This window comes from Ischnura elegans, chromosome 2 (genome assembly GCF_921293095.1).
Source record: "Ischnura elegans chromosome 2, ioIscEleg1.1, whole genome shotgun sequence".
Classification (NCBI taxonomy): domain Eukaryota; kingdom Metazoa; phylum Arthropoda; class Insecta; order Odonata; family Coenagrionidae; genus Ischnura; species Ischnura elegans.
The window spans coordinates 45749376-45821464 of record NC_060247.1 but is presented as its reverse complement, the minus strand read 5'-3'; the positions used below and the strand labels follow the sequence as shown (position 1 = coordinate 45821464).

Genomic DNA, 72089 nt, shown 5'->3' with positions numbered 1-72089 from the left:
GCTTACCTTTTCCATATCGAAATTTTCCATTGCTTGGTAGGCCGGACAGCCTGTAAAGCCGGGTATCTGGGCATTTGCCACAGCAAAGAGAACCAAGCTGACGAAAAGCAACATATTTATGCTTATTGCCTGAAAAATAAACGTAAGATTTCCACTTAATTTTTTTCCTTAGAACTTTATAGGTGTCAAAATATTAAAATTTTGCAAGACTTTACTAAGAATTTTATGTCCCATTTTCACATTTTTTGGTGTTGCATAAGCACAAAAAATTAAATAAATTTTATTTGTATTGTAAAAGCCATATTGCCTAAATATTGTAAATTCTAAAAATTGACTCTTGACAAATATCCTATTATTTCTTTAAATTTAGTGTGGCAATTGCGGCCCACCATAATATACCTTATTACAGTTGCTATTTTTTAAAAAGCATTTACGTTTGAGTTCATTCTTTTATATATATATATAGATTAAAATTCTCATGCAGCCCAGCACAGTAACTTTTTTATATAGCATTCAATTACGGAATTTACGCACATTGGATGCACATTGGAACTAAGTAGGTAAGTAACTTTGAACCAAAAGAAAGAACTCACGAAAATATCTCATCAAATATTACTCTCAAGATTTCCATTTAGAGTTTCATCCCAGAAACTGAGGACGAAAAATGTCAAGCGCTTCTAACGAATGCTTAGAAAAACTGTGTATTTCAAATAATGTAGAGATAGAAATTTCGATGAAAGACATGATTTCATCGTTGAGGCTCCTTTGCACCTGGGATCATATGATTTCCTAAATATACTTTTCATGGAAGGATAAAACACTCTCATAACCTTATAAATTCTTACTACCCTCCGTTCACCATGAAATGTGGTCAATGGAATGATTTTTCAGTTGAGTAAATGTAGAGGTGAATCGTACCTTAAATTTAGTTAATAATGTAAGATCTATAGCTCTAATAAATCCATTGCAACGATGAACTATACATTACTTTTCAATTAAAACGAGAGAGAAAATCGTATCCATTAGCAAATACTTAAAAATTAGAGGATATAATCAGGTAAAAAAACAGTACCATTTACACATAGGTGAATAAATAAAAGAAATTTGTCACCAAAACTGTGTTAAAATTGTACCAAGTATAATATCGGCGACCTATGAAATAGCCAAGAACTTATTCGAAAGTAAGGGAGCAATAGGTCCATCTGCATGCAAATTAGAAAAGCTGCTATAGATTTTACTTCATCAATAGTTGTATTTTTAAATTAACGTTACAGCAGTTGATGAGCCTATACCTTTTGGTGCTATTAGTAATAATTTTATCAGGTCGGGTTTCCGTTGTTGTTAGAGTGTTGGCTGCTCAAACCGGGAGCCCAAATTCTAATCCCGAAGGTGGAAGAGATTTCATTAGAGGTTGCGCTACGGCTTTTTGGGAGCAGTGTGGCGAGTAAATAAAGCCTGTCGTCAACCCCTAGCGTCTTTCTTTGAGCAGGCTTATTACGATGCTGGGTTTCTCTGTACCCACCCTTACCAATGGCACTACCGACCTATGCTTGTGGCTGCCTCCTCCAATTACCTACCTACACAAAACTATACGTCATCTCTAATCAACGTTTAACTACCATGTACCAAAAGAATTGGAAAGGAAAATTAATTATTCTCTTTGACTATGCAAGCTCTGAAGTTGTGTTTGACACTGATCGGAACTATTCCGATCGGGTTTTTATTCCAAATGATTGATTTTGATTGGTTGCAACGCCTTCAGAATTTACTATGCTTGAGATTTTTCACTCCAACGACTACGAGGCCTCATATCGTCGGAATGAAAATTTTTAACACAATTAAAATTAATCCCGTCGCTAACCAATCTGAATCAACCATTTGCAATGAAAATCAAATTCAAATGGTAGGAGTTGAAAAAAAAGCTTTGCTTTTGCCACATGATGATTTATTTTGTCAGACCATTGTTTCGTTTCGGCGTAACGTTACATTTTCAAGGTGAAATATTACTTTACGCTAAAACGCTTCACCTTGGAAATGCTACGATGCAACGATATCTTGGTGGGATAAAATAAATCACCGTGTGGAAAAAGAAACTTTTTTATTCCTTCAACTCATGCGATAAAGTATTTCCACCGAGTCACGCCCGCTGCTATTAATTTATTCAAGTTTTTCCTAATAATTTGACTTAATAATTCAACCTTACGGAATGAGACCTCGCAGTGAGTCATCGAAATAGAATATTTTCAAAACCAAAATTTCTGATCGCAATCGAGCCAATGGGAATTGACTGTTTGGAATGAAAATCATTCGGAATAATTCCAGCCTGGGACAAACACACCCTTAGGAGTAGGTAATAATCGGCTTACCTCACGAAGCCTCCGGGAAAACAGTGCGGAGACAGCCGCAGTAGTTCGTCACCCGAAAAAGCGCACCTCCTCTGCCTCTTTCAACACCTTCGATGCCAGGGGTCGCGTCGGCTTGAGCCGACCAATGTCACGGGCACTCTCTTATATACATTCCTCGCGCCTCCTCCTCCTCCAACCCCATCCAATTGTGCCTTCACTGCACACCCCGATGGGGGAGGGTTAGAGGCGTGACACGAGCTGGAGTTGGAGGTACGCGAAGGAGGGGTCGAAGACCGCGGGGAATCTCTAAAGCCTCGAGTTTTTCCTGGTGAGTGAGTGAAGGGTAGGTAGAGGAAAAAAAAACGCGTTTTAATAGGGTTCCCTGGATATAAATGTCCCCGTGGATGCACTATTACGGTGTGAGGCAACGGCCCGTAGGCCGGTAGGCGCAGCCGGCCCTACCGTAACAGGGGGAGGTTTGAGGCTTCGTTGGGGGGGAGGGTAGGGAGGAAGAGCATCTAGATGCGTCTGGAGGCGCGCCGGTTGAGGTCTAGAAGAGATCGTAGAACGGTTCACCGTCGGAAGAGAAAACTGGAATGGGAAAGAGATGATGTTCGAGGGTTGGGAAGAGGAAGACGTCCGCGGCTAGCAATGTAAGAATCAAATACATTCTCTCTTCTTGATGCTTCCATGTTTTGTTCACTAAAATTCCGGCGAATAATGTGGAATAAAAATATGGATTCAACCCTGGTTACAATGCTTGAACATAATATTAATGCTGAGAATGACGATTCAGAGACTGATATTTTTTAAGTTTTCTTTTTGAAAGCGTTCTTAGCCTGTTCATATTGTTCATGGTATTCAAAAGCAATATTCCTTCTTCCGCATCATTGCAAAATAACGAGAAATAATTCGGACATATTCATCATTTATCTAAACTTAACAAAAATTTAATTCCAAACTACTGCTTTGGGGACTATTTTTGCCTGTTTTGATACTTTGTTATCATCTTCAGGCTTGATATGCGGCTTGGGTATTGCACCTGAGTTCTTATTTTCTAAATTCGTGTTACTTATCTGCTCAAACTTCTTGTGTGAATGAGTCAGAATTTCTGGCTTTACATATAGAATTTATTCCTGTCCAATATTTTTTATAATATGGAAAGCGATATTATTTTGCAAAATGATTATAACATTAGCCCATTTCAGAATCTTGCGTGTTACGCCTATCAAATGAAAAGAGACAAATTTTCTTACGTGCTTGTAGAATTTTTCCACTCTGTAATTACACTGCTATTTCCATGAATTCCTCGATTCAATTCTATTCCTAGCAGAGCCTGAGATTCTCTCTTTCTCGATGTTTTCAGTCTCTAAGTCTTTCATCTATCCGCTTCAAAATACAGAGTAGCGACCCAATTCTTCTATCAATCTTCCCTAGTAGTATTTTCATTTGGAGTTATTGATAGCATAGCCTTCTCCTCCCAGCCGTAATCAAATCGGATATTCTTTAGATTTATTCTGCGACCATTCGCTCATTGGTCCTCATCAATATTATTTTTGGCTAAATTGAAACAATAACTTAATAATAAAATGTACAGCAGAGAGTCCAATTCATACGATTAAAACAAACAATATGGATATTTCTCGAATGAATGATTGCAATGTTGTTATTACCTATGACACTTAGGTCGATAAATATTATTTCGTACACAAAATTACCAGTATTTTTTGATAAAGATAACAATAGTAATGTTTTATTGAAATGGTAGATTCTAATTTATTGAAGGGTGAGTTGTATTCCGATTAGTTAGTTGTATTAAAAAGATACCTGGGGCCTAAAGAAAAATAAACGGTATTTAGGTGGCGGTTAAAATTATTAATTGTTGTAATATAATTCAAATATTAGTCCAATCAATAAATGATCGATAGATGCATTAGCTGAAAGGCATATTTAGTGGTAAATAATCACCTTTTCTCAGAAACAGCAAAAAACCGTTGATCTTTCTCTACATATTTATTGAGTGCCTACTCTTTTATGGCAGTACCATCCCATTGCTCGAGTCTTTTTAAAATTCCATACGTATATTTATTTTGATTGCTTTCAAGCATTTAACTGTTACTTCGGAAAAAATTGAAGATCTATTACATGCTTCAGGCTTTGCGATTCCGCAACTTGTAACTTGCAGAACTGCAATTTTTCTTAGATTTCCTTCCTTCCTGCTCTAAAATATTTCAATGTTTCACTCTGGAACTCAACGATATAAAACGCAGAAGCTGGTTAAAAGGAGGCACCTTCTACACAACATCTTCGGGTTGATTACCGTTGACTTCTTCCATCCTTGTACTTCCTGGGTCAAAATTCGAATGACTTTTATTCAACACATCATGACTCTCTTGTGAAATGAGCCCACATGTCGTGTCCATGTTTTGTTTTTATGGCTAGTTATCTAACAAAATTCTCATTTACTCTTAGTTTTTTTCTCCATTTCTCTAGTTTTTGTTCGCCGCTGTGTTTTTAGCTTGAACAGTTAGTCGGTGGAATAAAACAGTAGTTATCATCATTATAAAATCAATAAATTGTTCATTGTTGAGACTGGCGACGTAATGGAATGAATAAGCATTTTTGAACAGAAAAGAAATACGCCTCTGGCTGAACTGCAATATGACGCAGCATTGATGGGTGTAGAAAAATTTGCTGGTGGATGCGATATTAATAAAAAAATAATAGTAGCTCTCGGTCGTTGCACACTAACCGTTTAAACTATCATTGCTTTCTACCATTAATATATTAGCATATAAGGATACAAGGCACCGTCGAAGCAATAACTTTACATCAGACTAGTAATGACGCAAAAATTTGGAGCCAGTTATTGAATGAATACTTCCTCTGAGTGAACAACACATTAATTTATTCATTTATTCTTACGCATCTGATTTTATGCTCTAGTGATATGGAAATGAAAGTTTGAAATATTGGAAAATTGAATTAAAGCATTATTTTTTGATTGACTCTACTCCTTTGTATCATTAACAAATTTTTATTGTCTATTAAAGAGTGAAGAGATTCTTCCACTGTTGAAACATAACGGATATATTTTTACTTAGCAAATCTTATTGTTAGCACCTAAGCGGATGTTATGTCGTACACCTCAAAAATGGGACGTTCCATTGTTTATTTCGGAAGTCATCCGAGAACGAATGCCAAGAGCTACCATAAAGTACAATGCTCCGATGTACCGCGATTTCTCTCCACTCCCCAGACAATGGTTTGTCCTTGTTCCCCAGCTGATCGCGGCCCAGTCTAAACAAGCAGCCCCTACAAATTAGGAACCCAAACATGGTTCTCCGGACTGTGCACAAACGGCGACCTCCTTCGAATGAGCCGATGTCTTTCGAACTCATTCCCCTCGCCTCTCGAAGGTATTTAAAGTTTCCTATTTTCAAGAATTTTCTATTGACCTCTCATTTACACAGACTTCCCTGAAATATTTATCGGGATGGAAATAAAATTATAAGAAAAACACCATTGCAACTATTACTAACTAATTATAACTAGTATAAATATAACTTCTAAATATTGTTTCTGTATTTTATGTTTATTTCAGTTTCAAGTACGATGTAGCAGGGAAGCTGACATGAAGTAGAGTGAAAATAATTCCCTGCGTTCAGTTTCGGAAATAAATGTTTTTACATCTTGAACTCGATTCTCGCCGATAAAATCCGACCTTCGGGAATTTTAAAGCGGCAGTGAAAAAATATAATGCTACGAATAAGTACTGCTACGAACAAGTACTTGTTTTAAATAGTATTTTCAAATGATGTAATGGTAAAATTATGAAAGAATATTTTTTAATAATGCTATTAGCAATCCTCCTGTTAGTCAACATAAAGATTCCCGGATCAACCATCCGCATTGTAATTAATATCGTCATTTCTCCCGGAAATTGCCACCTCATCGTGACGTGCTACGTTGCGCAAGTGTGCATTGAATAGGAATCTGTTGAACTCGAACAGCATAACGCGTCTGAGGTGGGTCATTGATTTCCGTCTGTCCTAAATTTTCTCTGCGAACGTTCCCGCGTTCATATTCCAGTCGTACTGAGTTGACTCGTGTTGACTGTTGAGGAAATCTTTTACGAATCCAAAATAGAGTATCTGAAATATTTATTTAAATATATATTCAACGGGTGTAACAGTTAAACATATGGTGAAGTAGTGAGGATTAATATCGGTGACGGAAAGGTTCATTACGCTGTTTAAGAAAATTGATGTTTTCATTATTTTCCTAGGGAAACACCGCAATGGTAAACATTATATCTGAAAATGAGAATGCCTAATTTTTTTGAACATGGCAAAGTTAACCCGAGTCTCTATTAGACTAATGCTATATTATTAATGCCTAAATACTTATCTGAAAATATTATTTTAACTAAATATAGCAGTGTTTTCTTCATAAAATAAAAACAGCTTGTTGTAAAATTTATTTTTAGTGCAATTCGGTTTTACTGAAAACTGCTACATTTGGCAATACTGGGCATTTTTCACCACCTGCATCCTCCAAGATGATTTAAAATTTCATAATTATCACCACCATTTAATGGTGTGCACGCTAGTGCGGAGAAGTAAATAATGTATTTTCATTTTTTTATAACTTAATTTCCGCTTTTAGAGTAATTTTTCATGAAAAATATATCAATGAAACCGAATTATATTTCCTAATGTAGCCATAGCCTTGAAGTTGAAAATATTTCCAAAATTTAGGCACGAATGGGACACAGCCGTATATGGAAATCCGTGTTCAGTGAATATAGCAATACCCGCCATAATAATAATAAAATACTCACTATTAAGTTTTCCATCCTTTTAGCAAATTGTTTACATTTTCTTTTGGGAAATTAACCGAAAGCATGCCATATTCATATACGATGTCATATTTTTTCTAATAAATGGATACACTTTTTTTCTGGCATGGCAGATTTGACTCTATAAAAAACACATCGTGTTCTGGCCTAGTGTGAAGTATGCAAGTTAGTAAAATCTGTTTACAGGTGAACTAAATTATTTTTTAATCTTCACATTGTTTTACCAGATACGAACTGGGTTTATGTTTAAAGGGACAACTTAAGATGATACGATCATATTCACGGTTAATAAACGATTTTAATTTTTCCTGGTGAATACTATTGATGAAATCTTCTCGGGTTCTCATCCAGGTTAATTCTTTCTCATATGAAATAATTAACCTGGCTGAGAACCCGAGAAGATTTCATCAATATTTACGGTGGTTTTTAAACACATTTATGTGAGAATAAGAAGGGGGGATCGGAGAAAGGAAAGTGGAGTTGGAGGGTAGTGGTATTAGTAGGGGTTGGAGGAAGAAAGAGATGCTGGGCAGGGCTTTTCCTTGGTCCATGGGTCTCGAGAAAGGGGGGCGGTGGGGCGAGGGAGGGAAGAAACAAAAGAAAGGGCGGGTATAGTGAGCGAGGCCAGGAAAAGGTTAGCGGGGAGTATTTTGACCCAGAATAATTTACTGGGACTTGGAGGATGCATCAGTTCTACTCAACCGGTCAAAATCCTGACGCATTCATAGTTCATTAATCCTCAAGCTATCGTTTTCAAATTTTCAGTGTGCGTAGAGTTCAGTTTTTTTCCATATTTACCTAGATCTTAAATATGAAAATTTTAACTCAACATTTAATCTAGGGTGAAATTTTTGTGCTGGATACACAGGGAAATTTTGGAAAGGTGTTACTATGAGTATCCTAAAAATTCCAAGATCATAGGGATTTTCATAAGTTTAAAGAGAGTCATACCCAACGAAAAAATAAAAATGCTACCGATAAAGTGAGAGCAATGCGTCTTGTAATATACAGTATGGTCAACGGTGGTCCCTAGGTCAGAAATATATTTCTGATGGAAAGTCATTTTGGAGGATGTTCTGCTAAGTGGTAGGGTTGCATTTGGAATGCTCGATGGCCAATGGATGAGGCTATCCCTGGGATATTTCGGAGTATAGATTTAGTAGAAAGGAATGTCTGAGGGGTCATTGTTTGTTCCGCGTTTGAAAGAGCACCTATATAAAAATTAAGAACAGGGGAGAAGGAGATGGAAGCAAGTGTAATTGCCAGGGCCACTTTGCGCTGAAAATGGTGGGTTATCTTCAGAATTTTCAAAGCATCGTTTTTTCCACTTGGTGGACACTGTCCAGCCTATCAATGCAGAAAAATTCAATCATAATTCCTAGTTTTCCAGCGAAATTTTACAAAACTTCAGGTTAATCTTATGTGATTACTGCGATGAATAAGAATTTTAAAACACACAAAATTCCTTCGATACTTATTGGTAACATTATATTTATATATTTACAAGGACAAGGAATAAGTTATTTAACACAATTTTTATTAAAAATTTAAATTTATTCAATGCAAGACAAGAAGCTGCTTCGAGTTCATTAGTAAATTTTGACGTCACCTAGCATTCTTTCCTTTGTGCTTTCGGGTCTTAATCGAGTAATGAGTGCTAGACATATTATTTTTTGTAGTCTTTTCTGGCATTCCACGTTTCCATGCGGCTGTAAAAATTCTACTGAGCCACTCCACTTTAAATTACGAAAAACGCATTTTCGGCCATAAATTGGGTGTTAATCTGGCAAAATATCGTGCGAAATTAATTTGAAATAAAAGACTTCTAAATTTCAGGTCGTAGAAAAAATTCACGAATAATTCATGCATAATTCCAGGGACTAAAAATTCACGCAAAATCCTATTTTCCCTGTCGCTGGACAGCCTGGTTTTCTTCCCGTTTCCCTCTAAAAATTCAGAACGGCTAGTGTGAAGTCTTTCATGGTGAATGAAATAATTAGTAATACTCCATCTTATTTCCGTAAATGTATTTATACTCATTTTTATGCTGATTTTGTTCGAGAATGATGCCACTAATTTTCCTTCCTGATTTTTTTTAGAGCTTAGTAGTTTAGACGGCTTTACATACGATTTGTGATCAGCAGTGCGTTGAAAAAATAGGTTATTTTGATTCATACCTTGATGTGCTGTGTTTAAAATATTTGGCTGAGATCACCCATTAAAGATTTAAATACAGGATTGAATAGAAGCAATTGAGGGAAGTGAAACCAGCGTACTTTTTTTTAATCCATTGAGGATTAAATTAAGAAACTCCCCAATTTCTACGCGTGATCTGAACTCCACGTATTGATTCTGCCTCAAGGATTGCACGATTAAAATATTAGTGAGGCAGACGACTCATGATATCGGAGATATCAGACACACTTCTATTTCTTAATAATTTCGGTGCAGGGAATCAAACAAGTTTAAAGAGAAACCATTAACCCGGTGGAGGCTAGCATCAAAGTAGAAGACACGTTAAATCTCATGAAAAATAACAGACCCCAAAAAACTTATTTTTTTTTGTAAAAAAAAACATCTGCTAAGCGATAACCGATTTCTTACTATTATTTTGGCATACGCCTTAGAAAGCTCATCATTTACACTATCAAATTGCGCCAAGAAATTACTGCAATACTAACCATTTAAGGGAGAACGATTATTTGAAAAATAAGTACATCATTTGGTCATCTCAGGGCATGGAAAATTTTACTCCATTATTGAAGGTTAAAAAATCTCTTTTTTTTCCGACAAAAGCCTATTATATATAGTTGGGCTCTATTTTTTAAAAGTATATTACTAGTATGCAGCATATCAGGGGAAATCTTTTGATCCTCGTTTCTTTTTAGCCATTTAAACATGAAAATAATAATTCCCACTTAATACTGTTCATAGAGATAAGTGTTATCAAACGTAGCTAGGGGACTAATCGAATCACTAGAGGTGAATCTAACCTCATCCAAGCCTTATGCTCAATCTCACTGGTCACGCCCGTGGCCGCTCTTTTTTTCTTTCTCAATGCCTTCTACACTATCCAATCCATCTTTTATCTGCCTCGAAGCGCTTTCAACCGGGATCCTGTCCCAGAGGAAGCTAATAAAATGACTCTGGCATCCCACGGGCCTCCGCTGTGCACCAAACGGCTGCATTTCCCTCCTGCTGCTCGGGTGCATTGGAAAGAGATAGAACGGTTCACAGAAACATACTATTAGTGAGGTTCGAAACTTATCTAAGAAGGTAAAACCATTCGGGTAGAAGATCTGAATAATATGGACGTTAAATAATAAGTGCACGTAAAACAAAGTCAATTTAGCACAGGCGAATTGAAATTTAATTTGTAAATGAGTGATTTAGCAACCCTATAGCGCGCGGAAGTCTCGAAGTGTCTCATTCCTATTTTTATTTATGCATACTCCAGTTGTATTATGAGGAATAACATTTTTTTTAATTGTATTCGGTTAGTTTTTGAAGCTGAAGTTAACGCTAAGGTGCCAAGTGACCTAGTGAGAAGACTCTTGGGTACTTATCGAAGGGCTGCGGGTTCATACCCTGGAAGAAGCCATTGAAAACCCCAAAGCAAAAATCCTCGAAGTGCGAGGTAGCCCACGGAAATAAACTGGCCCCGCTGCTTATATTGCTTGAAATTAACTCGGTAATCCTGCAAACCTACCGAGATTAAATTTAAAGAGGCCGTGAACATATTTGTCCCAATAGTGATAAATCTCACAGTAAGTACTTCAGAAATTAATCTCTCAACACGTCATTTGTTATCTATGTTAGAGATATTACGAGCTACTATGTTATCAATCTCACTGCAGAAAAAATTATGTTATAAGAAAGTATTCCATCTTACCGGATGTTTTATAATCCAGCTTACTGGCGGCGGACGATGAACGTAACACTTAGGGCCGGTTTTATAATGTCTGGTTAAACCTCACGTTTAGTTGACGTGGAGATTACGGTAACGTGGAGTTTAACGAGAGGTTGTGTTTTATAAAGCAAATCCTACCGCCGGTTGGCTGATGGGAACTTTAACGAGAGGAAAGCGCAGCTACTGTAATTCTCATACCAACAATTGATCGCGAAAAGTGAAACAGACGAAAGTCAAAATTGAAAAAAATCGAGTTGGAGAGTGGTGAAAGAATTGTTTACGTTTGTTTTGAAGTGATGGTTAGCTTTGAAAACGAAGATGACGCCAATATTTTCGGTTTTAATCGTTGACGATCTTATGGTCAATCATCAGTGTGTCGTTAAAATAAAAATACTCGTCTCGATTTGTGAATATTTGGCAAGTACAAGTGTTAATTGTATAATGAATTACTATTTGTTAATGGATTGAATCAAGGTGGAGTCCCTTTGCAAGAAATAGTGGTAAATTAACCTTGTTTGTGCTTATTAAACGAGAACGAAGATTCTCATTTGTATTGTTAAACCAATCGAAATGGTTTTCTATTGAGTAGGCCACCAGAGCGATTTTACGAACATTTTGAGGCTACAATGTAATCATAATGACGATAAATTTTAATCATACTTTTGCAGTAAGATATATCTTCTAAGCGTTAGTATGGCCCCTACGCTAATTTATCATAATCTCTGCGTTCCCTACGGAATTAGGGACAACTTGTTAGTTGTGAATAATCAAAGCCTTTCCCGTTTTCAAAGTACTCACCATGGCCATAATTTAAATAACAGACTTTATAACCAACCACCGTCTTATAGAAAAATTCATCAGTGTTCATCAAAACGATAACGAGGCTCCTGTCACAATGATGTCATTGTTATGATCAATTCATGGTAATTCCTTTGATGATTTTTGTGTTTTTATAGAGCATTTTCAGTTTTATTAAAATTTTCACAATGAGGAGGTATATTCAGCCATGTGCCACTCGTGTTACAGACACGAAAAGAATTGAGCCATATAATTGTCAGCTACTAGCAGATATTTCATAACTTTAAATTATCTCATCTTTTTTATGATTATATATATACATATACTGTTAAGAAGCAATATGTTTCATGAAATCCATAATCTCTGGCAAATAAATTTTCAATAAGGGACAGAACTAAGTTTAAATTTCTTCATTAGAGATACCAAAATCTATTGCATGACACCAAGTAGCCCTTACCATTGAAGTATAAAGTGAAACATATTTTGATACTGGCTGTCAATAGTGTAGTAGATATTGTAATAGGGGTGACTGTGAGTCTTTATGGTAATGCCATTGAGAATGTATTCATTGCCATTTTAAATTGAATGGATGTTCAGAAATCACTGATTATGAACATAGCTTCACAGTCAAAAATTATAATTAGAGAAGAATGAATAAAGTTTGAATAACTTATGCATAACCCTACCACAGTTACTTCAAGGGCTCCTGCTATCCAATTATTAAATAAATGTACAGTTTGCAGCAAACCTTTCATACTTTACAAGTAGGCTGCATGCTGTTATAAAAATATGCATCTGTAACAAATATTGCAACTCTTTTTGGCTCATAGCTTGGGATGGGGGATCTATTCTTTATGTTAATACCGTATATCTCCGAATATAGTCCCCCCTTTTTTTCCAAAAATGGCCGCGGAAAAGTAAGGGGGGGGACTATAATCGAGTGTAATCCAATTTAGCATACTAAAGGTGACCATAAAGTAATAAATAACGGCATAATGGCTAATGTTCTCGTAGTCTTTCTATTTGAGTATATTTATGAGGATTATAATCGGAGATATTAGTAAATACTGCCACGTTTTACCGGAAATTAAGACAATTTTTACCACAAATGTTGTACAGATACGATTATTCCGATTCAAATAGCATATCGAATATGCGTTTTCACGGAATCCATCGGGTAGCCGCTAATTTTTCTTGGAAAAGTATTGTTAGAATAATTCAATCGACACTGATCACTTAATGACGCAAAACAGTAAATAATTAAAATGAAAACTAAACACACACTATCATTACATTAATCGAACACTAGAATTGAATCAATAGTATATGTACCCGTCGCTCATTTAATAACTACACGATTTAAATAATTGCGAAAAATAAACAGATAAAGTGAACCTTTCGTGACGATTTAGCATTTCATTGCGTCCGTAGCTACTATACGTCCGTGCGGTTCGTGTTTACAACCACTGCCGCTTTCACAGAACAAGAATGCGCAATAGGTGATGCATTTGTTTCTGAAAAGGCGCAATAATCGACGACTTTAAACCAGAAGCGCCGGCATTACTGCATTTGATCGAAATACAGCGACTCAGCATCGAAAGTGTAATCAATTTATTGAGGAATATCTTCAATTCGTCAGGGTAAATAGGATCGATAAATTACGTCGCATCACGTTTCGCAATTATTTCCGCGATATTTTCTTTATTAAAAATAATTTTACGTTCAACAGTGAGGTGATGGATCAAGTAGAAAGATGAGGATCAATCCTGCCGCAGATTAGAGGCCTTCAAAGACGGAGTTTCGATGCCGATTTAAAAATAGCCGTTGCAGAATACGCCGTAAATCATAGTATTTACAGCGCTAGCAAAGCGCTAATACATCGCGGAAGTCATTTCGGGGGTCTCGACGCGGCAGATTCAAAGAATTAGAGGAAAATATCGTCGAATTTGTGCGCAAATGCAGAGCAGAAGCTCTTTGTGTAACTTATGCAATGATTCGCGACGAGGCATTGAAAATTGATATAATTTTTTTTCAGTTTTAATGTTTGTTGGAAAAAGTTTATTTCTTAATTTTATTACTTTGATATTTGTAAGTCCTGTAGTTTAATTGTTTTGCTTAGCAGGCATTTGATAGCAATATTTTTATAATATTTATAATTTATTTAACACAATTTTATTTAGATTTCCTAAATTCTTCAGGTCACTTGGATTTGTGATGAGTTGATGGGTGTGTTACACTGGATCTAAGGAAGTTTCAGGGCCAAATGCAATACTGTTTATGGGCTTTAAGTTAAAGCTTATATATTGACATTGTCTGTAGTCATTTGGAAATCAAAAATATTAATAATTTGTGAAGGTTTAAAAAATACAATAGCCTTGGATACTTAAAAAAATTTCTCATTTCTTCATTACATCTGGTTAAGGAACTATAAATTACTGATACAGGCAATGGATCACAACATGTTTTAGGTATAGTTATTTTGTTGTGATGGAAAATATGTGAACAGATTTGTTCTTAATCTTCACAGAAAATAATAGTTTTTATCGAATCTAGAATCTTAACTTGCTAACCACAGAAAAATTGCCTTCCTTTACATTTTAAAATTTTTCCCAAAACTGAGGTCTCAAAATTGGGGGGGGGACTATATTCGGGGGGGGACTATATTCGGAGATATACGGTACTATTTTTGCAAACCTTGTGTAAGAATAAGTTTTAAAAGCTAACATAACTAACTTCATATCTAATCAACAGCAAAGGCTTGTATTGTATTTAAGATTTAAGGAAAAGAGATGGGGTGCAAAGATATTAAAGTTGCTGGGTTCAATTTATAAAAAATCTGTCAAAAAACATATCTAATCAGAATGAAATCATTAAATTTCAACTCTCAGTGGTGTTTATGAATACTATACTATACATGTGATAGATATTTTCTTTTATTCTCAGCCCACAAAATATGAAGCTTTCATTGAACATGTTTTAAATATTTAGCAGAGTACTAAATTATACAAAGACAGTAGTGGATCCAGGATAGGGACAAGGGGGTTGGGCTAGGTGAGGTTAAAATTCCAGCTGTAGTGGAGGTTGGAAATAAACCACCATTCTATCTAGTGTAAAGTGGATGATACCCAAGGGGAGCAAATTGGAAACCCTCCTTAGCCCCCCCCCCCATGTATCCGTCACTGTACAAATATACTGTTATTTATATAGCATTTAAAGAATTTATTTGTATCAAATGCAAAGCATAAGGATTCCATCATGATGACTCCTTCATTGCAACTGTCTTTTTGGGATATGGGTTTTCAATGGAATTATGTTGTTACATGGCGCCACAGTAAGTTATTAAGTTATTTTTTTACTACCTACTTCTGGGGGATATCCTTTTGAATGCTGTACCAAGTAATCTCTAAATCACCACACTGACATCACTCACTTATAATTAACGTATGTGCTTCCATTATCATAAATGCAATAATACCACTTCCCCACAGAATTTTATCATACCATGTTCTATGTATGAAGTGATTATAGAAGCAATTTCCCTTGCATCCACTCCACTTTCATAAATCTATTAAGAAATTTGCCTTTGTGACATGAACATTCTCATAGACTGTTTCTCATTACATACGTTGCAGCTATGCATGTTAAAATATATCTCTAGTGATGCAGATTGGAGCGAGATAGATGAGACAGAGATAATCCTTGGAATAAATAAAAAGAGGAGAATTAAAGGGAAAATCATAATACCAAAGTGCAAATAGAAGTCTGGTTAAGATACATGGAGTAAGGTTTGCCATGGAACTGGTATTTTTGACCCAGAAGGAGGATAAGAATAGAGGTATACAGGAATGTATAGATAATATTGACAGAGGAAAAGGAAGTAGGAATTGCTAGACCTGTTAAGTGAGGTGAGGGAATTTTTGCAGGAGATGAATTAGATATAAATGATGTAGATGAAGTGTATATCAAGCTTGAAATGCTGACAACAGTGATTAAGGTAAGGATTTTGAGTAAAAAGCAAGGGCAGGGAGACAATGGTTCTGGAATAAATGGAATAACCATGTATGTTACAAAGAACTACGTCAACCTTAATGAGTAGATCACTTCTAACAGTAAGTATTGGAATGAGATATCTAGTCATGCATGATTATAAGTGTTGATGATATTATACCTAATTGATTTTTTGAACGTATGTACTCATTAGTGACAGTTCAATGGATGGAGCATGAAAAAATTAATAAAAGCTACGTATGGGATCGAACTCCCAAGAAACTAATGAGTGTACCAGATATGTGATGTAAATTGGCTGTTATAGGAATATGTCCTCACTTATCCTTTAAAGACTTATTAAACATATTAGTTAGTTAAACGTCGACAATTAGTAGTAAGGGTTAATATTTTATGAAGAAACCATACCAAGGATCCCACTTAAGGCTTTGAAAGAGTTATTAGTAAAATTAGACATTGCAATATTTCCACTGATTTTATTATAATAAAACTCAGTGTAAATACTGCAATGTCTAATTTTACTAATATGAAGAACTTCCAACTAGCCCAACATCATACAAGATACTTTGAAAGAGCTTATCGATGAAAAAATTTCAGTGGTCACTGATAAGCATGGAAAATAACGAATGGAATGGTGGTGAACGCAGTCATTTCCTGTAAATTCAACCTCATGAGCAAATACATATGTACACAGACAACAGCTTTCCCCAATAGCAAGCAAGAGTAGCCCAGCTGGCTCAATGTTGTAAGAAATACAACTGACTCTGATTGTTTCAAACATTCCCTTAGCAGACAATGCTTGAGAACCTCAATAAATATATTCCCTTAGCAGGCAATGCTTAAGAACCTTAAAATAATATTTCTTTGATTAATCTGGCTTTCATGTTCCATGAGTCTTCAGGTGCAAGGGTCCAAATTCTCTCCTTGAATTAAGACTCAAATGTGTGGAATAAAACCAAACATTTTCAGGATAAGGTATCGAATTGTTAACTTTCACTATATTAAAATATTCAAACCTGAAATAAGATAAGTATTGGTAACCAAATTGGCACTCTTATATTTTAACATGAGGTTCTAGATGGGCACCACTGATTCTATGGCTCTGAAACAACTTTTGATGGTAGATGCACCACTGATTCTATAGCTCTGAAGCTACTTTTGATGGTAGATAATTTGCTAGGAGGTTTTAATAGTACATAACCTGTGTTTGGCTACGAACAGCACTTAGGCAATAAAGTCGCAATTTTTTCCGTTGAAGGCTACACATTAGAACACTCAGAGACGAGAAGACTTCTCTTGCTTACGGTGCCTTTCCAAATCTTTTTCTATCAAAATAATGAGAGGTCATTACTTAGTCACAAAAAGTACAATAATTAGTAAACTTCCACACTCTAAAGGCTCATTTGCCTAACAAATTCATTAATATGTCATACCATCTTATGAGCAAATCAGTCATTCTTACTTTTTTACCCAAACGAGCTGTATTGGTTGCATCAATGTGCCTTTCTCAGCTTCCAAAGAAAACTCAAACAGTATCTTGTATACATTACGTACGAAACGTGCAAAATCCTTTCTTTTTCACGCAATCTTTCACTTGCCTCACTTATTCCTACATATTTATCTCCAAGAAATACCAAGCCGTACACCAGATATTGTTAATGGACTTACCTACAATTTTTGTTGTAGTACTTTGACAAACATATATTTTGGAAAAGGAAATACGAAAATACTTTCACCTCATAACATATATCCTCACAATTTATTATAAATTCTATAGTGACATCAAATGCTAGTAAATCAGAATGCAATCAGTAAGTACGATCTTTTTCTCTCTTTCGATTGCCAAATACGAAACTTGGCTGTTCTTCTAATTCAAACTGTCTTTGTAAACACCGACACATTTTAAATTCGTTGATGAAGTCAGCAAAACCAGGTAATAACAGATTTCTATACCTACACTCCTGTTACACCTCCTTCTTTTTCTCCGATATGTAATTCTAATATTTTTCATCAACTCACTTGGCTGGCACAAATCATAACAAACCCCTACACCGGCACAAATATTGCATAACTTCAACATTTTCAGGGGTTTGGCACACGATCTCCGACTGCAGTCCATAGAATAGACAATATTATTTATTGGATGGTGATTATTATCAAACTTGAGATGTTTGTAAGGATTTCGTAGCCTATACCGTAGAATACGTCGAATAGCATGAAAACAGTGGTCCGTTCCGGATATATCACCGGTCTTATGGAAATATTTCACTTATTAAATTGCTAGTATGGTGCTAAAAATATTGGAAATTGATTGCTGATATCGTAGATACGGATAAAAACGGAGGATGCTGCGCTTGGTCGATTATTTCTTCCGTATATTATCGTAGGGTACTTCAGCATTTCAAAACATCCGCCATTTTCAACAATTTAAACTTCACGTTAACCTTTTACCCAAGGGAAATCCATGGTTTAGCTTGACTACCACTTTAACGCTCAGATTTGACTTAACCATCGATTATAAAACAGAATTTTGGGACTTAACCGACGCTTAGCTTAAACTCCAGTTTAACCAGACATTATAAAACCGGCCCTTAATGTAATACGAAAATCAGGGAGCATGATACATCATTAGAGACACCGAAAACTAATAAATTATGATTCATTCGTATGACTAATATTCATCTTTTTCGAGATTTTTAAAAATATTTATGTTCCTGTTATGACTTAAACTATGACGGTTTATTTAACTATAATTGAATAGCACTTTAGGCGTACGAATACGTGCACATGTGAACCCTGAAGCCTCCATACCAGGTGCATCCAAGTTCTAAGGCCTTCGATTTTTTTTCTCCGGACTGGATACACATACGAGCATGTGTATTGTTTTAAAATGAGCGCGCTCTCTTTTTCAATACGTGATCGAGATGGCTGAACTTCGGGATAGATAGAATATTTTGCCAGCATGTAAAATGGGAACTGTTGCAGATACTAGACGTGACAACGTTTTCCTTACACTAAAAGCGTGGAGTGGCATAGATTGAAATTCATCGACAGTTGATGGAGACATGTGGTGATGGATTTAAGGATATATCGAAAGTGCGTCCATGGGTGAGATAGTTTAATAAAGGCAGAAAAATGAGTGACAACAAACCAAAACAATCAACACAATTTTCTAGAGGCCAAAACAAGAAGCCTTTGTGCCCGCGGCCATGTAATAATGGCGCCGGAATCGTGAAAAATGTGTACGTCTGAAGGGAGATTACGTCGAGAAGTATCACCAGTTTCATAGTATTCGGCTGAGTAGCCAGTTATAAAAAAAATCGGAGGCCTTAGAACAGGGGTATTTAAACTTTTTTCATGCAAGGGCCAAAAAACGATTTCGGAGAGCCACAATAATCCGCGTCATTTTACCATCACAACAATAAAATAAAAATAAAAAAAATCTCAGTGCAATAATCTTTACGGGTTAAAAAGTTCAATCAATCAATGCGACTTTTGGCATAGTTTATTTTTGACGAGAGTGTCGATATTTGGTTCGTGATAAAATATTTTCTTTGGCCTCCAGGGGTCGCAAGAAATTATTCCGCAGGCCACCGGTTGAAGACCCTTATAACATGGATGCACCTCGTATCTCCCAGGCGTCCTACCTCGTGGTAATTGCAAGAGAACTTTTACAAAGATGCGGTTGTTGTTCGATCGGTCGGGGGAAGTTTGGGGGAGGGACCAGAGGGAGTGTAAACCCTGATGCGTCGCACGAGTTTGGGATTCGTTCCAAGGGTGTGGTGGGGCGTGGGAGAGATCGGAAGGCACGTAGTGTTTCATGGAGGCAGCCGTGAGGGGGATTGGGGGTGGGGGAGTCCACCATAGCGGACGCTGACCTCGCCTGACCCCTGCTTCACCAACGAGAACCGCTCTCCTGACTTGTCTATTTTCTCCTCCGAAGAACCTGAGCCTCCCCTTCCTAAGCGCGTTTGGTCCCTCGTCATGCGTGTGGTTAGAATCAGAGGGAAAAAACGTGCACGCGCTGCAATCGTAGCAAGTCGTCTCACAGACCAGAACGCGGAGAACTTACGCCGTGGATGTGTAGTGTGCACACTTCGTGTGGCCCTCTTGGCATTGATGGAGAGCGGATTTCATAGATTGTAAATACTCAGCCATTCCCATTTTTGCCGTAAAAGTCCTGAAGTTTAGACACCCATATTTTTTATCATTTAGCAATTTCGTCACTACGCTATCGTTTTGATAAGTGGCCCGCGATTTAAATGCGATAATACAGCTGCTTCGTCTCACTATAATCGGAAACTCAAAGCTGCTGTATACGGTTCTGTCCACGCGTATATGATTCGCTAATAGCGTCTCAGCTTACGTAAGCTTTGAGCGTGAGATCAGCAATTTTCTCTCTGGTCCTTGTACTAATACTGAAATATGATGCGGTAATGCATTGTTTCAACTGGGTAAGTTCCACGTTGAAGAGAGACGGGTTAACCAACTAGCGTCCTCCGTATTACGTCAATAAATCTCGTAATGATTAGTTTTGACACAAAATATAATCAGAGTATTCCAAAGAAACATTCAAGAGGCGTTGTGATTTATAGGATGGGACATGATGAAACGAAATAAAATAATAATTCATCAGACATTATGGTCTGATAAAACAAAAGCCCAAGAAAAATTAGCAGGTAAATACGCGAAGGATGTTGTACTTCATGGATCTATAATCTATGGACCAAGTGATTAAGTACGTAAAGAGAAAATATAGACCAAAATGAAATGATAGCTGATCGAAGAACTAATTGCGGAGCTGCGTACGAATCGGTCCTGGAATTACTTACCAATAGGCTGATATAAATGAAGTTCTGGGGTCATAAAGAGGAGGTATCAACTACACACTTGTAGCCTTATTTACGTAACTAGTGTTTTCAATACGGCTAAAACCCGCGTAGCTCTCTTACCGTGATTGGAATGCCTACCACTTTTTGGTCGGAATTGACTACCACTAGTTGGCGAAAACAGCCATTTCCAAAATGAAGTTTAATCGTGTGTTGGGTCTAATAAGCGTACGATGAGTGCAGTGGAAACAAGGCGTAGCTACTTCGGCCATCCTCACCACTGAGGCTGCGCTATCAAGGCCGCTTTACGGTACTCTCCCCCCCTCTTCTCCCTTTGCCCTCTTCCTTTTAGTTTTTATTCCCTTCCACTGCGCTTTCCTTTGGTCGGTCTATTCGATGGAACGAGACAACTGCTTCCAGCTCTTTCTATCATATAAATCAATCCTTTTCAAGCCCTTCCACCTAGGCTATTGGGAGAAGGAAGCCATTGTAACCCTCGTGGACGCGATGAAACTGCATTTACAATGATTAAATGAGAAATGAATGTTACAGTTATTAAAATTAAGGCAATGACAAGGTGAATGTAAACGCGAGACACGGAAGTGATCGACGCACCCCAACGTTACCAATTTATGAATTGAATAATTCTGGGCTCGACTTTGAGAAAATTCACGGCCAATTAAAAAAAATAACCTTGTACACGGATTTCGTTGAAATTTGACTTGGATAGACAAGTTTTATTGAAAATAGTACTTAAAAAGGTTTAACGATGCCCACCGTCGGCAGAACCAGGTCGTCTATTAAAGACTTATATTTTAAATTCTATTTAAGTGAAAAGTGTAGGGGAATAATTATTTTTCGGCAAAATAAATTTTTCTGTTAACATTGTCTTTGTTTCATAATTTTGTCAAATAAACTTGACCAAAAAAGTAGAGAAGTCAGATTTCTCATCTACCATTTTCACTTACATATTTTTCTGCCCTATGAACGAAATACTGATCGTGAAAACACAGAAAATGACAGCTTCAGTCAAGGAAATTTCAGACAATTGTTAAAGAATTTATTTTAACTGACCTTGTGACAACAAAAATTCAACTACTATAGTTATAATATACCTTATCCATCCTAAGGAAGCATAAAAACATACTTCAAACTTTGTGTCCACGATGCAAATAAAAATCTTTTGATTGGCTCGTAATGAGGCTTTGAACGATTAATGCCATCATACGCTCAATATATTCGCTTACGGCAACATTTAAAAAATTTTCATCCCCTAGTTACAACTGAAAATTACACTTTTTACAGCTCGCATAGAGAGCAAAAAGGCTATCCAACATTAATACTTCTTCGAGTCTATTATTGCATATTTTCATACAGAGGGTACAAAACTTTTCTTTTTCTTTCCCAAATTTTCCTCAATCCTCTTAATTTTTTGTATGATTCCACGATCCATGAGATATAAATACAATGTCTTGGCAACGATAGTTATATTAATCTCAGAGAATGCATTAAATTCATAATCATTTTTTTCATATTTATCAATAAAACTTTCTCTTTGGTTTATACAATCTTCTCGAATCCCTTCGTATTTCCATTCTCCAAACATTTTTATTCAATTTATCACAAATACGTATCTCTCGTGCGATTTGTACTGCAAAAATATAGTCAACATTTCATAATAATACTCAATATCGCATAACTGAATCTTTTTTTCAGCTTTTCAAAAGGAGAGATATCCAATCGAAAGAAAAATATATTAATTTTGGATCTCTCAGTTACTCGATAGCGCTTAACCTATGCTGAGGTTAGCAATATCTACTCTACTGATTCAGAAGCGGTTACATTAAAAATTTAAGGGGGGGGCGCAAAGATATATTGGGTTACCTTTACTTTTACCGTAATAAAACATAATCAAGTCACATGCAAATTTTAAGAAAGTTTTAATTTAAATTATAATAGACAATACAATGAACTGTACAAGACAATGCAATCTTATGATATAAAAAAGTTACAATTGTGGTTCTGAAATGTTTGGCAATACGGGCGGCCCCGCAAGAGGGGCGCGCGCCCCCCGCATGTATCCGACACTGTACTAATTCCAGGAAAAATCCGTACTTCTATGGTGACCCATTCAGGCTTTTATCATTAGGAGTTAAGAGAGAAAATTAAGCGCATTAGGAAAGAATAGGAGGGAGGAAAGAAAAGCTGTGGAGTTTACGAAGGGGAAGGCTGAATCTTCAATAGCCTGTGGCGCTTTCGTGACTTACTAAGAAATTATTGTTTATGAATAGACGTGCATTGTACTCCTATCATTAAATCAATCAATAAATAAATTCTTCCAATGCGTACAATAAATCGACGCTCTTTTTACGGCATTTATGCGAATCACCCCATTTCAATTATTTTCTCTCTTCTGATTTCAAGATGAAAAAGAGTTGATTTATTTCCCTCCCTAGGGTATGCGATAAAGAAAGCATTTTCATGAATTTTAATTTACCAAAGCTCACTAAGTAACCAAAACTAGTCTAAAAATAGTCCATTACTATCTCCAACTCCTATAGTTTATGTTGTGGCTCTACGTACAAAGTATCATGCTGCAAAGCAAAAATTCAGACTTCTAAAGCCTCTATTCTTCGCTAAGTTCACCATGTTGTGTATATCTGTCATAGAATCCTATCCACTGCCATGTATCCGATATCTCATCTTACCCGTTTTCAGGTACCACCTTAGCCACCGTTGATCATGAATAAATATTTACATTCGACCCAACCACAGAATCGCATTGTTGAAAAAACGCGTGATTTCTCCGAAGAAAAGGAAAAAACCCTTTTCTTTAGCGTTAAATTATTTCACTTAAAGAAAATTGCCATGACTATAATTGGAAAAAAATTAACGACCTCAAGCATTCAGTCATCTTAATATGCCAAAGAAAAAAATTCGATCAACTGCATGCGATAAATTAAAATCGTAACATTGTCCAGAAAAGATTTTTCCTGGTAAGTGCGCGACTGCATTCCATTATTTTTTAATCTAGGCCAAGTTTTAAGAAAAAATGGTACTAAAATGCAAAATCACGAGTGTTGAATCTTTCTTGCGCCATTTTACGTATATTTAAGCCATAGCTTCATGTATTATTATCCTGCAACCAATGCAACCCATTAGGCATTGATTACCAATTCATCTAGAATTAAAGTCTCGTGTCTAATGCCAGCAAGGTAAGCGCGTGTTTAGTAGAGATGGCGTGTTAAAGGCTTTAATTCTTCCAATTTATAACCTTAATTCTATAAGCTACATGATTTTTTCTCCTGTTCATTAAAATAAAATCCCAAATTTGAATAACTATGAAAGATGACGCACTCGCTTGTTCCCTAGCCCCACTACATAACTTATTACAACCATACAAAAGATGTGGTGACAGTGGCATAATTATGGGGGTGGGGGAAACGAACCCCTACCAAAGCCTCAGAGAATTTTAAAGTATACAAATGATTTCCATGTTGCGATGATTCCCCAGAGAATTGCGAGTGAAACCTAAATTTTAAGTGCCAAAATTATGTAAAATGTATTTCCAGGCATGTTATTTTTCAAAAATTTCCCAGACCCCCCAGGTTGCATGGGGGAGGGCAGCACCCTCCCATACCCTCCGAAAGCACATTCCCAATTAAGTCACTGTGTGGTGATGATATTTATTATGAAAAATCTTTAGAATAAGAAAAAATTGAATTGTTAGTATGAATGATATGGTAGATTTGGAAATGTGGTGGCAAATCAGAATTAGTCGATTAAACACATAATATACTCTTTTTACATAAAATCTAAATTTTCAAAATATAATTTTGAAGATTAAAAAACATAAAACTCCAGTAGACTATATCAATTGAGGATGTGAGAAGCCAAGGGGTACAAGTGATTTTTTTCTTAACAGAGCTAGGTAGAGCTATTTGTCAGAGGAAATTCACAAAAATTGGTAGCCAAGGGGTACGAGTGAGTCTCAGTTCTGTGCTGATATCGAGTAGAAAATCAAATGCACTATATCAAATATCTAAATGATCTCATTTGTTTTCTAAGCCTAATTTCTGTACCAAACTGTGTATAGAAAAAAGAAATCACTTGTACCCCTTGGCTTCCAAAACCACTCAATTAATATCAGTCTTTTCAAATCTTTGAATCCAAAAGAAGTAGGAACTTAGTTTATAAGAAATACTTAAACTACATCTCACATTCGATGTATGTATGAGGGTTCAATGACAGCTATAATAGTTTGTGTAAGCACCCACACTTCCCCATTATCATCTATCATAAACTATCATATCCCTGTTCCCTTCCCATCTTAATTGGTTGTGTAATTATTCATATGATAAATATTAGCTAAATTCATTTCTTATCCACTAACACTTTTATTTAATGAATGAGAACCTGGTATTATACCAATAGTTTATCTTCTGTTTTTCTCCTTTCCATTAAAAGGCTCTAATTCTAAAAATGGTTCAATTTTATATATTTTACAGAAACTCTGGGGAAATTGAATAAGAATTAGCCACTATGAGGGATACTAAGGGGTCAGTAACGTCTGATGATGTAGGGGATCGAGTCGCTGTCGTGGGTTTAAGTGCCCATATTCTCCAACTGACTACAGTAAATGAAGGTTTCATTCGTCATGCAGGCATTCCAAAATTTATATCTGGAGATATGCCTAAGAATGAGAAGACTACTAATGGGGGATCTACAGTGACAGGAGAGATAAACTTTGATGAGGAAGTTGATGCAAGAATTGAAAAGTCATGTGAATTTGATTTAATTTTGATTGAAATGATTGTGAAGGCAATCACTGCAATTGTTCATAAGTTTTCTAGAAAGATTAGTGATGAAAAACGTTGTACATACCCCAACATGAATCAAAATAACAAGTTTGCTGAAAACTCCCCACATAAGGCTCCTAGCATTGACCCTAAGTTTGATAAGACTCGCAAAGCAGATGCATCTACAAATGAAGACTTACAAAAGACTTTTTCCTCTGAAAATGCCTTTGATCGACCTGCTGAAGTCATCGACATTGACCTCGACTTCTTTTTGGAAGTTTGGAAGAAACTGTTTTGCGCCATAAGGCAGATAAAAAATAGAAGATTTTCAGGAGAATTTCAAGGAAATCGGGTCACTCCTGAGCAAGATGTGGTGAGTAGGCCATTTATCTCAGACTAATTAGGTAACAATAGCATGTTCTCCGCTTTGGACTAACAGTACTTCAGCAATTCACTCCACTACAATTAATTTACATTTTTAAATTAGAATTTAGTTGAACTTTAAACATATATTTTAATAGTTGATTTTGCATTCCTTCTGAATTTGGTACCCATCCCATTCGGGCCTCTTGGCTGTCTGAGTTCATGTTTGAAGGCAACCAGAATAAGGTGGAGGCCAACATAAGCTGTTCGTCTGGCATTCATATTTCTAGCTCACACTCAGTTAACCTTAACCATCTCTAACAAGCCCCTCAAAAAGATATGTGGAGGCAGCAGTGGGTATAAGGGCATGCAAAGGGATTTTCTCCTAGGCAAATGCTATTTTACCTATGGACGGCTTGGCAGTCACAATTCTCAGTTTGATGCCGTTCAGTCTCTGAGGCAGTTGGGGGCCTTCAAAAATGTTTGTGAAATGCAGTAGGCAACATTCAAGATATGTACTCTCTCTCTCCCACACATACTCATAGAGGCGGCCACAGAGAGTCCGTTTTTGGGATCACTTGAAGGCCTCTAATCAGGGCCGGCCTTAGGGCGGGGCGACTGCCCCGGGCCCCGCGTTCGTGAAAAAAAAAATTAAAATATACGAATATACGATACGGCGTAATTACGAAGTCTGAATTTTGGAGGGGAACACATACTTAGCCAGAGAGTGGTAGGGATTCAAAATGCTCGAGTTTATAGATGGGGTATAGAGTTTAATATTTTAAGTGAAGGGCCCCGCACTGAAGGTTCGCCCCTGGCTCCGCACCTGCTAGGGCCGGCCCTGCCTCTAATGCATACCCCCATTTGGGCTCAAAGGCTATTGGGTGCCCCTTAAGAATGCCAGGGATATAATCTGCAATTCCTCATTTGTTATTGGCACCATCAAAAGGGTGGGTTAGTTATGATCACAGATATACTCAGAAGCACTCATAAAATTTTACTGCCACTGGATTCATCTAATGAAATGGGTCCAAATTCCATTAAAAAAAGCTCAAAAAGACCAGGTGACCATTTACTGCCAGCAAAAATTGAAAATTTTGATGTTTTGAATAAATAAAAAGTAAATAATTATCTTTCAGGCTCTAAAAGAACACTGTAAAAATAGACCATCAAAATTAGAGAAACTTGAAGAAAAGGTACATGCATTAGAGTCCATTCTGCGTACTCTTACAAGATTTACATCAGTGAATGCCTCAATACCAGAGAAAAAGAATTATCTTTCTGAGAGCAAAAATATATACTTGAATGCCGAAAGACGAAAAACAGAGAGAGAAGCCCATGATATTTCAAAGTTAATCAGTGATTTTCTTGGAAGAAATGATGCTACATTTTTACCCAGTTATCACTTGCCCCACATCCATCAAGTGACACTTGACAGTGATGCTGCACCCGAAGATTGCATACAAGTCATAGACACTCACGCCAAAATGGTAAGTACAATGAGTCTTCTGAAGGTCCTTAGGTATCAGTAAAAATGTAGTATTGCATGATAGTAGATTTGTTTCTGAAAAATATTTTCTCTGCATAATAATATGCATAACCAATCTTAATTTTCACCCTTATGACCCAGCAGACAAAATGTGTATTCGCTTTAAATGCACTACTCTAACTCTTCTTCATTTTACTTATATTTTCCTGAAAAATTCTTGAGAAATAACGGAAGTGCTAACATTAATAGTCATCAATTACTTGATGCTCTATAATATCATTCTGGTAATGCAAGATATTTGCATGAATTCTTGGTAGAATACTCATTTTACTTAAAGCCATGTCTTTGAGTTAGTATATTTGAGCTAGGCCACTCACCCAGGGCCATTGTAAACGTTCATAGGGCCACAGAAAAATATTCTTTGCATTCTTGAATGGATGAGAACAGAGCCTAAAAGAGAAAATGACAGCAGGCTAGTTAATATGATTTGATCCACCCTGATAATTAACACCCTTATAAGTAAAAAAGATGACATGTATTAACTTCCTTTCAACTACCATCTCAAACAGAAAATAGTTAATATACTTAAGTTTCTGATATCCTTTACCAACTCAGAATGCATTTAAACCTTGAATTAGTGCCTCATTTAAACCCCCTGGACTTCCATTTCTTCCATCACTTAATTTTTTTTAGAGTGGATCCTAATACACTGGCCACATTTATTCTCAATTTACCAATATTAATTGCATGATCAGTTTATGCAGTAAGCTATGCAGTATGAAAAACAGGGCCCTATGGACAGATCTACAAGTGTAGCGTTGACATGGGAAAGGTAGTAAGTCATTAAACGTGAATTTTACAGGAGACAAAAGAAAGAGGTTTGCCAACAGTTTGAAGCTTATGTGTATAAGTGTACAAATTTCATCAATCATAGCAACTGATATATGTATTGCCTCAATTGACTTTCTACCTTATCCATGCCATTGGTATGTGCATGCAGTACCTTCTCCAAGAAAAGACAAAATTTCAATTTTTGTGAATTTTTAACTATCCTATGAATATGGTTCTATACAATAAGATACCTGTCCTTGTACATAATAGAAGAATTAGAAAAGTGAAAATTGGAATGTAGGCTAGGTGAAAGTGATTTGAAAAGGAAATTATTATTCCATCAAATCTTTGCTCATTTCACATAGCAAATGTGAACAGATAAGTTTTTAAGGGCCTCAAAAGGCAGCTGTGGTCTTATTATTCTCAGCAACTATCCATTCATATACTTACATCTCTGGATGAGGAATTTGGCAAGGAAATTGGAAATGTATTTGGAAAAGTGAAGCAATCAAATGAAAACCCATTTTGCTTAAGTGGGAATTCAAAACTTATGGGGGATCATTGATATTCAAAGGCAATGAATGAATAGATACTGAGAAATTATGTTATCATAGTACTTATTTTCTTAGGTTATATGCACGTAGCAATAAGCAATGACATAAATCACCAGTAACTTCCTTAATGAACCATTGCATGGGTGGAGTTCTGGGGAGCCAGGGGGAACCTGGCCCCCCCTGGTTCCCTCCAAATGAAAAATGTGGGGGTGCACAAGGGCGGGCAGACATGGAAATTTGCCAGAATGAAGTACGAAACCTGCAGAAATCCCACAAAATTTTAGTTTAAGATAGTATGTACTTAAAATGCTGTTTCCAGAGGCTAATGGAAATAAATTTTACTGGGGAGGGCCCTGAGGACCCCCACATTTCACTGTGGGGTATACCATGGCCCCTACACTTTCAGGATTGCTGACCCCCAACATCAAACTCTAAACTCAGCCCAAGCGCAATCGTATTGAATATCACTGCATTGAATATTCATGTTGAATGCCATGGATTGATTGTATTCTTTACACACATTTAATATTTTTAGAGATGTACTAAAAATATTCCTTCACAAGACTTATTTTTTAAGTTGGAATTTTTTGAGGTTCTTCACGTTTTCTATTAAAATTTTTATAGTAGCACCACCAGTGGCATAACTAGGAATATGCTTTGGGGGAAGGTGGGGGCTGAAGGGCAATTCGCGGACCCCCCTGGCAATGGAAAGTCTGGGTCTGGGAAAATTTTTGAAAACTTACATATTTGGAAATAAATTTTACATAAATTTTGCACTTAAAATTTCACATTAAACAGATGCAGTCATTCTATATCAAAGCTAGACAATAGTTTTAAATATTTTGTTAATTTTTCTGAGGCGTTGGGGGGGATCTATTCCCTCATCCTCCCCATTGTTGACAGATCACCAACTAACTCATTTTACAGGCATTAAATATAATTTGAAGGCGTTAAAAAATGTGAACATATTTGCAGGAAGTTCATAAAATTGTTTACTAAAATGCATTTCAAAATATCTTTTTCAGGGTTTAGGTGCTTTCCATTCCAATTGGAAAGAGAAGTTAAGGAATGAACAATTCCTAAACCCTGCAGACCTTTACCAGTACTTACGGCAATCTGAAGAAAGCAGATTTGGAGGAGAATTGCTGACATGCAGCATAATTATGGTATATAAACATGATATTAGGCGAAATGCCTTCCAGCATTGTATGCCCTTACCGTGGGCTCAAATTTAGTTAGTTCATCAATGAAATACAAAATGATGTGACTGAAATACTTAGCATTCAATGATCTAATATGATTTATTCTGTAAATATTGTTTCATTTTTCCAGTAGATAATTCAAACTTTCTTGGAAGAATATTCATTGAAGTGGGATTCTCTAACCCACGTTCAAAATGAAAATGCTGAAGATTTTGGAAATGGATTCAGGAAAGGAAGTAAAAAAGGACAAGACCTTAATCCCCAATGTTATTTTTGCCAGAAGGTTTTTCTTGAAATGCCTCCTGTAAGTAGGTATACACATGCACTTTTATTGCAAAAGTTTTTGAGTTCATCCTGATTAAATTTATGGCATGGAAATGGGAGGAGGATAACCTGCAGTCATTTGCACCATGAGGGAAGATTAGGAATGGAAGAGTGCAGAAAAATCCATCATTGCCATTAGCCTCCTCTTAATGTAAAGCGCCATGGGGATGGTAGCTTAAAATCCTATCCAATGGATGGAGTTCTGTATCTGAGGTACCCTCCACTAAGTTCTCAAGCAGAGGTTGGGCAATCTCAAAAAAATATCAAGCACCACCAGGACTTCTGAAGTCTGAACCCACAGGGTTGTAAGCCAGTACCAACATCACACCTACTCAATCCCCATTATATTTATTCAAGATGAACTTGAATAAGTAATAATAGATTGGTAGAATTTATGTAAGAACCATGCAAAAAAATGATTGTAGAGATGGTACCACCATACATACTCAGTTCATGATTTCCACGAACTGCAGACATATGCTGACAACCACAATGTTTTATTTGTCAATTATTGTAAACTATGTCAAATTGGAACATTAATTTCCATTCCATCCTACTTTTGAACTCCAATATCTGGTAAAATTCTTTTCATTTAACAGCCACACTAAAAGCCTGTTTTTTCCTCACTTTTCATAACCTGTGAATATTAAAAGATACTTCCAATTCCACGAACTCTCCACTCCACTCACTTTCCACACTGAGCAGATGATGGACATTGCAAATATTTCCACCTTCACTGAATTTCCATGCATTATGATGGTGGATCTAGAGTAGAATATCCAAACACTTTTGCATTTACAAACATATTTTTAGTCTCTCATGAGTTTATGGAATGAAGTACATATACATATGTTTCAAACTTTCTTAGGCAAATGTATGCTCATAAATTAAAGCCTTAGTTTTGGGGGCTTCAAATTATGTGCATTGTTACGAATTGCTAGTAGAAAGTGGTGTGAGTGAAAGCAATGGCAAAGCCAAGATTTTGAAATGGGTTTACGGAGATTTCGAGGACCATCCCGGGTGTATGGAAAACACCCCAGGGCAAAGGGGGATTTTTGGTGCCTCTTTTAAAGGCTCAAGGGGAAGTTGTAACCTGGAAACCCCCCCATGACTAAGCCACTGAGTGAACAAGAGAATTCTCCTGCCTACATTCTCTTTGAACCACATATTAGATGAATTTTTGTCTTCCCCTTTGTCACAATCCTGTTCTACTTCTACCTTTCCTCTCTACTGTTCTGTGATTTGACAGGTTCACGCATAAAAATTGCATTTTACAAGAGGAATAGTAAAACTTTGAACATATTTATCAAATAGTAACTTATTACATGCCGTGGAATAATGAGCCTCTAGCAGCATTCATTTGCAAAATGGTGCACTTGTTTTTTTTCCACATCTCAATCTATAACCAATTATTCTTCATTATCTCGTTCTTTTCTCAAGGTCTGTTTTGAACGCTGCTGTGCCGAAGCTAAATTTCTGGCAATGGTTAGAAGCAAACTTGGTGAATCACTGGAAAATAGCATCCAAGGAACATGGGTAGGTGTACTTATTCTCTATAATGGCTCGATTCCTTGTTACATTTATTTCATACTTCACCAAGTTTACCAAAGTGATTTTAGCATTAAGGGGCTGTTTTGACTGCTGAAGCAGTAGCACACAAATACTACATATATTTTAGTGGGCCAACGTCATTGTGAGTTTAGTTGTTGCAGCATGTAATGGGCAATAAATAGAAGACAAATTGAACAATTAAAATTATTTCAAAGCTAAAATTTTGCACACTTGTGGCTACTTACTGACGTAGCCACCTTGATGATTGAGACATTGGGAGTGTGGAAAACACCTCCCAATTTACGTGAAGCTCGAAGATTATTTCATATTCTCCACCTGAATATTTATATAACAGGAGAGCGATGTTTGCGTGAATACTTATGCCTTTATCACTTATGTCTTAGTAATTTTGAGTACAAAGTTTGAGTCGGCCCGCAAAATTATAAGCTACGAAATACATTTGTATTTTTTTATTTATGCAAAAAATGTTCCTTTTTGCTTAACACAATAATCAAAGAAGGCAGTAGGATTTGAATCCACTCCAGGCAAAGCTGATGGAACAGAAGACACGGAGTTAGGGTCATAGAATGGCTGGGCAGAGGCCTATGGGTGAAGGTGACAGGAGTGGTAGGAGGGGAGGAGGGTGAAGAGAGGAGAACCCTTCTTGGATAGGTAAACCCCTTTACCACTGGTTACAAGTATGAGAATCTCACATCTGCATAAAAAGCAAAATACATGTGCATTGTGGTTGTTGTTTTGATGCTCAGCAGATGTTCGATTCCTAGTGACTCAAGGAAGTATTATTATTGTGAAGTACACTGTATTTCTTCCTGATGAAAGCACAAGTTTGTAAAGAAATACATAGTATCCTTCGCAGAAGCATACCCAGGACACAGTACTGTGACCTGGAGTGGTTCTAGCAGACAATGAATTGCATTTCTTTCACTCTATCCTTGATTGGTGGTGCTTGGAGTCGTGAGCTGAGAAGAACCTACAGAAGCAGAGTAGAAGGGACCGAGTTGGTTACTGATCTAGTTGGATCAATGAGTTCTTTCTATAGTTTTGTAAACATCCTCAATCTGGAGAATAATTATTGATAATGTTCAAAGTTCCAACGCAAAGGATGGATACGTATAGTCTTTCACAATGTGGTGGGACCCAATTGAAATTTTTCTTCAGGCAGTTGCAGTGTTTGTGGTAATACCTACTTAATACAGATTGGTCAATCTCTCTTTCAAGTTTTAATATGATATTAATAATGAAAAACACTTTGTTACTTCCACAAAATTCCTTTGTTACTTCCACAAAGAATTTTGTGGAAGTAACAAAGTGTTTTTCATTATTAATATGGAGCCCTTCCACCACGTAAATGGTTCAAGTTCCGATTTAATTTTAATATGATATCTGAAAAAGCTCTGACCACTGGATAGACCAATTTGCACTATCCCAGCTAGCACATTATAAGTCATTGAGATAAGGTGAAAGGAAAAAATAAGGAAGGCACTTATAAGTAAGCATGTTGGCCTTTTCTTAAGGTTTTCTTATGGTCAGGCCGACAAGCATCCAGAGTAATGACCAAATGGACGCCAAACTTTCAGCACTTCTGTAGATGTTGCTATTATTCCATCGTTTTAGAGTATTCAACAAAGCATTTATGTATAAGAATCATGTTTTTATTGTTGGCACTTCTATATTATGAGGAGAAATAACATCATACGGCAATAATTTGAAAATTATTCACATTTATGAAACGATAGCGAAACCACAGTCATAAGAAAAACACAAAATTTCACATGAATAGCGATGTAGAATATAAAAATGTTGGAAAGGAATCTCTATTATAAATGTATTATTCATTGGGTTATGAGAACATAAATTAAAATTCATAAATTTCAGATTGTTTGGACCTTGAATAAATTCTGTTTGTTTCAAGCACGCAGCATCAAAGTTTTTCTATATACATAATTAGATATATTAGTGGTACCTGTGCATTTCATCCTGAACAGGCACTGCAGTGTAATGGTTACCATGAGTAGCTGCTGATCTATGGGTCACACATTTGATTCTCCCAGTAGTTACTATTTTTTTCTTTCCAGGAAAACGTATGCATATATATTATGCTTTGCATCTTTACCTGTTGGTCACTGGCAGTTATTTTTTTTCTAATTACAGGAAAATCTGTTATCAGTTTTTCAGCTCTTACAAAGACTCACTGCATTTTGCCGGTAGGCTGTCATTGGGATTTGTGTTGTGGGTGAATTTTTTTCAAGGAATGGGTGCCAAAAATTCAGAGAAAGCATGAAACATGTTAATTTTTTTCCTGAAAATAATCATTTGCCATAGTATATCAGGTTGCAGTTAACTTTGACTTTGCACTCTGTAAATGATTTCATACCTATCCAGAGACTAATAAGCAAAATGAACGAGCCAAAAGCCAAAATAATTTGGTAACAAGCTATCGAGTACTGGCTTGTGAATTCACATTTGTATCTATAAATTTGGATGACCTGCAGTACTGACATCTTTATTACTACCATACCCATCTCCTACGATTGAATGATCCGGTTATCCTCTTACAGCTCTTTCTTGATTTTAAAATCTCCCATGATGCCATTAGCTACCTATTTTATTTGCGCAGTATAACCCTAATTTTTTTATATTGTTGATTTGACATTACTGTCATTATAAATCGTCCCCTTAGATTTTCGCAGTTAGAGTGTTACTATATCACAGTGCAATCTTTCCTCTTTTGTTGAAAATATTATTTTATCAAATTGTCTTCATGCTATCGGCAGTCTGCACAGGGTGCATTTGTTTGAATTTTCTATGAATTTTTTTTCTTTGCCATTGTGAATGTGTCTATTCTGAAAATATAAAAAGTTGTAGTTATTTTCTAAGGGGCCTCTTGCTCATTATTATAATTAATGAAATCATTATCATTGTTATATGATATCATTGAACTTCTGAATATCCACCAGGTGAAAGCATAATTTTTAAAGGTTAATATGGTGAAAATGAACTGTACGTGATGACTCTTAAAGTAAAAGATATTTTACACCTTGAGTGCATTAATTCCTCACAATTATAAAATATTTTTCATCTTTTTTACTCCACAGAAAAAGTCAACCTTATTCAAAATGGCAGAAGATCTTTCAAATCAAAAACTCATGATTATGGTTGAAGATGGAAAAAATTTTCTTAAATGTACAGCACGTAAAATGAATTTTACAAATGCAGAAGTTGCAAAACTTCTGTTGGCAGTTGCAATAGGAAGGCAAAAACGGGGAACAGCTGGTAACATAGAGACTAAGGAAGAAATGGATAGTGATTGCCTGACACAATTTAAGTCAGAGACTTCAGATGAAGATGCAGGAGAAGGTGTGATTGGTTCTTCAATTGAGCCACTTTGGAGGAAAGTTGTGGCTGCCACTGGAGAGGTGACATCAATGGATTCAATATATAAAAGCAAACTTGATGGCAGTGAAACTTCACCAATTGGGAAATTAAGCATCAAAACTGATGAAATGCAGTTTAATGGTGATTACAAACTTCAGGGCTCCATTCAGGAAAGGAAAACTTCTCCAAATGATGATCCTTTCAAGAAAAGTATGAAAGATCCTGAGACTGAAGGTCCAGATGAGAAAAAGAAAAGAGGAAATGAATCTCCCACCAAAGTCAAGGATGAAGAAAATGCAGAGAAATCTCCCAAGAAAATGAAAGCAAAAGAAACTGGCAGAGAAAAAGACAAAATGAAATCAAAAGAAACTGGCAGAGAAAAAGACAAAGGAGAACATCATAAGGAACATCAAGCCTCCAAAAAAGGCATGAAAATCCCTTTTCCTCATACCCCCATAGCCAATATATTTTTTTCCAGCTGTTTTAGTAGGTTACCAACAGAGTGAAGTTTTCCCATGCAAACTTCAATTTCCATTGCATCATAATTTCAACAAGGCATTTACATAGGTTTCACAAAAATGGATTGTTTAGTAAGGTTTTTAGGGGCAGGCTATGATATTGCATGCATAGTAAATGGTCATTTATCTGTTTTGGGGTATACACTGCTCTTGCCAACCTATGTATGTATTCAAATTTCAGCACTCCATCAGAAATATGAATTTATTAAACATTTTTTTGTTATATCACCAATTATTGAAATAATCTCAGATCCATGAACGTGTTTTATGCAGATCTGTAGTAACTATTTGGTCACAGCTGCAATGACAGGGGCAGTCCATTAGGATCAGTGAGTGATGGAAGCTTTACTTAATTGGAAGAATATGTACATAGTTGTAAAACCAGTTTATTACTACGTCTTACATTTTCATTTTATGATTATTTCGGATTGATATTTCTGATGAATGATTTACCTAATTACCTAATCCAGAAGGCTATTTTACAAACAACCTGCTTTTGTGAAAAAGTTTTTTTTGGGAAATTTACGAAATTAATTTTTGCTGAAAAAATGAAATCCTAAGATATAAACCATGCACATGCAACTAATATTTGGCACATTGGAAATGGGATGGTTGCTGGCAGAGTTGCATACTCCTCTCCAGTCTGAGACTTATATGCTCATGCAACTGGAGAGAAGAAGGGAAAAGGGGGGATGAGAGAGAAAGTAGAAAGGGATAAGGATGAGCCGATAGCATGGAGTTGACTGTAGGTAGATGGAGGAATGAGTACATTTGTGCATATGCTACCTGGGGCTGCCCGCACACTATTTTTGGCCAGGGACGCCGACTTAGAAACAATATTGGGGGGGCCCAAACCGGGGATCTTTCCCCGGGAAATTTTATAAGAAGTGAGTTTTAAGTTTCTAAGCATTTTAGAAGAGGCATATGATCAACATTAGAACACTGAGAACTCTAATCTTGATATCTGGACACTCCGGGGAAAATCGACAAGCCTGACACTTTTTTCCTCACACCCATAACGAATTTTTGAGGGGGCTCGGGCCCCCTCAAGCCCCATGGAGTCGGCACCACTGTTTGTGGCCCAGGATAGAGTTCGGGTGTGAGGCCCCCCTCACCCAAAAAGAAATAGTATTTGAACTTTTACTAATCTAAATTATCAGACCCTTAACCCTTTCCTGCTGGCACCTACAGTTGGAAAACGTTTTGCATGCTACGAGTGGCATGAGAATACCTATTTTAAACCTCTCTGTACAGTCTGTATTTTACACCTCTCTGTGTTTCTGTAGAGCTTTTATTTTGGGATGAGTTAACCTGGTATTTTCGTCCCTCAGATGTAGGGACCCAACTCAATGCGGCACCCGGTCCTTACCCCTACCACTAGAATACACCCTCTAACCATATCATAGCATGAATCCTCAGTCAACTTATCGTGTTACCAGTGTTTTTTTCAACCACATATTGTATTTAATTTTCAATAATTTACTCTTCTAAAAGACTTACTTACATTTTTTTAAGCACCGTGGAATTTTAAACAGGTTTCTAGTGTTAATAACAACAAAGTTAATAAATATGTACACAGTAACAACGTTGCAAGTCTGGAGGTCCGTTATTTTTAACACTAAAATTTCATTTAAAAATGGCTTATGCACAGAACAAAACGAAAAATTCATTTCAAAGTATTAAAAAAATTGTAGTCTGCCAAAAAATACAGATATCACTGCAGAAACCATTGATAACATAACCTTTTTGCAACGGATTCCTGCATCGAGGATGATCATAAATGAGAGGGAGGGTCGGGCTTAATTGCCGAGGAGTGTCCCTAAGGACTCGCTAAGCTGGGTCTCAGGCTGGGCCTGAATGCAACCGACAATTGCTACCTCAGCGGTCACTTCCCTTCGCTTGCATCAGCCAAAGCCAATGTCCAGTCATTTATAATGAAAAATCCGCAACAGCTAAACCCGACGACAGGTCTTCTACCTATGAAAATGCCTGTCGGCTACGTCACGGCAACGTCTTTGCTCAATCATACAATTTCAAATTGTCTTGATATAGATCTAATTTCTTCACAGATTTTCTTTTTCCTAAGATCAAATTTCTTTACAGAAAGAAAAAAAGAAAAGGAAGGAAAACCTGAAGGTCATGATACTAAAGCAGATTCAAAAAGAAAGAAACGAGTAAGTTTCCTATGCTCTGTTAAAATATATAATAACAATATATAGCAACAAAGCTATATGTGCATTAGCAATTTCTGACTCTATTTTTAAGAAAATTATTTAATCTCCTTAATACTCACAATCTTGGCCTTAACCTGGGAACTATTTATGATAGGCTTTGATAGAGGTCACCTTAGACTAAGCCTTATGTAGTACATGAATTTAATACACTGAAGGGTTGCCAGTTCCTTTATGAAGGGGCTCATGGAAATGGTAATTTAACCTCACTTAAAATAAATAATGCAGGTAAAGCAAAGCATGTTTACCGTGATCTAAAGATACAACAGAGTTGGAGAGTCTCAATGCACATATCTACTAAAAGGTCTTCTTGTGGATGAAAATGCCTTTTGTCTGTCTAAAATTTTTTTAACAAAGAAGTGCCCCAATTCACCAAGATCTCTCATTCTAAACTCTTGGTAAACTTTTGCTTCAAAGTTGATAGGTCAGTTTGCCGGCAAGTTTGGAGTTTACAATCATTCCCTCCAGAGGACAGATGAAAATATGCTCCTTCAAATTAAGCCAATTCAGGAATGCATTAAATATTTACATCTAGCTGTTCTACAGAATGATTTCTTTATTTATAACACCAAGAGGAGCTTTATAAGTGGGCAAGTGAGCAACAAGAGCATAAGTCTTCCCTTACCCTATACATACCTAGCAGCTCAACCTTTTCCCATGAGGTAAATCATCTTGAGTTCTTACTAAATTCTCTTTCAGGGAGTTCATCTCATTTTTCATGGCACTTCCACAAGCCTCCATCTCAGAAATTTATCGTTTCACTAGAATATGATGGGGATAACAACACTGCTGCCATGACATAGTCCTTCAAAACACTGGTTGCTTTACCTTTCTTTTGGGATTGCAGCAGGGGAACTCTTCATCTTCAGATGGCATTGCTTCTATTTCTGGATCCCACCAGGATTCAAGATCTCTTATCATCCTGAAGATCATGTGATTTAGTGTTATTCTCATCCACATTTCCATCCTCATGATGATTATTTATTCTCAACTCTGTCTGAGAGGACAAAACTTCTAGTGGTTAAAACAAAACATCTTGGCTTAAAATTAGGTTATCTTTACGAGTTTTACAGCCGGCACCTTTATCAATCCTTTTCATAGCAGTATCCCACAAATCAAATATGTGCTGATTTCTTATCCCACTCCCTTGGGCATTGCTTAGGAACATTGACATGCTTAAAAAAACATACTCTTTTCAGTCATAATTAAAAAGGGGATTTTCCATCCACATTTGTAGGGCCAGATTGATTCAAGACAAAGAAAGCTGTATTCACTGATTCTGCCTATAGTCTTTTAGGAAAACTCTGTGCATGTAATGGAGACCTTGCATTCTTCACTTGAGCTTATTTTCATGTTCTGCTACTCCATTCTTCTCCAGGGTGTAGGCATGGACATACTTAATACCTTCCTTTTCAAGGATTTTTCTAACATGCGTGTATTGTTAAAGCCAAGTCCACCATCACTCATAGAAATTTTTATCTTGTTACCTTCAGAGTCCACCTCATTCAAAAATATTTCCAGGAAATGAGGAACACTATCTATCATCTTCAAAAAGAATACTCAGCAGTGCCTAGAAATATCATCCATCAGCAGTAAGAAGTATCTATTTTCTCCAAACAATATGGTCTCGATCGGCCCACACCAACAGTATCAGACCTGCAGTCCCGAGTTTTGAAATCATTGTGGTGCTGCCACATCGCACACCCAAAACAAATCTCATTTTGTTTTGCCTCTACCTTCTTCACGTGCTGCTGGCCTAGATGGCAGAGCCTTATGTGCCGTAATTGAAGACTAGCATTAACTGCTGTAATATTGACTTCAGCAGACTCCTCGGGTACCTTGACAGTCATTTTTAACTTGTACAGCCTAGTCACAATCTTCTCCCCTATAAGTTTTGTTTACCCATTCCTTTTAAAGGTGCACTCTCTTGCATTTGAACTAAACTGAAATCCCTTTTCTACAGTCCTTCCCACAAAGAGTAAATGTGTCAAATCTGACAAAGTGGTGAGAAGTAGAAGGCAGGACATACAATGAATGTATGTCCTACCTATCTAAAACTTCTCACCACTTTGTCAGATCGGAGGCAAAGGTCACTAAACGATTCTCGGTCTGTGAGAATGAATTCTAAAGAAAGAAATAAATTCATCCTTGTAGTAGACATTTTCAACAAATACCTATCTTCTAGTGACTTCTGTACGCCATCTCCTAGCATTTTAACACCTCCAAAATCCCATTTTGAATTTTGTGAACTATTGAAGCTCTTGAATTTTTTGTCCATAACCAGCCTCTTCTTCACCTTGCCTCTTCTCCCAGCTGCCATATCAGTTGGAGCCAGCTTTCAAGCTTCTCATATGAGTTGCCATTCTTCTTCATGTGAGGCAAGATGCTATTCTCTTGTCAATTAAGTTCACTTATTGACTCCATAAGGTAAAATTGCTTTGAACAGCAGAATTTTACATTGAATTTTTCCCATAAACAACAGATATTTATACCCAATAATAAAATAAATGGCAATCTTGATACAGATAAACAAGATGAGCAGAACCCATGGCTATATCACTATAATTTTAGTTAGCTATTGCTCATACTTTCTACATCATACTAGGCCAATACACTCTTGCATGGGTATTGGGAATCTAAAACAGTTATTTATTTCCACAAAAGGATTTACCATTCACTTGATTTACAATGTGCATACAAAAGACCACACATGCTTCAAAGTCTTTTTATGATCTCTCTCTCTCTTCTCACCAGAGGCCCACTTACCACTACATTGGTATGACAAATTACATACTCTTTAACATATGAGAAATTGGAATTCTTACACCATTCATTGACCATCCTTCAATTTTTTTCTTTAAGTCTAAGAAAGACAAGGGTGGAGCTGATGACGAAGATGATGGCTCAGTTGATGCAGTTGCGAAACGAAAGAAAAAGATGGAACCCAAAAACGTGAAGGAGAAAGATGAATTGGCTGGCAAAGGTACTCATCGGTCCAAAGGCTCTAAAGGCTCCAAAATGACTGATACTATGTTTGCAAAGCAAATTGAAAAAACAGGTTAGCAGTTAAAATTATGTAAATATTGTTCCAATTTAGTTCCTAGGTTAGGTACAGCATAAGATATTGTACCTAAGCAACATGCATTATTAGACAAAGCATGCGAAAAAGTCAGAAACTTCTGAGGGGGTGGTTCAAGATTTATTGCCACTGTTGTCTATTAGCACTAGCCAGATGTCATTCCAATGCTGAAGGAATTAGACAGATTAATATCTTGCATTATACATATGTAGGTACCAACTTTCACTGACTATTAAGGCTGACTACACCTCACTCTTTCGTTTGTGATGACATTTTCCTAATAAGTTGATGTTAGCTAAGACTGCGAGTCTAAAATTTCCAAGCAGGAATTTGGCATCTGCGAATCAAGTTGACTAAATGCTGTAGCATATAGAAAAATGAGAATGAGATACCCAATATCATAGACTTTCACTAAATTGTAAAGAAGTAATATGTATTAACTGTAAGAAATAATGTATATTTAAGTAATGCATTACCTCCCATATTATTTGAGTTTAAAAAATATTGTTTACAGATATGGTGCTTCTCTGGTATAAGATGTGCAAAATACTTATAGGTCTAAACCAATTGGTGATAGGTTCAATTTCTCCTGATTTTTCAAGGTCTCACATTGGTTTCCTTATGAGGGATGCCAATGGTAAATGCTATGTTGCACTTTGAATTATTCTCATGTACACAATATCAGTGGTTGGTCCCATGCTGGCAGATGGTAGGGCATAATTGTTGGCCCATATATGATTTGGCCACCTCACCTACAAAACCCAAATTGACATTTTCCCAACAATTAATGGGCCAACAGTCCATTGTAGTTTGGCCATAGTTTTTCTCAACACTCAACCAACCAGTCCCAACAAAAGCTGTTCATTTTAACCTTAAATATCACCAAATTTAATTTTGAATAAGTTCATTGCATTCAATACCATTTCATACTATTTGGCAATTTTTAATACCATTTCCAGTCCAAATCACAGTTAGATTTACATACTTTACATCGAAATGCTCTGGAACACTGTTAAATTTATAAGAAAAGACACAATGCTGGTCTCATATGATTCTGGGCTGATATATCGGCTCTTATATAGTCCATTATTTAATTTATAATGACTTATTACATTGCTATAACTTATTTCAGTAAACATAAAAATATTTTGTCAATATTATAATGGTTATAATCATTTTAACCGATCATCGATTTAAAAGAAAAACACATATGGATATGTAATAAAATAGCTTTGTAATGTTTTTTTTTTATTTGTTGCTATATTTAATGAAAATACATTCATTACAAAGCATTTCACGCTAGTGCCCCAGGAAGAATGATAGCACTAAATGGGTTCTCCATTTACGGTAAATCCACTTCTTTGTAACAATAGTGAGCACAACAGTACACAACGCTTCTGACTCTTCCTCTCAAAAGTTCTTCATACCCCACGATGTGTTCACTCTATATCATACTACCACTGCTCCACTAGCACATCAATTATATCTACCATGTTGAAGACAATCATATTTCTGGAAGTTTGTTTGCACCACTCACGGTGGTAGGGAAAGAAATTGTACAACCCTCCAATTTTGTGTCTATACAAATCCCTTTCATTGGGCGTTAATGTGAAATTTCTGCGGAGTCAATATTAATTACTATATTTCTGGGCCAATGGACAAAGTTTTGGTTGAGGTAACACTGAAATCTTGTAGGTGTATCTACCCATATTGAGCCAACCATGCCTGCAGTTCCCCAACTATAGGCAATGCTTCCAACCCAAATAGCATTGCCCATTCCCAAACGGTTAATGCTACTTGGGTTGGATAACATAAAACCTGCCACACTAAAAGGCATTCATGTTAAATATGGCCTTTGCAATTGCTTTCAGGCGGAAAAATATTTGGCAATGTTCCATACAGCCTTTCAGATCCCAGATATATTGATTGTGACTGGACAACTTTATCAAGAGTTTACCATAAAAAGGATATAGCTGTTTATCACACAAAGCAGAAGAACAAGCGTTTTATGTGGTAAATAAATGTCTTTGATTTTCCAACTATAGTACTTGCTGTCAACTGATTTGGCTATTTGCCTTGGTAATGACGCTATAGCAGTTGAAACTAGTCGACAGCCAATAAAAGTTTGTGGAACAGTACTGGGTTTTTGCTTCACCATGAATATCTCATTGTTCCACCAAGTCATGCCAAAATCATTTGATTTCACTCATGTGATTACTTGATTGAGCACTTTTTTATGTGACTATTACCAAATTTTGCTGACTTCATATTTATTGTATGGGGTTTGGATGAAAAGGACTTTGAATGTCAGATGCTGTCTTAGGTGAAAATGCCAACGCATACTGTATTGGTTAAGTGTCACATTTGGAATCTGTAGATCATTAGAATTTGCATTTGGCAAGTGACTATCATATTTATGAAAGATTTTTTGTTCTTTTGTGTTTTTTAATTACTTATTTCCATAGGCCTTATGATAAAATACATTTTCTGATAGCTCTTGCATTTGGTTTACAGTGTGGTATGTATTATGAATGTTATAGGTGTGCAGATTCTATGAAAGAAGAAGTGTATACTTATCAAGATGGCTCTATCTTTGCCATATTCAGATGCAATGGCACAGGAGAAGTATACTATCCTGATGGAAGACCAGCAATAGTGGTTTCCAAGGAAGAAGGAAGTAAGTATGGGTTTTCTTCTTCACCACTAGTAATGGATTATTTTTAAAATCATTCATCAATCTAATAGGGTAATGGAATTTTAAAGTGAACTGGTACTCTAATGCAAATTTTACCTGAACGAATCCATCCCTTATTACCAATATACAGCAGAATCTCTATACAATGAACTCCCTTACAGTGAAATTTTAAGGAAACCTCCCTATTTCGAAGTCGTTGGCTTAATCCCAGATCTGTCCAATGGACAATGCAAGTAAATGATTACGAAAACTTTCTACAACGAAGTCATGCTTAATAATAATAATTTATGGACACATTAACATTTACAATGCCGTGTATTGCTATAAGTAAATTGGTGTCATGTAATGAAGTACAACATATGCAAAAAAATTGAAAAAAATAACATATTAAGATACATTAGAAATAAAGAAATAAAACTTTGTAAGGTTCACTATTATTTAACTCTTGGCACGACCCGGGTTTCGTAACTTGGTTTCTTTTGTAACCTGACGATGTAACCATGAAGTTACGAAACCCGGGTCGCGCCCATAATTAAATATGTAATAGTGAACCTAGCAAAGTTTTATTTCTTTATTTCCAATATGGAGAGGTTCCACAAAGTAAAGCCTGAAGTTATCACTCATAGAAATATCATGTTGTGGATTTTTACTTCCATATGGTAGAGGGAGCTTTCCACAGCTTTCAACCACTGCATTGGTAAGTTATATAGGTGCTTTCTCCTTCTGTCAATGCCATGTTCGATTTCATTGAGAATGAACAAGCTTTGCTAGGCTTGGGCTCCAGCCATAGTAATTGCAACTCTCGAAGGAATACAGGGTTCCCACTCTAACTACATTATTAAATTCACGGTTTTTTTCCAGGTTTTCACGGTCTAAATGTTGTCAAGTTCATGGTTTATAGATAAGGCATTTTAGGCAGAAATATTGATCACAGAACAATCACCGGCCGCACATTAACTAAAAATGTAACAAACACAACAGATGCCTTGAATGCAAACACAGCAATGAAAGTGCTATCTCTAATTACTTCACCTATCGTTAGCAAAATTAAGGTCCGGCTAGAAAGGAATGGCCACAGCAGCAAACACCAATTCCTGGACAGAAAAATATTGCGCATCTTCCATTATTCTCCTCAGATGCAATAATTCTTCCTCCTCTGCACATAAAGTTAGGGCTGGTCAAGAACTTTGTGAGGGCTATGGACAGAAATTCAGATGCATTTTGCCATTTGAAGACACTATTTCCTCGGGTAAGTGACGCCAAAATCAAAGAGGGAGTTTTCGTGGGACCCCAGATAAGAATTTTGATGGGTGACAAAATGTTCGAGGATGGGTAACACCCAGTGGAAAGAACAGCTTGGAGGGCACTGAAAAGTGTGATACGGAATTTTATTTTTTATTTTTTTATTTTATTTTAAAGAAATACAGCATATACTTGCCATTTTATAGTGGCCAGGTAACAATACATAAATTAGAGGACGAAGAGGCAATATAACATGTAGAAAACAATAATTACATTTACAAAAACAAAAGGACAACAAGAAACTGCAGTGACAGACTACTTCGGTGACAGATAGGATAGGGAAAGGCTTATGAAGGATTTCAATGGAAGTGCAAAGGGGTCGATGTGTGGAGGTAGTGAGTTCAACACAGAAGTAATGCGGTAGAAAAACGAACGTTTAGTGAGTGAAAGTCTCGGAATGGGTACGTGGATTAGGGGATGAGAACGGGTAGGGCGGGGTGGAACTTTAAAATTGATAAAAGAGAGCAATGCAGGGCAGTCGATGGTGGAATTGAGAACCTTATAAATAAGTTTTAAATCAGCTGTGAGCCTATGGGTAGTGAGATTAGGGATGAAGAGGGAGGAGAGAATAGCATTAGTGGACATGTTGCGTAAATGCAGTATTCTACTTTTTACTAACTATATTGGCAAAGAAATTGCTGACACAGTCCAGGGATGAGAGGTTGGTTTGTGAAGAGATAGACCAGATGGGACAAGAGTAGGTAAGAATTGGAAGAATGATAGACGAAAAAAAAGTTCGAAGAGCTTAGGGGTCTTTAATTTCAGTGAAACGGAACAAGAGTCCTAAGAGGGACATAGCTTTAGACTTGATGGATTGTATGTGCGGAGAAAAATTTAATTTATCGTCAGTGATAATGCCTAGGTCCTTAGATGTTGATACACGTTTCAGCGAGTGATTAAAAATACTGTAGTCAAATTGATGAGTTATCTTCTTTAGGGAAATGGACATCACACTATATCTGGGTTTAATACAAGATTCCAGACATTACACCAATTCGATGTCTGACGTAAGGCATCTTGTAGGTCTTGGCAATCAGATGGTTTTTGAATTTCCTTGAACAATTTACAATCGTCAGCATAAAGGAGAGTTTGAGCTTGGGAAGAAGGTAGCAAAGAGGCAAGATCATCAATATACAAGTTAAACAGATAAGGACCAAGGACACTCCCCTGAGGAACCCCAGATGTCAGAGGAGACCAAGGAGAAGATGAGCCAGAAAGAATAACCCTTTGAGTTCGGTTGTTGAGGAAGCTAGTTAGGAGACTTATGAAATTACCAGAAATATTAAATTGTTCACCTAATTTGTGGAGGAGGAGGCTATGATTGATAGAGTCAAAAGCTTTAGAAAAATCCAGGAAAATGGTGTCTAACTGTGATTTATTATTAATGGAGTTAATGGCGTTATGCTGAAAGACGGATAAGTTGGTCATGCATGAGCGGCCCGGAAGAAAACCATGTTGATTATCAGAGAGATGAGGGGAGGTGAAGTAGTATAGTCGATTTAAGATTATTCTTTCACAAACAGAAGAGAGAACTGGAAGTAAGGAGATGGGTCTATAGTTTGATGCAACATTTTTTGGCCTGGATTTATGAATGGGGATAACATTAGCAGTTTTCCACTGTGGTGGAAAAATGCCAAGGGAAAAGCATCGGTTTAAAAGCAAAGTTAAAGGAATGGAGAGTGATTCAGCACAATGGTGAACAAATATCGGACTCAGGCCATCAGGGCCTGATGAACGCTGAAGGGGAATTCTGCGTAAATATTTAAGAACTTCAAGCGGGTCTGTTCGGATTTCACAGAGGCAATTACTGGAAATGGGTGCAGGGAAGTGATCATGGGTGAGAGGTGGGGAAGAGAGGGGCGTCATGCATTCAGAGAAGAATTTGAGAAAGAGGGTCGTCCTGTTTTCTCCAACGGCATTAGCATTACCCTAAGAAACAATTTCAGGGATTCTAGGTTTACTGCGACGGCGATTTACAAATGACCAAAATTTTCTTGGGTTGGTGGTAATGGATGAAGTGACATTCTGGGTGAACTCAGCATAGTCATGTTGAATGAGGACCTTTGAGTAGCGACGCAGGTCTTTGAATGAGCGAAGGGTATACTCGTTTGGGCAGGATATTTGTAGAGGTACCATGCGCGGTTCTTATTTCCAAGAATACGCAAGGTCTCGGGCTTGAACCAGGAAGGAATTTTCTGGTCCTGCGTTTTACCTTGGGCACACAGTCCTTAATGACACTTTCAATAACACTGTAGAGGTAGCCGACCGCTTCCTCAGGGGATAAAGACGATAGAACGCCCCAGGGGATGAGGTCGAGGCGACGGTTGATGTCTTCCCAGCAAACTTTTGACCAGGCAGGTAGGGGAAACAAAGGACCATTGGGAGGTGCACGGGTTGTCCGGGAACGGCAGAAACGGTACTCGGCATCGAGGGATTCGTGGTCAGAAGCAAAGATATTTCGCCCCGGTTTTCTGGGGAATAATAAAGCAGAGAACTTCCGATACATTGTGGAAGAAATGTTGCAGTCGTACAAAGACATGGGGTGCAACATGTCGCTGAAAATTCATTTTTTGGACTCGCATATGGACTTTTTTTCCTGACAACCTTGGTACCGTCAGTGACGAGCATGGTGATCGGTTCCACCAAGATATAAGTGTTATGGAGAAGACGTATAAGGGACAGTGGAATGCAAGAATGGTTGCTGATTTCTATAAATATGCAAGCTTTTCTAAAACTGAGGGTGATGGAGAAATACTAATTACATATTTGAAATCAGCACGGAGAACCCTATTAGAATCAGCAAATGAACCTCTTGCACCATCGTGTTTACCAAAATTGCATTTTTTGACATTGTGGTCCCCGGGTACCAACACTGACGATGTAAAATGGAACGAAATATAGTCTCAATTCATGCGTATAGTATGACAAGTGTGCTGGTTTTTGTTTCATTGCTCTACGATAACTAGGGTGGAAGTTATGTCCTTTTAAGTGTATATTGGTGCATGAAACCAGATTTTTCGGGAGTTTTGGGACGTTTCGGTGAATCACACCAAAACTGACGGTGATGGAAAAAAACTATTTACATATTTGAAATCAGCGCAAAAAACCCTATAAAGATCGGTTAATAAACCTCTTGCGCCAGAAAATTGTTTTTTTGTAAACCAGTGCTATCGGAAAGGTTATTAAGGTGAAGTAAGCAAGAATGAGAAATCAAATCGATTTGCATCATATAGCCCACAGAACACTTGAATGCTCCTGTGATGACGCAACCTGCAAAGAAACCCCTAATAGGGAAATCATGGTTTTTCCAGTCCCGAAAAATTCATTGTATGGAGGTTGTACTGTATATATTGTGGGTGACATATTCCCTGTGTATAAAAATTTTCACTTTTCTCATGCAGTTGAAACTGGAACATCAAAATGATGCCTGATATCTGTAATTGTACGTTTTGTACACATAAAATGTAAGCCCACTCATTGGTTTGTTCCGATACTTAGGGTTACCCAATTTCTGTTATTGTGGAGTCAATTCCTAATGAATGCATGAGTAAAGACTGTTTCACGGGATTTTGCATTTAGTGCTGTAAATTGAAGTGGTTAGAGTTGCGATTACTAATAAGACAGACTTGGATATTTATAGACTGATCACAGAGCCAAAGAAAAACATACCAACTAAAGGCACCATCACCTGAAGATGACAAGTCTTTTATTTCTAACAACACACACAGTGCATAAGTGGCAAGTGTGCCAAAGTTCAAACAACACATTAGCAGCTCAAATACATACAAAAATAACAACAACATCACTTAATCAAAATTTAAATTCACGTTCACGCCTTCAACACACTTATCTCTATTCCTAGAAAGTACCTCTCCAACAGTTTGAGGATCCCTACAGTGATTATAATCAGGGTCACATGATTCTCCACCCACAGTTGTCAGATACAGAACGAAATCAGGATACTGTGTGGATTTTGCCTTAACTCTCTGAAAGTTATGCAGTTAAGATCCGACTCGAGTTCAGCATTCTTTCGGGCTGCATCCGCGTCCGTTGTCGAAGAATCACAACAGTTTCGCCAGCTCTCCTGCCAGCGTCCTCAGGTGAAGGATCCTTCACCTGAGGACGCTGGCAGGAGAGCTGGCGAAACTGTTGTGGTTCTTCGACAACGGACGCGGATGCAGCCCGAAAGAATGCTGAACTCAAGTAATCACCGCGGAAACCTACGTACGAACAAGATCCGACTCCTTCAAACCCCAAATTACCCTCAATAAACTCAATGCTTGCATTAGTTCTTTGAGACTCACCTTAACCCTCATTGGACATGCTAACGTCTATACTATCATACCCATATGCTCATATGACTCTGGTGAAAGAACTTCAATACTTGCACCTCCATATTTCACAACTGAAGTACTTCGGGGAATAGACACAGCATAGCCAGAAACTCGGGTTTGTTTCCTTAGGGGACTCGAAAACATTTTCAATAAATATATTCAACATATTGAGATTTTTTTACCCAGTACCCCTTACCAGAGTCCTCTGAGAGATGACCCTTGGATCCTTCACAAAACCCTACAAAATAACGCCTTTTTAAAGTGGGATGAAATTTCCTGAAATTTTTTTGAACACGCTTTTACACTGAATATCCAAAAACCTTCAGGCGGCTAAGTCAACCAGCTTTCCCAACATTTCTCTTCTGGCAAAGAATCAATGAGTCTTTCTGGGGGACCTATTCTTCACATAAACTGATATCCTAAATGCCTCTCCCAGAGACCCTTACATGAAAGTTAGCCCCTTGAAGCATACATCTACAAAATACCATAATACCCTGCGAGCCACCTCTAGGGTGTTTGGCAGGGGGTGATCAATCACCAGCATACAGCATGCATTGGACGCCACATGCACACCACATACTGTATGTAGCATGCAGCAGCCATCGCTTCGCGTGAACTGGCACATAGGCATCGCATGTCAGTACAAAGAGTTCAAACTACGAGCACTACCCACACAGAAAATAAACATCTATTAGATATCTAGTAGATATGTACAGATAGATAAATAGTTATCTAATAGACATCTATCATAGATATCTATTAGATATATTATTGTCAAAATAGCAGCAGTTCTAATAGATATCTACGGTAGATGTCTATCAGATGTCTACTGTAGATGTCTATTAGATATTTAATTATCTGTTTTATACTTATCTATATCTATAAAAAAATTACTCATGACTATGCTTGATGCAATTAACATTAGTGAAAAAATTGTTGCCATATGATCAAAATGAAAACTACAAAAAAAATACCGCGACATGGCAGTGAACTTGTGTACCCCGTTCCATAGCCAAACGCTCTGACCACTACACCAACTGATCCTGTTGTAGAAATTGAGCTTTTTTGAAATTATATAACGATAGTTAAAAATACCACTCGGAAATTAATTAATTACAGCCAAACTAAGGCCCATTCAATGGAATCATATATCTATTCATAGATGAAAATAGACAATATATATAGATACAGTTGGCATAGTCGCCACGCACCATTCTACGCGTCGCAAAATTTTTCGCAAAAAGTCCGCCATCACTACAGTAAGGTACCAAAAAAATTGTCCCTAAATCAAATGTTATATCGCTTCCATAGCTCATGAATCGTGTTTTAAATCACACTTTCGGAGATGTATCCAAAATCGCCCCTTGTCACCTGCACATCTAATAGATGTCCAATAGACATCTATTAGATATACATCTACTCATAGATGAAAATAGACAATATATAGATATCTATTTTCCGTGAGGGTATACATACATAGGCGGATCCAGGGGGGGGGCACGGGGGCACGTGCCCCCCCCCAGACCCTCAAAAATATGCAAGATTTTTAATACGGTCCCATTATCATTGCATTCGTTTTGCATTGCGAGGTATCCTTGTGCCCCACCCAGAACAAAATCCTGGATACGGTCTTGCTTGTGCCCCTCCCAGAAAAAAATCCTGGATCCGACCCTGTATACATATGTTGTCACCCACCGCGCATTTAAATGGGCTTACAAAAGCCGCAACTCGCGTCACTGACAGGCTTATTGATCCGAGTTTCACCGGGAAATAAGGTAAAATTAGGGTTATTGTGCGAAATTTAACTGTGTAATGATGTGACGTATAAATTCATAATTTTTCAAGGCTATTTCTCGCAAGTACAACCTTGATAATGCAAAAATATTGGAAAAGAGTGGATTGCATTGCATCACCGCGCCGCGGAAATTTTTGAAAGCGGATTAAAATGCAACCGAAGTGGCAACAGAAATCAGCCTTATATCGGATGGAATTTGCACCCATGTATGTAATCTCCTTGGTTCAAACATTACCTGCTCGAATACAAACAAAAATGACAATAATTTCGAAAATGAATATATTCATTTTCGAAATTATTGTCATTTTTGTTTGGATACGGTAAATATATTTACCGTATCCAAATTGAACACATTGTACAAACCGATATTGTACATATTGATCAGCATTGAAAAGAGAGATGAGTACGAAACTTACCTTAAATATTGGGTTTATTGAATCCAATTACCAATCAGCCAATCAAGCAACTTCAATATTTTAGATAGAATACCAGTTGTTTGACAATGTATCTTGATCAAAGCTCATTATCCACCCAGCACATGGTACGAGATACATGTACCAATTTATTCCACAAGGCAATAAATACATGATCTTCATTCTCCAAATCTATCCTAGAAAATGGGTACGATCGAGCGGAGTGATACCGGATAAGGAACAAAAATTTAAGAAACGTCTGCATGGCCAGAAATAGACGAATAGGCTGTCCCCGACAGTTGTCTGAACATGGCGTAGTCAATAGGTTTAGTGCGTGCGACCAATACAATACCATGAACACAATTGGCATCGGCGAAGAAGCTGGGCATGGCTAATCCAATGACAATACCAAGAGGACTGCATAGCTGAGGCCCCATTCCATCCCATTCAAGGCTGATTTCTGTTGCCACTTCGGTCGCATTTTAATCCGCTTTCAAACATTTCCGCGGCGTAGTGATGAATGCAATGCGATCCACTGTTACTCAATATTTTGCAGTACAATGTTTTTAATTGCGAGGAATATCATTGAAAATTCATTATTTTGATACATCGCATTATCTTCTTTATAAATATCGGTAAACACCCTTTATTTCTCTAATTATACCTTATTTCTCCGTGAAACTCGAATAAATTTGTCTATTAGCGGCGCGAGTGGCAACTTTTGTAAACCTGTTTAAATGCGCGGTGGGTGGCAACGAATTTGGAAGAAACATAAGAATCCTCTTTTGTAATATTCTGGAAAATACTCATTACAATATTCATATTTATACAATGACAATATTGTTCTCAATTATACCTCATCCATTATATAATGATAGAACTATGTGTGGCCTTATTTATCTTAATACTCTAATTCTAACTCATAAATGACTTGCAATTCAATCTTAACTCACCATGCCCTGAAGCAGCTGCGAATCTGTTGGGGGAATGATATTTTTGTGTGTAATCCAGTGGCGCCGACTCCATGGGGCCTGAGGGGGCCCGAGCCCCCTCAAAAATTCGTTATGGGTGTGAAGAAAAAATGTGTCAGGCTTGCCGATTTTCCGCGGAGTGTCCAGACATCGAGATTAGTTATATGTATCAGGGTTCTAACGTTGATCTTATGACTCTTCTAAAATGCTTATAAAACTTTTAACTCACTACTTATAAAATTTCCCTGGGCAAGATCCCGGGTTTGGGCCCCCCAATTTTTTTTGCAAGTCGGCGTCCCTGGTGTAATAGTATATAGCCCCCCACTTCCATTGGACCGAAAAATAAAGTATGCATATACTTAATGTAATCGATATTTTTGGGGGTTACCACTCTGTACTAAAGTATTTAGTTCTATTTTATGATATATTTACCAGCTTTATCAAATGCAAATACAAATTAGCTCCAAACTTAGGGCCTATTTTACACGCTTTTGGTGTGTTATAATACTGTGCCATAATAAGAGCGGGGCTATGGGTATCCAATATACACTAGAAGGCAGTGGCATAGCAAGGAATATGCTTTGGGGGAATGGGAGCGCCAGGGGGCGACCTCACAAAGCAAGGGGGTCCAAGGAAAATGTTTGAAAAATGATATGACTGGAAATACATTTTACATCATTTTGGCACTTAGAATTTGGGTTTCGCTATTAAATCTGTGGCAAATCATTACAATAGGGAAAACAATAGTAAACTTTAAAATTTGCCTCTCAATTCCAGAGGGATCTAAGCCCCTCATCCCTTCGAGGGGCCCAGTAGTTACGCCATTGCTAGAAAGAATGGTAATAGAGTAGTTTCCTTCATCAAAGAAAACGAAAGGCATCGATTGCAATGCGTTGCCCAACATTAGTATACTCATAATATACAATTTATTTGGTTTAAGAAATCCCAGTTTAGACGAATGTTAATGGTCAATTTTAACCTCATTTGAAAAAGACCAGATTGGCGGCCATGCGATGCCATTCCACGTGATGTCACAGGGACCTAGATTCTATATGAGTAGTCAGGAGTTTTATATCATCTGAGATTACCAATGCATGCAAGTGGTATAGAGTTCGGGGAAACATTTCTTAATTATCACCCATTAAAATTGCCTATGGTCAGAAAGCGTTTCCTTCATTTGATTGGGTATTAATAATCCTTATTTAAGCTAAGTACTACCTGCTAGCAGGGTACTCTGCTACCTGCCAGCGGACTGCATCGCAGCGGCTCACACATCCTCGCCCCAAGGTCACCTCACTTAGCGGCAGTGGGGACCAGAATGACATCACACGGGCTTTTCCCAGCATTCATACCTAGCCGTTGTATTTTTGCACACTTGAAAATTTTCACTTTTCATTTAATCGCAAAAAATAGATATCGTCATTTAAAAATCTAAAAGCGTGAAATACATACTCCAGAAGTAATAATCATTCAATTTAGGCAATTAAAACAAAATGAAACCGACCTATTTTGTTTGGACCTCCACTGCTGCTGGGAGGTTTCTACCCTCCATTTAGTCCCCCATTTTCCCTATCCTGGATCCACCATGGCCCTGAATGAAATTGAACATTAAGAAATACTGTGGATAAGAGCAGTTGAGGAAGGAAACATAGGCACTGGTAAATGTAAGCAAATAATGCAACACTGCTAAAAATTTAAACACTTATAGTACTCAGAGTTGGAGAAGATGGTTAGATACTTTATATTTAAGTAAATATTGAGCCTCAAAAATTAATTGTATTGAAATCAGCTCTGAGATTTAACCATATGCAGCCATTGGAAGTCAAATGCTTTTTAAATTGTCTGCAAGGATAAGTTCAGCAAACAATGAAAAAAGCATTGAAACCATGATTGGATTACATAGAAAAATCAGCTGCTCTAGCCCTTCCTCCTTCATGCACCAGCTCTGCCAGCAAGATATCATGTTCACTAAATACCCACAACAAGGAAATAGCAGATAACTTATGTATACATGCCAATAAATTAATAGACCTTCAATGGACTACAACCATTGATAAAGTACAGCCAACCAGTAATACTTATAATAAAAAAAACAATTACATATATTAGCTTTGTTTTTCCATGTATGTTTACCGCACAACTACTCTGCAACCTCAGTTATGAAGATCTTTTTCACCTGGCACACTATGCAAAGAAGATATTGAATTTATTGTTACACAAACATTAAAAGGAAGGATGGAATCAGGTTTAAATGCTGAGGAGGCAGGGTAGGAGGAAAGGGGTAATGGTCTTTAAAGGCCGTTTTACATGGGGCACACACTTGCACAATCTGACATGTGTACGTAGTGCAGTCAAAATTGCATTGTGTAAAGCGGTGAATTGTTAGAACACATGCAAGCGAATGTGTGGATGTGAGATGGCATTATAGCCCCTGTTCTAATTTTGTTCATGCATTCGCAGAATTCCATGCCATTTTAGAAATTAATGGGGTTCTAACCTGCACAATTCCATGCCCTATGTAAAACGGCCTTAATAAGATGCATGTGATGAAGAGGTTGGGACAGCTGGGGAAGGGTTGTATGTATGTGCAACTGTCAAGTGGGAATTCTGGAAAAAAATCTGTAGTCCCCTTGATGTCATCTTAGCATCACAATAGAGCCAGAATGAGCAAGTCAAGGTTCAAATCAGTGCTTATAGTCTTTTTGACCATCGTGTTGTGGCTCACAGGGAGTTCGAAACCCCTGGACAGACTGTGAATGCCAATTTTTGTGTGGACGAGCGTGACAGGGTGCACACATGTGTACTCCGCGTTCGGTCAACAATCTGTGATTGTTACAAGCTTCACCACGACAATGCGTCATGCCACACTGAGCTAATGGTGAGAGAATTTCTGACCATTGTAACGTTTTAAGAATATCCACTACTAACCAACCAAATAATTTTAGTACAATCCAAAAACCAGCTCTATATTTTAAAACTTTGGAGCAAAAAAACAACATCAAAAAGCCACCATGATTATCACAATCCCATTTATATTTTGTACTACCACTCACTGAACCACCGCCATGTACTGCACCATTGTGGATCTTGAGTTCTTCGTATCCCTTTCCTCCCGTTTTCTTCTCCTCCCGTAGACGCCTCCTTTTCTCTGTGTTCTCTTCTTCTCCCTGCCGATCTTGAATTCTGCCGTATCTCTTCCTCTGCTCTCTCAATACACCGCTAATTTGATTTTTCTCCCGATCTTTCTTTAGAACACGTCTGCCTCCTCCTTCTCTCCATACACGACTGCCCTTTTTCCCTTCACAACAATCTTCCCGTCCCTCACTACCATTGTTAGTTTGAAATTACATACAAACAACATGGTGGCTTGTTTATGTTATGTTACACCATGTATAGGGTTACCATGTTGCCTCACCACCCCCTCCAGTCCAGCTCTGACAACCCCAGATGTCTTCCCCTGTCCTCGGATCAAGCGAGACCTCAAGGGACACCAATATGTAGGTACAGCTGCATTGAAGATGTCCTAGGGGTGGTGATGGCATCTCTGAAGGTGGTACCGGAAAGTGAGTCATAGAAGGCGTACGTGCCTTGGTAACCACTTTATACACATCATGTTGAGAGAGATCTCTAAGCACATATATGTATTTCTCAATAATGAACTTATTCAAGTTAACATACAGTCTGAAGATACAAATGTTGCTGAATACCATGCCAATTATCATTCAATAGTGTACCTTCAGTAGCAAGATCAGCAATAGGCATTTTCCACTGTAGGCTAAAAGACTCTTATCTTTGTCTAATTGTCTCATGGAGGTCAATTAGGTACATGAACTTAATGATATCTATTAGTTTTAGTGACCAACTATCCATCTGCTGTCAAATGTTTCAGCAATGGTATCTAAGGCACAGAAAAAAATCCTCATCTTTCAACTAATGTCACACCATTTTGGTAGTTTGCCATGTCATGTCACCTTATGCATAACTTCATCACTGCTGATCGGGCCATAAAATTTTTATACATAATTTCAACAAGCCCATTGGATTGCTCAATAGAGCAAAGTTTTCCATCCAGTCTCCATTTGCTGCTCCTGACATTCAGTGAAAATGGCAGCAATATTTTAAAATTATCATCATTATTTGGAAACCTCTTGTGATGCAAAGCCGGGTTGGTGTGGTGGCTAGTGTGTTGGCTTCCCACCCGGCAGGATCGGGTTCAAATCCCGGCAGTGGCAGAGAATTTTCATAGACTGCCCAATCCCTGCTTGAGTGTTGTGTGGAGGACATTTCAAGTGCAACACTTGGTCCGTCGGATGGAGCGTTAAGCCGTGGTCCCCTTGGCGCCTTTCGTAAAGAGCAGACTAATACCGATGCCGGGTTTCTCTCCACCCTTCCTTCCATACCCTACCCTCATGGCATAAATGACCTCAGCTGTCGGTCGCCTCCTCCAAATACCATACCATACCGTGATGCAAAGCCTGGAAAATATTTCTTTTTTCCATTCATTGATTAAACCTTGATTTATGTATTTTAATTTTTGGCCTTCAGTATTTTGTGGCCATTATGTGAAAATGAGTAAATAAAAAAAAATAACCTTCCAGCCAACAATTATTCAAATTTTTATCCTCTTACTTTAAAATCAGTTGTAACAGTGAGGTTTCTTCTCTGCATTACGGCTTACTCAGAAGTTTATTTTTGCAATTTCCTACAAATGCTCTATTTTTCTCTGAGTAATTGTGACAGACATAGCTGAAATCTATCAGAGAGATACTATTATGAATAAAATTAAATGCAAGACTTATTCAAGTAATAGAATATGTTTAATATGATTCTTAGAGTTCAAGAAAGGGATTAGTGTATTTACTGAGATTCTCTTCAGTTGTTTATGATGGTTTTTATGCAATATTATTGAAGTATAAATTTGTCCTCTTTTATGCTTCTATCTTTTCATGGAAGAAGTAGAGTTAATTGTTTTTTCCATTGATGAAGAAGAGCCTTCCTCAATAAGGGTGACTGGAAGATTTGATACCTATGGTCATGGCATAATTTATGACAATGATGGAAACGTAAGGTAAAAAATGTACCTTTTTGCGAATACATGTTGATTTTATTTTTGCTTAAGTTAGTTTTTAAACTTCATAACTCAGGTGTCATTAAAAATCTTTATGATGGATTTTTCGTGTTAACTTTTGTTGGAGATTTCTATGTTTTGCTGTTGCCTTTTTATTGTAAGTAATTTATAAAAATTGTGAAATTTTATCATGTTTTGCCTGCAAGCCATGGTATAACTTACATTTCCACCAAAATGATTGATGTTTTGGTTTCCCAAATGATAGCCCAGTTTCATTTGTCGAATCATGGTTTTTATTATGGTGTCAGCCAGGTTCATTGCATGGAAAATTTTACAAATTAAACTTGCCTCCACCCCTTTACATGTTAAATCTCCTTTAGCATTTTAAAAAGCCTGTAACTATATCCATGTTCAGAGCTTCATTCATTATACTCCCTCTTTTACCTTGCATCCTTCCCTGTATATTCAGCCATTTGTCCCTCTCTCTCACGTTCATACTATAACATCACTCTTTGGCATAATCTATATCTCCCTGTGACTTTTGAGGTCTCTTTGGAATTTTCTCAGTCACATTTAAATGCCTTCTTACCTGACTTTTGAGGTTGATAAATAGAGTTGGTAAGGGTTATCTCTGTATTATTAATATAATTATTACTGGTATTTTACTAGTTATGAGGGCTGGTACTGGTACCTACTTTACTGGTTATGCTACTGTTAGGCCCATAGGCAGATTATGGGAGGGAGGGGTAATGGGGGCATGTGCTCCCCCCCAGATGCTTAAAAAAAGACAAGACTTTTAATATGGTTATCATTATGTTCGTTTTGTTTTGTGTATTATGGAGTCTCAATCATTTAATTTCCTGTTAATAAATTTCATATTAAAATAAAGAGAATATTTATTACAATTTATGTTTTTTTTAATTCATATACGAGAAGAACATTTGTCAGTTAGGGCCTTGTGTCCCTCTTAGAAAAAATCCTTGATCTGCCCTTGGGTTAGTCTGTATGCTACAGTTGGTTAATGTCCGTGGGCCATTTCCAATTTGGATTTTTTCTTCATCATAGCATCACTTCTCTGAGTGATTCAACCTGCTACTTGTTTTTGATTTTCTGGTCACTGTGGCATCACTTACTCAACCCAAAGCTTGGTTTGGAAAGGAGAGGATAGAGCTCACCCAAGACTAGGCCACTGGTGTACGAATATCCCACATTCAGGGTAGGGGGGCCAGTTTCTTTCATTTTCAGCCTCCTCACACTTTGAGGATTTTGTTTGGGGTGTCTGAAGGCTTCAAAAGGGATTTGAACCATAAACCCTTCATCAGAAGCCACATGTTACCCACCCACCCATGTTACCCAGGTTACGAAACACCCACTTCCCACTTGTTTACAAAATATCCTTCTATTTGCAATGACTTTTAGCATCCTCTCTTATGTTAGTACACATTCCAGTCACAACTACCACCTTACTGAAATTGCACACACTGCCATATTTCTGAGAAAGTTTTTTCCCGCTCAGCATATTCAGAACTTCCCCATTTCTCTTCCATTCTACCTAATTTTCCTTATTTTTTTCCTTCCAAATATGTAAAAGCTTCCAGCCTCTTTTGATCCTCCATCCAATTTTCTACCTGGTGCAGCGATATGGTTCATATAAAACTTTGCTAAAATATCCTTTTCACTTTTAATAAAATGTCCTTTCTCTAGCTCTATTTTTTCATGTTATCAAGATAGCTAGTAGGGTTTTAGTCATATATACTTATTGTGCAATCACATGATACCATCGCATAGAACTCCTTTTGCTCAGCTCCTTGCCTTAAACATGTCTAACATGAGTGGCCCTTTTAAGAGAAATTTTGAATTCCTCTCACCAGTGCTGCTCTTGGGCCAATTGAATGAGCAAGCCTTGACTCCACTACACATTTGTTGCCCAACAGAATTTAGGGAGACTTTTTACTCTCCACAATTTACTCAAATTGATTGCAATAGTTGGCCATCCAAATTGCAAAAATTTCATTGAGGACAAATCATGTCCTTGACCAAAATGCGATTCCTGGTTCCCAGAACTCTGACAACACTTTTACCTCTTCATCTATTTTTGCACTGAATGACCCAATAAAGATCTTTTCCAGTCAATTTTGAGGATTGTATGACATTAAACTGCAGAAATAAACCTAATGGATACTGAAATTATTTTATTATATTATCATATTTTATATCATTAAATTATTATATTATCCTGGCGGGTATTCCATACCCCCAGACACCCCATTGTATTAGTTGCGCCTAAAACCCCTCCTGGCCTTAATTCCTAGCTGCGCCCCTGTATGCGGTACCCCGCCAAATAAACCCTCTGAGAAATTTACCCTCTTTGCATAACAGAAAACAGTATTCTTTTCTGGATACGGCCTCTTCATTGTGAAGTGCTGTATTAGTGGTAATTCACCGGTTTAGGCAGGTTTACAGTAATCGGGCATAGATACTTACTGCATTTGCTGCAAGCTGAATATCCATATCCTTAAAATCTATACATTTCTTCAGATTGGAAAACGATCTATCTCATTTTGTCTTGTTTATAAACAATGTTTATGAAACACCATTTCCTTTCTTTTGATACATCACTGATTTCAGCTTCTCGTCATTCCTAAGTTTTTCATTAATCCGCACACCAAGCTGCCTCATCAGATACTGCAGTTTTCAGTAAATATATTACAGTCGAACTTCCATGACTCAGGCTTTTTTTATTGTTGCTCCTCAACTTTTTCACTATTCCTTCAAATGTTTTCCACTCTCCTCCATTAAAACTTCTCGAAAATATTGAGCCTAAAATAATTCTAAACCTACTTAAATCCTCTTTCATAACGGTCTATTATACTGTTCTATGTAACGTCGCATCCTGTATCATTCAGTGGATTTATCTCTTCTCGCATATTCCTCAATTTCTCTGTTTGTGACTCAATGTTATCGTTAAATGGTTCGACGAGATTTAGAAGTTATTGTAATTTTGCACTCTTTTGGCTCAAAATTTTCAGATTCCACACCGTCAAGCCTGCAGTTGTTTTTTTCCTCTAAGTCTTTGAGTTTGAGCTTGTTTGGGAAGAACCTCGGTGGTCGACGTTTCGACTCTCTAATTGAGAATCGTCCCGTAGGGTGAGTGAACCCTTTCATCACCGAAAAAATGCACGCATTATTAGTTTCCCCTATTTTACATAGATATTTCTGGAAAAATTACGATGGGTCTTTGGCACTGTGTGGAAGGCCGTGAAGGTGCATTATAAGGTCTGTCAAATGGGACGTTAAGCTATGATCCCCGTGGCACCCTTTGTCTACAGCAGGCTAACGTAACAGGGTTCCTTCCTTTCCGCAATCCTCGTACACTTTCAATCGCAAAAATGACTCCGCTGTATACCGTCTCTAATTAACTTTGGGTATGAATACTAATTGCTGTACCTATGAAAGATGTGTCCGCTCACCCAAGCGCGAGTTCCACGGTCATCTGCAATAATATCTACTATTTAGGGTGGAGGAAAGTTGTGTCCCGAAATTTCATCCCTGGGTAGCTGATGGCACTAGGCAGTGGCGCAGGGAGCGCCCCTGCCAGCAGAAAAAATATTTATTATGATGTTTAGATCGAAAAAATCCCATGCCTAGGATACAACCGGCAATAAGGCAAACTCATGGCCAATCGGAGCGCTTGGCTCAAAGTTTCTGTAGTTTATAAAATGGTGGATTTTCGACCTAAAAACATTGGTAATTTTGGTTCCTACTGGTTCCTATTTAGGGTTAAAATTTCCAGACAATTTTTTTCCTCCCTATATAGCTGTCATTCACGGTCAAGGAAGCTTTGTGTACAATATCTTTCCTGTTCTTTTATCCAATTTGCATTTATAATCAAGTGAAGCCGTGCAATGGGTAAGCACCACAATGTTTATTCCACACATAGTTGATAAATTCCGAGTTGTAAACAAAAAAATCTGAAAAAGTAAAAATGCTTGGCCTTTTTTGCCATTGTTTTTAAATATTATGTGAGGAAATTTTGTTGACAAACCTGAGATTCGGATTCAGCAGCCTAAAATGTAATTAGAACAAAAAAATCAAAAGCACCCCAACACTTTTCTATGACATGTGCCATTTGATTAGGCTAACAAAGTTCTTTCTTACTTTAACAAAGTTTATTTTGGCCAAGTACAAATTATTGATTTTCCCTATTCAAGCTAAGATCCAAGTTGAAATTAGCCGTTCACTCAATGGTTCCGCCTAATTGCTTGTCTCTTGGTTTTGTCTTTGTTAGATAAACTTTTCAATGTTTTGATTGCTATATCGTTTATTAAAGAAAGTCTTTGATGGTGAAATAAAATAAAAAAAAAACTTTATTTGATGGCAAAATACCATAAGAACTTTCATTTCTACATCAATTTAAAGTAAACTTGCATATGTGAAAGTGAACTTGATGCTCGGTGATGAAAAGTACCTCTGTTGTTTTAATGCTGGTATTGTTGATAAATTTTCATGAGTCGCAAGTCAAATTTGAGTGTAAATAAACGGAGAGAAAAAAATCTTCTTTTTAAAATTGAGTCCTGAAAAATATACGGTTAAGTAATATCAAGGGAGAGATTTATATGCTTCTGATTCTTAGATTATTTGTTATTCTTAGGATGCACTTCTCCCAGTATTGGGGAGTATACAAGGGCCCGAGGTATAATACTGTAGTCAAGTGGAAATGGAGTGTTGGAAGAGTAAGTGATGTAGTAAAAGAAGAAAAATGGGAATTACCTTTGAAGAAATCACGCCCATCAAAGAAAAAAAATGATGATACTCAACTGGATATGTGTTATGAAGATTATTTGACGAGACCCTACCTCCCCCTGCCATTTCTTGCCCTCAAGATAAATTCTAATGTGTCTTTCCGTCTCTTCACTCAGACTGACATGCGTCTGATATTTGATTGCCATCTAACCTCCATCCGGTGAGTACTTATTACGATGTATATAGTAAACGCCTCTCGAACAGTAGAAAAACGTACTAACACTCTAAGGAGAAAATAACGTACATTGCGACCGTGCTAGAGCAGTATGTTGATATAAAAGAAAAGGAAAGAGTTGTTAACAGCTTGCATTTGCACTACATAAGCTGCGTATTCTTAAATTTTATTTTTAACAATATCATATACTAGCACGAAACTCCGTCTCAGCTATCCTATAAACGGTGGTATAATGTATATAGGAATGTTGCTGGCGATAATAGCCAGGGAATAGGTTCCTGGTATGACTCCTATTAATTATTCAGGATTGTAGAGCACTGAATGTTTACTCTAGGCTATTGGATTGAATATTTCCCATTATATATTAATGATGTAAATGTAAGCTATTTTTCTTCTTCATTTCATACCTATGTCTGCTATGAACGCTCTCAGTCAATCCGTGACGTAGCAATTGTGTAGAATAGGGTAGTTTCCTTCATCAAAGAAAACGAAAGGCATTGATTGCGATTCGTTACCCACCATTAGTGTATTCATAATACACAAATTATTTGGATTTTGAAATACCGGTTTAGACGAATGGCAAGGGTCAAATTTTATCCTCATTTGAAAAAGGCCAGATTGGCGCCCATGCGATTCCACTCCACGTAACGTCACAGGGACCTAGTTTCTACACGAGAGGATAGGAGTTATACATCGTCTGAGGTTACCAATGCATGCATTAGGCACAGAGCTCAGGGAAACATGTTTTAATAATCACCTATTAAAACTGGCTAAGGTCGGAAAGTTTTCTTCGTTTGATAAGGTATTAATAATCCTTATTTATGCCAAGCGCTACCAGCCAGCAGGGTACTCAGCTACCCGCTAGCAGCCTGCGTCGTATCATCGCTCAAGCCTCCCTCAAGCTCACCTCACAGGGCGGCAGCGGGAACCAGAAAAACGTCTCACGGAGAGATTTCCCGGCATTCATACTTACCCGTCGCGTTTTCGCGCGCTTGAAAATTTTCACTTGTCATTTGATCGCGAAAAATAGATATCGTCATTTAAAAATCAAAAAGCGTGAAATACGTACTCCAGGAGCAATAATCTTTCGATTTAGGCAATAAAAAAATAATAGGAAACCACCCTATTATCGTGGACACCAAATCAACAATTAAAATGCAATAGAGTTTATGCTTGTGAAGAGCGTGAAATTCACCATCTCTGGGAAGTACTTTAGATTTTAGAGAAAATTTCTAGTGCCTATTTCACTATCTATAATCTGAGAATCAGTCTCCATTTTGTCTGTTTGTTACGGTACAGTGTATCTTACGTCACTCCTGTCCTCTCCATTCCAAAGTAAAACGTCAACCTAAGTCTAATCCTTCTTATGTGCAAAAAAACTCAAAGAAGCAAGCGCCTCACAGTTTACAGATCCATATGGGCTTCGGTTATTTCGGGCTGAAACGTTGTGACGGTCAGTCTAACGTGCGTGAATCGTATTTTTCAGCGTTTGGGTACCATCCAGAACGATTTTTATGCTATGAGTCTCAAATGCGTGGTACCGGCGATTCATTTTTCCCTATCATATTCATACAAGGTTTTTTAAAAGTCGATTTCACTTTCGTAAAGAGATATACGTTTATCAGAGTTTCATACGGGGGATTTGATGCATGCGGGTGTATCTGCTTTTTGGCCAAAAAATGACTCATTGTCAGAATTGGAAAGTTTCGGCTGGCGTATTGTAATACTGTTCCCAATAATTGGTACATCATATTTTATGTTTATTTTTATCCGTGACTTCATTTCTCAACAAAAAGAAATTACTGTGTTCAAACTATATTTTTTTTACTTTAACTAGCTCGCTGAATGTTACGCCGACGGCAGTCTTTTATATAATCCCGAACTAAGTTACGTAATTAGTAATATTATACTTGTATCGTATTCGCACACTTAGTTTCATTATAGGCGCTGTTTTTAAGATTGAGTGCGAATTTAGTGCTCGGCTGACATTTTGGGAAACAGCTCCAGCGGTGAAAAACATATTTGGGTATTTCTCAATCAAAATTAGTTAAGAACCATAACATTAGAGAGATGAAGTGATTTATGTAACTTATTCTATCTAATATTTATTGATAGTTAAAAAAATATTCAGAGATATATTCAAAATGTAGCCCGTTACGAGGGTGAATTGATATAGCTATTCATTGTGTGGGTAAGATGATATGTGGGTTTCCGATGGTGAATTCCCTTGGTACCTACTGCGTATTCGAAGCGTCATAAAATATACCCATCCAACCAGTAGGTATGATGATGTGTAGATTGCCTACGGCGGATTCCCTTGGTTTTCAGTTCAAAGAGCAATGTGTGAGGGATCCGAGAAGTGGTAAATATAGTCAAGGAAAATCTGTGAAGAAATAATAGTTACAGCTGGTAAATATTCTACATGAGCTCGAATCTCGTGAAACCAGAGTAAAAGTAGATGGATATTTTTTGACGGCTATAACAAATTTATCAATAGCAATGAAATATGCCGTCATTTTTTGGCACTTTGGTCTTCACAGTTACTTTTTCGGATCAGCATTACCTCCAATCGAACTAATGTAGGATGGTGAAGTTTTTATTCAGAGATGCTGAGAATCGGAAATATCTGCCTGCCGAGATTTATCTTTTAAAGACACCTTCCCGCCGTACAGGTGACGCCGCACCGAGTTTAATCGACTGTGAATTATCATTGTCTGAGTTATTTTTTCGAAAATTTCAATCGGTGCAAATTGCGTGCAGCATCGTACAGAAATATTAGCAGTATTTTTTTGCCTCACCGCTGTGCTGGTGACTGTGCAGCTGCCTACCCTCTGCCATTGGTGTCGGATTGCCGCGCCGCGGTGCGACTGACGTCGCTTGGGAGTCATTTCTTGAAGACTGCAATAAATACGCTCTAAATCAGTCAACGGATGAGGATCTAGGGTGGGTGCTTAGAAGGGTAGAACACGTGATGGCTGGGAATCAAGAACCAAAAACTTATACACCCAGTCATCATGCGTAACAAGGTTTTCGAGTTGACCTCCGCGTCGATTCATTTTCATGACGACAGTTTCGCTGGCGTTGCAGCTGGCGTCTTCAGGGTCGAAGTGTTTGATGCAGGTTTTTGCCCGTGTTATATAGGCCTTGGTTTTGGCTTGTGATTGGTCCGTTTGGGTAAGAATCTCTTCCATGCGTACGCTAGAACGCACCTAGCCAAAACCAAGGTCTATAGAGTAGTATTTTGTTTTGAGGGTGCCTCGACAACTAAGGCCTTTTGCACCATTTACAATATATAAAATCAAAAATGCTGAAGACACATAAAACAAATTTAAACATGCATTAAAAATTTGAAATAAAAGGGGTCGTTAAATGCTTAAATGGTAGGAACTTCGCTGTTAATTAGCCCGGTCTCTATTAAAAACTTGCAGTATTGCAAAAAACTGACAGTATGAGGGTCGTCTCCTAGGATGTGCCCCAGGTCTCCCCCAATGTTCAGCCGATAGCGCCTTGCACGGTATTTTTCACACTCTGTCAGAACTCCTCTCAGGACAACTGTTAGGACTCACAGGGCCTATATAAGACGAGCAAAAACCTGCATCAAACACTTCGAACCTGAAGACGCCACCTTCAGCGCCGGCGAAACTGTCGTTATGAAAATAAATCGACGTGGAGGTCAACCCGAAAACCTTGCAACGCATGCTGTACCACTCCGCTAAACTCTCCATCAACACCCAGTCACCTGCAAAAGGGGTATGGAGAGGAAGAAGAAAAAAGAACGGAAGCGCTGCTGCGGTGGCAGCCCGACGACGTGACGCCTCCGGGGTAAGGATAGGGACAGAAGGGAGAGGATGGGGGAAGCCCACTCCGTCATTATGGCGACGGGAGTCACCACTAGCGAAACCATGACATAATGTCTCGACAGAAATGTTAGAATATTCTATAAATAAAAACATTTCACAGATTTTTCTGCAGATTCTCTGAAACAGTTAGTGAATTCTAGCGTGTAACGTAAGTTCTAACTCTTTTTGCTTACCCAATGAGTAATTATGAAATTATGACCTATCAGTGACAGTTTTGAGAGAGAGGGAGACCTCTTTGAGTAAAATTCTAGCAACATAAGTCATATTTCCGCAGCGCAGCGAAAACGATACGCCCCTATCCCGCCACAAATGCGATCCAGGAGCACGCGCAGATGTTATGGTTCCACGCACCATAAGGCGAATGATAGCGATCGGGTGACGTAGGTAATAATTAAGTACCTATTTAACCTTCCGTCGGGCCCAATAGATGTGACAGGCACAGCGCAAGTGTTTTTTTTTTATTTCTCCGTACCATTAAGCGGCAAAAACCATTGGTGCCTATGGTAGCTTTTTTGTTTTGACTTGCTCTATGCTCTTGCTCCTTTTGCTTTTCGCATTTAGGCCGGCAAATCAGTGGCGGATTATTTAGCATAGTTAAACGAAATAATGAAAAAATAAAGCAAAATAAAAGCATTATTAGATAATAAGTAAGAAAAATAAAAAAATCATTGATATTATAGAATTCGCATGCTAAAATACATTGCATACCATAATACTTATTAGCCTAAAGAGCACGTTAAATCGTACTTTGCTGAATCGGTCCGGGGGGGTATGACGATGTGTAAAAATACATAGCTAACACGACATCATTTAAGTGTTCGTTTACACTTATAATGGTCCTTTAAACTTGAAATGTGTACCACTGAGCCATGCCAAGAGTTAATAACGTTTCTCCACATCTGTGCCTGTCATGCACATTGCGCCTGAACTCAACAATTCCAATATTGCGCCTGACGGAAGGTTAATATCTTATGTAAAAAATGTCAGCCTGTGGAACAATGGCTTTATCACGCGTCGCAACGTACAACAGATTTATGTGATAAAATTCAAAAATTACCAGAAATTTTCCTCAAAACACCATTCCACGAATAAAAAATGTGGAGTTTTGCGTAAATTATCCCAGAAACAGCTAAAAACCGATAAATTCTGGGAATAAAAGTTATTCGCGAAATTTCGTTGAAATGGAGAGAGGGTAATTTTCGGGGGAGCTCATTTTTTGGAGGTGCACTTTTAAGTTTAAATTAAGGCCGTGTTTCTCAAACATTCCTTGGGGGATCGAACCTTTGATCTTACCTCCTCGCAAAGGCCTTTTTGGAAAGAAATACACGAGTCTTGATCTTATTTTTTCCCTCTAATCTTGGTAATAATGCTGCCTGACTCATCTCTGTAGACTGCTTACAACAATGTATTTCTACCTACACTCATGAAAGTTATATTATTTTTTCCTAGCATTGATTTCGGAACAATTGTGGACCCTAGAAAAGTGGCGTATTATGATACAGTTGTAGACCACGAACGGGAAGGAAACGAATGCATTGCTTTTGAATTGGCGTCCATCAACGACTCCCATCTACCGCCTCCCCCACCGACGCCTGACACAATAGTTAACGCTCCCTCCGTCGTACAAAGAACGATTCCAAGGAATAAGAAGTATTTATTCCTGCACCGCGCAATCAAGCCAGCTAACAAGGATTGTTGAATGGTATGTGGTATTGCTGCTACTATTGGAATTTTCACCATGATGTAATTGCTATTAAAACAATATTTGCGGATTTTGTGAGAAAATAAAATGCCTTTTATTTTAGACTGAAATACTTGTAAATATAATTTATCTTTATTAACTCGTCAGATACGCAAGCATTACCTTCTTTTTGAAATTTAGTGCCATGGTTCATAATATTTGTTTTAACTTTTGTCGGATCCGATTCCGATTGGGTTCCTAGTGTCGGTTTTCGGTCCTTCTTCCTGGTTCTGATTTTTCAATCAAATGTTCCATTTTTAGTGAATGATTTTTAAAAGCCTAACAATTCGAACGTGGTAATTTTCAAAGTTTCCTCTCATAAGGCATTAAATTATCCATTATTATAAATGAAGGAAGATAAGCTAAATAATATATATTTAATCATAAATAAATGAATGTTGTTTTCGATTGTCATAAATTTGCTGGAAAATATTTATTTATATCGTTATTAGATAATGAAATTGGTTTTCTTGGTCTCTCTCTGGAAAACGATATTGGTTCTTTAGGAGTGTTGATCAAAATGAATTATTCATCTACTCGTCTTTTAGCGTTGGCAGAATTTTAATATTTTCATGAAAAATATTTATTATTCATTGGAGCCCGTCACCTTCATTATTGTGGAGAGATGATCATAAAACAATGAAATTTCTCCAGGGGGCGTCTTTAAATACTCGAACTACCTTTAATGATGCCTGGCTAAAAATAAAAGTGGAAATCCTAGTTTCGATACTCACAAATTGTTGAAGTTGATTTTTCCACAGGAGCTAAATTTTCAATTTCCATGGATTTCTATTTATGGGTTCGTCCATGCTCGATAGTCACTATTAAATATTTCAGGGATAGTAACTCATTGAAGTGTCCGGAAAGAGTTACCTGATGAGTTTTATTCTTAATGGAAACACGAATGAATCGTAATTTCAAACCGTTTAGACCTGTCTGCTTACGTGATTCTTCCACTTGGCGTGCTTCCTAGTCTCTCAGTCTTATTTCAGAGGACTCATCTTTAATCGCGTTGCCAATTAGTAGAACCTTCTATACTAACAGCCATCCTTTCCCTAGCGTCAACTACCTTTTGTCCTCTCTCCTAATCCACTTCTTTGTTTTCCATTCCCATCTATATGCTGAGCTCTTGCATGTAGGTTCATTCTCATTTCTGTCCTACTCACATTAAAGTACCTTACTTATGCAGGCTTCCGCGGGTCGATGAGTATGAAGATACGTCTCTTTCGGGTAATACACCGCGTGGGTCCATTGTTCTCGGACGACAGTTTCGCCGGCGTTACAGTCGGCTTCTTCAGGTCAGTGAAGTCTACCTTGACCTGAAGACTTCACTGACTGAAGAAGCCGACTGTAACGCCGGCGAAACTGTCGTCCGAGAACAATGGACCCACGCGGTGTATTACCCGAAAGAGACGTATCTTCATTCACATTAAAGTAGTTCACAAGAAACCTCACACGTCTACTACTCATTCTCATTGTGCTCTCTTTGCTATCGGAGTGTCATTCTGCGCTGTATTGAAGTATTATACTCAGAGTTAACGCATACAACAACGATTTTGGCTACTTCGCATGGGAACAAGGTTGGAATGGCGAAATCTGTAATCACGTGATGAATTTGATTGGTTCACTAGGACGTACATTAAATATTTGTGTTTTCTTTACTTGTAATTAGTTCACTACGACGATAGTTTTTGTGTTTGCTCTGCTTATTTAGATTAGAAACTTTATTTACATTGAAGTCAACATTCAATAAGAATAAGAAAAATCAGGAAATTTATAAAATCGCCTCCCAAGGTTTTCATTAGCTAACTTTGTCTATTTGGTAACAATGCATAAATTGGGATTTCAATAATGGTTACGGCTTTTGGTGTGTCTACAGCCTCTCTTAGCGCTCATATTTACTCTGTGGTTCCATACACTATCGGTACTGACTTGGTTGGCAATACCTACCTGAAGACTCCCCTTGTTGCCTAGGTAGAAGGTGACCCCTCAGTTTGTCAACATCTATTAAAAAGGGAAATGAGAGATCAAGGACTCAAACAGGGAACAAAATGTCACTGCTAAAATATTTAGAGTCGTCAACAGAGCCCAAATATTCTTTTGGAACATAAAGCCCATTTGTACCAAAGAAAAAAGGAGCACATATAAATCTTCCAAAGTTAAGTTGATTACATGTTGGAGATCATCATGGTAGTCATAATGCACTAATGAATCAGGCGAAGTCCCTTTTTTCAATCCGATTTATATCCAAGCAACTTCAATGTCTATTTGCTCTTGTTCCATCCCTTTTACTCAATCAATGAATTCCAGCATTCGTCCTTTCATAGCATTCATGACCCAGCCTCTGAGTGTTGGAAATTTAAGTGCACCTGCTCATGATACTCTCATCTTGCACCTCGTCATATTTGGCCCTAAAATTTTTATTCTTAGGTCTGCTTCCTTGGTATTGTCTTCTTCAACTTTTTTTGAATCTATTTAGGGAAGCCTAAGTGTTCACTGAAATTACTACTTTTTTTTAAACCCCACCACCAACCTATCAATCTAGATTCTATGAAGGCCACTTTCAAATGTTAGGCTCCTGGAAATGTTATCTTGGAGTCTTTCATCCAATCAGTGTGAACCTATTTTTTGCATATCGTCGGTTTTTACATTATACGCATCCTGAAAGATTCTGCAAAACTATCGGTTATTTAAATGGTTAACCAATAACCATATAACCCAATTTTGTGAAACATGGCAAAGCCCTTGTGAACTGTTGCGCCAGGTGTGTGAGTGGAACATAATCCCGTAACAATTTTTGTGAAAGACCATCAACTTCTGGCTATTCACCTGCTGAAAATTTGAAACTCTTGGATTTCTTATAATTTGCCTATTGAATCTATTAAAAATATCATTGCATAAGTAATTATCTTCCGTATGTTCATGATCTTTGTGACAGTTTTTTACGATTTTAATGCTAGGTTGGAGCTCATTCTGGTCTCAAGCATGCTCCCACATGCGTACATTATATGAGAATGTGAGAATTAGTAAAACTGTCATAATGACTAACGAATTGATGTCGAATATATGTGAATAAGTGAGATAATCCTGTACTTAATGTATTTTACATATTATACGTCCCATTTGTCATTATCAATGTCAAGTGCATAAAAAGGTATATTTTAATGCTTAGAATACCATAGTGAAAGATAACGATTGGAGATAATCTAAACTTCATTGCGAACGGAACCTCCACGAAGAAGAAAATTATCACCCCTCACCGGGTAGTGCATGTAATAAAACCAGCTTAACACCTCCGTGGTGCACTTCATATAAGTATGTCGATGCAGATTATATTGGCTCTACTACTGCAGGGATGACGAGGGAAGTGTCCATGGAATTACGCACCACCTCGCATTCCACGATCATAAAAACCCGGCCATCAAGCTCTTTTTAATGCACTCGCGGCTTTCGAGATCGCCCGCGCCGGCGGAGCGGGCTTAAAAAGATAGGGGGCGCCTTGCCCAGTGGGTCGGCGGCAGCGAAACGAGGGGAGCCCCTTCAGTTTTTGGTCGCGAGGGTGGGGGGAAGAGGGCTTCATGAAGGTCGAAGTGGGTGGGGGGGAGGAAAGGCTGACTGCGGGGTGGGTTGGGGACTAGGTTACGGAGCCGGTGGGGTAGGGAAAATGTTTGTGTGTTCCAAGGTGGTGTGTGTGAATGTGTGCGTTGGGGGGCTGCTCCCACCCCCCACCCCCATCCCTGGAGGCGGGAATGTAGACCGGGGCAGGACGACGACCCGGCTGCGGAGGAGGCGACCAACCGGCGGCCTTCATAACGGTAAAAACCTCTTCCCCGTGCCGGTGCAACCC

At 37.5% G+C, this 72089-nt stretch overlaps 2 protein-coding genes across 3 annotated transcripts in view; one reads left to right on the top strand and one right to left on the bottom strand.

Moving 5' to 3' along the window:
• Positions 1 to 2502, bottom strand: part of LOC124153667 (apolipoprotein D-like) — a 6889-nt gene extending 4387 nt beyond the window's left edge. Inside the window, exons 1-2 of the mRNA XM_046526969.1 lie at positions 2367 to 2502; positions 7 to 129 (exon numbers count right to left, since the gene is read on the bottom strand). Of these exons, the coding sequence (XP_046382925.1) occupies positions 7 to 114 (108 nt within the window). The 5' untranslated portion in view covers positions 115 to 129; positions 2367 to 2502. The remainder of the gene's footprint in view (positions 1 to 6; positions 130 to 2366) is intronic.
• A 21018-nt stretch (positions 2503 to 23520) lies between these two features.
• Positions 23521 to 68313, top strand: LOC124153666. Of its 2 annotated transcripts, XM_046526967.1 has the most exons (14): positions 23521 to 23744; positions 25257 to 25920; positions 27050 to 27400; positions 29810 to 29950; positions 30120 to 30290; positions 31751 to 31846; positions 34978 to 35683; positions 37879 to 37949; positions 40869 to 41064; positions 42957 to 43098; positions 43626 to 43762; positions 57549 to 57663; positions 62315 to 62626; positions 67951 to 68313. In XM_046526967.1, the coding sequence occupies exons 2-14, from the start codon at positions 25291 to 25293 to the stop codon at positions 68198 to 68200; spliced, it is 3318 nt and encodes a 1105-aa protein (XP_046382923.1). In that variant the 5' UTR covers positions 23521 to 23744; positions 25257 to 25290; the 3' UTR covers positions 68201 to 68313. The 2 variants fall into 2 exon arrangements, with proteins under 2 accessions (XP_046382923.1, XP_046382924.1); XM_046526968.1 differs by lacking the exons at positions 62315 to 62626; positions 67951 to 68313 and adding an exon at positions 60693 to 60783.
• Positions 68314 to 72089: the final 3776 nt, after the last annotated feature.

Coding starts and splice junctions, on each gene's coding strand:
- LOC124153666 (XM_046526967.1), top strand. CDS start 25,291: ATGAGGGATACTAAGGGGTCAGTAACGTCTGATGATGTAGGGGATCGA. Junction 41,065..42,956: donor AAAGCAAATTGAAAAAACAG/GTTAGCAGTTAA, acceptor AATTGCTTTCAG/GCGGAAAAATATTTGGCAAT. Junction 57,664..62,314: donor GACAATGATGGAAACGTAAG/GTAAAAAATGTA, acceptor TGTTATTCTTAG/GATGCACTTCTCCCAGTATT.